Here is a 70869-nt window from a genome sequence, read left to right as displayed (position 1 = left end):
ATGCCTGGGAAGCCCAAAGTATGATTTTCCACCAGGTACTTTTCCTTCCAGTCCAGATGTTGATTACCAATCTCTCCATCCTTGTTTTTTAAAAAATTATTTTTTAGAACAATGTTAGATTTATAGAAAAATTGGGAAGGTAGTACAGAAAGTTCCTACAGACCTGGCACCCAGTTTCCTTTCTTATTAAATCTTATGTTAGTATAGGACATTTGTTACAATTAAAAAACCAAAATGGATATGTTATTATTAGGTAAAGTCCATACTTACTCAGAGTTCCTTAGTATTTACCTAATGTTCTTCTTCTGTCCAGGACCCCACTGGGGATACTGTGCTACATTTAGTTGTCACGTCCCTTTAGGCTCCTCTTGGCTGTGACAGTTTCTCAGACTTGCCCTGTTTTTGATGACCTTGACAGTCTTGAGAACTGATCAGGCATTTTGTATAATGTCCCTCAATTGGCATTTGTCTGATGTTTATCTCGTAATTAGACTGGGGTTGCGGGTTTTGGGAGGAAGACCACCGAGGTAAGGTGCCATTCTCATGATATCATATCAAGGGTACATGCTATCAACATAATCTGACTGTTGATGTTGACCTTGATCATGTGGTTGAGGTAGTCAGGTGTGTCGCGTATCTCTCCTGTACAGTTACCCCTCTTCATGCTGTGCTCCCTGAAAGTCACTATACTCAGCCCACACTTAAGAACTGGGGAGTTATGTTCCCCCTCCTTGGGGATGGAGTATCTATATTTTTGGAATTCTGCATGGGAGATTTATCTTTTCTCCCCCTCCTTTTCATTTGTCATACTTTAGGTTACAATCCAATATTACTTTATTTGATCAAAATTGTCCAGCTGTTGAAAGCTCTTTCAGGTGCTCCCGACGCCCTTTAACACACCCCCCATCGTTGTGTATGTGTGTGTTGAAGGACTTCCTTCCTTCCTGGCACCCGAAGGCGCTCCGTGTTCATCTTGTATACGTCCTGCTCCAGTCCCAGAATCAGCCGTTTCTCCCTGGTTCCTTGGTTGGTGGGTGGTATTAGAAACCAAGTTCGGGCACCATGTGCGCTCGCTGCTGTGCAGATCATTGTCTAGGCTCTCTGAGCTGGTAGAGAAAGGAAATGTACATGTGTATACTAACCTGTGTGCATGTACATATCGATAAATGTCTCTGTATGTGATCTTCTGCGTCTAAATTAAGCAAAACATTAGTTCATACTGATATCTCCATTCTTTTTTTAAGATTTTATTTATTTGAGAGAGAGACAGAGAGAACACAAGCAGGGGAGGAACAGAAGGGAAGGGAGAGAGACAAGCAGACTCCTTGCTGAGCAGGGAGCCCAGTAGAGGGCTAGATCCCAGGACCCTGAGATCTTGACCTGAGCTGAAGTCGGACGCTTTACCCACTTAACAGTCTGAGCCACCCAGGCGCCCCTGATAGCTCCACTTCTAATCAATTACTACATGGATCATTCCAGTCTCTTTCTCAGGGGTCATTTTTATCATAGCAATGTTGCCTAGTAACATAGTGGACATATGTTTATCTGTTTCCAAGGAAACAGAGCTAGATAGTTAACCAAAGGTCAAATTCTCATGCAAAAACGGAGGAGGTTTTGTTAACCCTTTATTCACAGCACCAGTGGCTCCCACCGCTCTGCAGGTGAGGCGAACTCCTTGGCCTACGAGCTCTGCAGCCTCCTGGCCTGCCCATGGTCCAGCCTCATCTCCTCCCATGTTCCTCCACGGCCACCACCTCTGCCAAGCCTCACGCGATCCTCCTTCTCTCCCAGGCCCTTTGCACATGCCAGTCCCTCTGCCAGGCAGGCCTCTTTTCCCCTCCCTCTTTATCCGGCTGCCCCTATTCATCCTTTGGACCTCAGCCCAATCCTTGCTTCCGTAGGGGCACCATCCCCATCTCCCCAACGAGCAGGGCGCAGCGCCCTGCCGCAGGCTCGGCATTTTCTCGCCCTTTCCTCCCACTAGAATATAAGCTTCTTGAGGGTAGGGCTGAAGTTTACCTAGTTAACCAATATACGACAGGTGCTCAGTAAATATTGGCTCATTTGCTTCATTTTTCATTTATCAAGAGCCTTCAATGGGTTGGCCCCTTTTCTAGTCTCAGGGGCTATGCAGGGAGGGAAACAGGCCAAACTTCTGGCCCTTGGGACTTACTTTTTAGTGGGGGTGACAAGAACAAAGAAAGAAGCTCATGGCAGGAGTTGATAAATGCTATGGAGAAAAATTCAGAGTTAAGGAGTAAAGGCTACTGGGACAGTGCTAGTTTTAAAAGGATGGTCTGGGAAGGTGTCTCTGAGAAGGCAGCATCTGACCAGGGACTTGAAGGAAGTGCGGGAGTGAGCTCTGGGGACATCAGGCAGAAGAGTGTCCCGGGCAGAAGGAACAGCAAAGGCAAAGGCTCTGAGGCAGGCAGATCTGCACATGACTGCAGGAGGGACCTGGGAGAGCTTCACAGGGAGGTCTCAACCAGTCACCAGAGCCCTTCCTGTGTCCATTTCACAGATGAGAAGCTGGGCCCCGCGCCCTTTGCACAAGACCACACAGCTGTGAGCGGCAGTGCTGCGAGGCACGCGGGAGTTGGGCACCACAGCTAGCTTCCCCTCGAAGTCCTGAACCAGAGGCCAGGCCTCCCAAGGCAGGGAGAGACTGTCAGCTCCCCATGCCTGAGGTCCCGCGCAGGTCTCCACTACTCCAGCCTCCAAGGCGCAGGCACCCAGTTTCCAGGGTGGCCTCTGCCATCCTGCACAGGCCTTTGGAGCAGGACATGTCAGGCTGTCCCAGGAGGTGGTTAGGAACCAGGACAAGGCACGCCTGTCCTTTCAGATGGAGGAAACCGGCTGATCTTCTGAAAGGCCCCAGAGTCGGCATTTTCACGATCCCACTGACAGGTGAGCACTGAGGCTCAGAGAGGCAAGCTGACCGAGTCTCCGTGGAAACCCCATAATCTTTCGACCAAACTTCCCTCAGTGCTTGTCCTGGGGGTCCAGAGACGGGGCGTCACCTTCACTTTTGTGCTCTGGGCTCCTCCCTTGATTCCACCTTAAGCTGGGCCCTGTAAAAGGAAAGAAACAGTGAGCGCCTACCCACTTTCCATCCACTCACACTGCGCTGTCTCGAGGGGGTCAGACAGGGGCCCTGTCCTCCAGGAGCGGCCAGTCTGATGAGGGAGGCTGGCACGCAGAGAAAATAACTTTGAGAGATCAAAGCAATAATGCAGGCAAAGGGCCAGCCCAGCTCAAGGGGCCCGAGGTAGGCTTCCCAGGGGAGAAGGCATTGCAGCTGGGCCTTAGAAGGCGACGGTGCCTGTAGCCATTGGCTGTGCACCCCACAGTCCCACAAAGAGGAGCAGGGAAAGGAAGGGGGTTCGTCAGGAGCTTCCTTTTAGCCTTCAGGTGGCGCCCTTGAGCCACGGAGCCGCACGCGCCTGGGAAGACTGTCCCGACCTAAGGACCTGGGAGAGAACCCGGGTCCCACCTGAGGGCTGTGCGTGTTGGAAGGGGTGGGGGCGGAGGGGGCCAAGAGGCTGCGTGAGGCAGGGCACCCCAGACGGAGGTTGAGGGGGAGGCAGCCGGCGGGGGAAGGGTCTCCCTCAGCACCCACCCCCGCGCCCCGCCCCTGCACCCGACCCCGCGGGCTCAGCGCTTCAATTCCCCGAGCCCGGGAGCGAGCGAAACAGATAAGCCCTCCGGGGACGGGGAGGAGCTGCAGCCCGATCCCCCGCCGGCCCGACACCCAGCCTGCTGCCCGCCTCCCCGTCCCTCCCCGCGCTAACTCTCCGGGCGCCCTCGCCGGCTGCAGGCGGAGCTCGATCGGCGGCGCTCGGAGCTCCCCAGCCCCCGCCCCTGCCCCTCCCTCCCCGGAGCCCCCAGCGGCCGCCGCCGTAGAGCCCCGCGCGNTTTTTTTTTTTTTTTTTTTTTTTTTTTTTTTTTTTTTTTTTTACCTGGCCCGGCCCCGCCGCGTTTGTGGTCAAGGGCAGGAGCAGGGGGTGTGAGCTGCGAGCAGGCTGGCGAGCGGTGCGGCGGGCAGCTGGGGTGCGGGGCTTTTCTGCGTGGAACTTTGGGTATAACAGCGTGGACCTGCGTGTGCGTATGTGCGCGCCCGGAGGCTTTGTGTACAACTCGTGCGTGTGTGTATCGATTGGGTTTTGTGAAGCTTCACCCACGGGCACTGTGCGTCTGTCTCCCCGCGTGTTAGTGCACGCGGGGGGGTGGGGTGCTGGTCCCCGGGGGGGGGTCTCCGTGGGTGCCGTCTGGGGGGGTAGTTAACTATGTGTGCGTAATCAGCTCTGCCTCTTCCCGGGGTGTGAGTCCCAGTGTGGTCTGCGGATCTGTGGGTCACACTGCGTGGCTTCCCATGTCTGTGGGTGCTGCCTGTAGAAAAGGTCCCTGGGGGTGTGAATGTGGATCTGAGGTGTGTCTTTCAGGGCCTGTTGGACTGCAGATGAAATTGGAGTGATCGGAGTGTTACTGGTAAGGTTGGAGGGGCGCGGGGTGGGGGTCGGTGGTGGTGCGCTGAGCAGTGGACACAGCATCTTTGTCAGTTTGTTTCCGCTTGTGTGTGGGGGGGGGTGGTAATTNATGGTAATTGACTGGGCATGCCCTTGTGTAACTGGTGCGGAATGGTGGAGATCTCTGAATCTGTGTGGGAGACATCACGACTCAGGGAGACGGGGAGCCTCTTTTTTCTCTGCCCTTTTCCTAACTGGCATCCTAACAAAAAGTTTTGGGTTCCTGCTAGGTGAAAGAAAGCTCTGCTCCAAGAATTTGGGTGCCCTGAGTTTCCTTGGAATGTGGAGGCATCAACATGCTGGTCTGGGAGGGGAGTTCTGGGGCCACTCCAGGAGCTGAGTTCTGTGGAGGGCGCTGAAGATCTGGGTGGAGGGGGGTGGGCACTCTGGACACCCACTGGGCAGGAGTGGTCACCGCCCCTCCCTGTTTGTGGTGGCACTCAAGAAAATGCTTTTGGTGCCAAGAGTAAAAAAGCCAGCCAGCACACCGCACCTCTCCTCTCCGTTTACTGGAAAGTTGGGAACAGCCTGGGCAGAGCCTAGCCCTGAGTAGGTACCCCGCTACCCCTGGGTTGGGGGAGGGATCGGGTTGGGGGAGGGATCGTCTGCCTGGGCCAGTTGCCAAGCCATTCCTGAGGGCTGGCTGTGTTCCAAGCCAGGGGGCTGGACCCGGATGGGATTCAGACACATCCCTGCCCTCAGGCAGCTCACTGTGGCCTTAAACAGCGGGACAAAGTAGAGTCCGCGAGTGGGGGCTGGAAGAACCAGGGAGGGAGGGTGGGATGATGCCAGCGGTGCAGGAGAATGCGGGTTCGCGGGTTTGTCAGTGATAACAATTCTTAGGGAAACTGTTCACCTTCTGGCCCCCACATGCATGCCAGGGGATTGTGCCACCGGGCTCATGGGGCCGGTCAAGGAGAGACTCCCGAGAGAAGTGCCTGCTGTAGGGCGGGCGGGTGTTCAGTAAACGTTTATTAAATTGGAACTCGGGCAAGAGGCACGCGGTGGTAGGAGCGGGTTGTAAGTGGAAACAGGCTTTGTACTCACATGAAAGGCCCTGTGTGTGCTAAGAAGAGGTATCTGCGGCAAAGTCCACGTTGGAAGGAAGATCAGAAAGATTGAAAAACGTGCCTTCTTGCACTGAGGCTCTATGAGTTTCATTCATTCATTCGTTCCATTCATTGGCACTTCATTCGCTCATAATCTCTCTCTCTCTCTCTCTGTCTCTCTCACACACACACACACACACGCAGAACCACAGGGCACAGGAGAATACACTCAGGTTTGGGAATGCAGAGAAACATCTAGAATCATGTGTATATGTGTGTGTAGACATACCAGGGCATGTGAGCCACTCTGTACCTGGGGGTCTCTGTACAGCGTGGGCACTTGGGTCTGTGGGCCTGGGGCCTTGGGTATGTGTGTCCCCAGGATGTCGGCGTGTACAGGGGACAGAGTAGTTCTGCTCTGGGGGCAGGAGTCTAGATGTCAGGCGGGGCAGGGGCCTGAGGTGGGGGCTCGGAGCGGGGCTTTACCTGGGGGAGGGAGCATCTCCACTCCAGTTGAGGGTGCTTGTGAGGGAACGAGGGCCTACATTGGCCAGATTCTTCCATTTTGTAAGAGAAGCCAGGAATCCAAAGTTTAAACTGTAAAATCTTTTGCTTTTTATGTATTGGCAACTACTTCAAAAACAAGTGAACAGACCAGAAACAACAAAAAAGCAAAACTTCTACGAGCCAAATATGGTCCATTGGCTGAAGCTGGCATTCCCTGACGGGAACGCACGTGTGCCGTCTGTGCATGTGGGTGTGTGTCCGCGTACTTGGGTGTGTCCTCCTTGAGCAGACGCTGCCCCCTTCTCCCCTCGCCCTCAGCTCCCCTTCCGTGGTCCCCATCCAGGTCCCCCCCCATCTTCCACTTCCGTAAAGGCATTCGGCTTTGACCTCAGTCACGGCCCTCAAATGGGCTCCTTCCTCTTCGCCCTCTCAGCCACCATCCCTGCCACCCCTGACCACAACAGATTCCTCCCTGGACTCCTGACCTCTGCTCTCCCCCTTCCCATCCTGTCTTCCACGCAGGAAGGAGCCCAAGAGAGCTTCCCGAAACCTAGGCAGGATTCAGCACCCTCTGCGCCCACACCTTGCCTCCCTGACTCCCTGGCCTGGCCTCCAGAGTCCTTTGAGAGCTGGTCCCAGCTAACCTCTGAGGCACCCCTCTCTAGAATGCCTTCACTCCACCGCCCCACAGCTTGGGGTTTCCCACTCATCCTCTGAGGTCCGGCCCAAATGCCACCTCCTCCTAGAAACTTCCCTGACTTTCTCCTTTTCGTCCGCATACCATCGTCATCATCTCTGCCCCTCCCCATGCCCGCAGTCACCCTCATTTCATAACGACAGTGTCCATTAATTGAACTGGCTGGGGCCTGACATCGTTTTATGAAATCCCCACGTCAACCCTAGGAGGGCAGTGTTTCACTTACTCCCATTTAACAGATGAGAACATTGAGTCTGGGAGGGGTCACATCACTTGTCCGGGTTCGAGCGGTGAAGCTGGCATTTGAACCTGGTATCAGCTGTCTGAGTGATAACTTACTGAGCATCGATCGTTCCGAGTCCTTTATATGGATGATCTCAGTCCCCGACGTCAGTCCCATTAAGTAGGGAGGAGTAGTGTTATCGTCACTTAATAGGGAAACTGAGGCCAGAGAGGATAAGTAAATTGCGCCAAGGCACACGCCAGCCGGTGGTGAAGCAGGGTCCTGGCCTGGCTTGGACGACCCCACTCGGTCGTTGTCTGAGTCCCCGTCCCCACCCCCGTCTGGCAGGCTCGCCCAGGTGGGAACCGTGCCCGGCCGCCCTCGCATCGCTCCCAGCCGAGCGTGATGTCCGGCGCCAGCAGGCTCCTGGTGGAGGCTTGGTCAATTTGACTGACTTTCTCTTTTCTCTTCTAGCTGCCAAGGGGCCAAGGGATGAGCGGGAGCCCTCCTTCCCAATGGCATCTCCCCCCGGTCTGGAACTGAAGACGCTGCGCAATGGCTGCCAGATCCCAAGGAGACCCGCTCCTCTGGGCCCGGCGGCTCCGCCCAGGGAGGGTGTGGAGAATGTCTGCTTTTCCTCGGAGGAGCACGAGACCCATTTCCAGAACCCGGGGGACACCAGACTGGGCAGATCCCCCAGCCCCCCGGGGGGTGTCCCCTCACGGCCCCGATCCCAGCGGGACGATCTATCCCTGCGTTCAGAAGAGGGGCCAGGACTAGAGCCCGTGAGCCGCCCGGTGGATTATGGCTTTGTTTCTGCTCTGGTTTTTCTGGTGAGTGGGATCCTCCTGGTGGTGACAGCATACGCCATCCCACGGGAGGCCCGCGTCAACCCTGACACAGTGACAGCGCGGGAGATGGAACGACTAGAGATGTACTATGCCCGCCTGGGCTCCTACCTGGACAAGTGCATCATCGCGGGCCTGGGGCTGCTCACTGTGGGTGGCATGCTTTTGTCAGTCCTGCTGATGGTCTCGCTGTGCAAGGGGGAGCTGTACCACCGGCCCACCTTCGTCCCCGGCAGGGGCTCCAGGAAGACTTATGGCTCCATTAACCTGCGCATGAGACAGCTCAATGGGGACGGGGGCCAGGCCCTGGTGGAGAACGAAGTTGTCCAGGTCTCAGAGGCCAGCCACGCCCTCCAGGGGTCTTAAGTAAGAGCCCACCTGTCTGGCTGCTTCAGCTTCAGGGCTACAAGGCCCCCGCGAGCCTGGGGTTGCAGACTTGAGCTCCACGGAGGGCCCTGCGGAAGGAGCCTTGAGTGCTGGAGGGGGCGTCCCGGGGCCAGGCCCAGGCTGCACATGGGAGAGCAGCCCCCCGATCTGTTTGCAGCTTGAGGTTTTGCCTAAGGTTGGTTTGGAGGATGGCTTCTGCTGCTAAAAATACAAAAGTTTGGAAACCGCTGCCCTTGGAGGATGAGGTTTCTTGGCATTTCCGAGGATCGAGAGCCATTTGAAAGGCTGCCCATCCTGTTCCTCATGCCTTGGGGAATTCCGGGATCTCTGCTGTCCTCATCGGCCAAGTGTGGGTGTTGGGCGACCTTGGAGGGACCCCCCTTTCAGCCCTGACCGTCTGTTGGGAGGTGGCTTCCCGTCGAGAGGAGAAATCAGCACTGAGGTGACCGTCCCCTCTCCAGGCCTCAGTCCCCCTGCTGTGAAGAGAGAGGGTTGGGCTGGATGATCCCCGGGGCCCCTCCAGTTCTGCCCGAGGAATGTGAGCCCCATAGATCTCTGACTCTGGCCACTCCTACAGGAAAGGAGGGTGTCGGGCAGCTGCTTACCATTCTCTGTGCCATTTTCTGGCCCAGGTCTGGTGGCCACCACCGTCACACATGCAAACAGCTCCCACAGTCCTGCCGAAGAGCCCCCTAAGTCCCCGGGTTAGGCTGGGTTCAAGTCCAAAGTTGGCTACAACCTGATTTTGGTCTTGGGATCGAATTACCCGCGGTGACCAGGTCTCAGCACGTATCTTGCAAGGTCAAGTGCACAGGTTTCACCGAGCCCCTGGACAAGAGGGCTCTTTATACAAAAAAAGGGTGAGGGCTTTGTTGTATTTCCGTGGACATGATGTTGGTTTCCAATACCTCTCCCTTTTCCCTGTTGTGTCTCTGGGCCTCACATTTTTTTAATGCTGAATTTGTGAGCTCCCTTCTCCCCCTTAGCAGTAAAGCGAGCCCCAGTGTATGTGGGAGAAATCAGGCACTTTCCGGTGGCCTGGAAGCTCCAGCCGCAGTGACCACTCTGTGTCCCGTTTTTCCTGTCGCACGTTTGCAGGCTCTGTCCAGACTCTTTAAACTACTGGCAAGGAAAGGAAGTGGGCGCTGGGGGGCAGGGAGATAACAGGTGCTTGAGGACTGCTGGAGGCATGCCCAGTGTGCACGGCCCTAGGGGGCTTTGAGGACGTGCCTTCTAGGCCCCACTGATGTGAAGACTCTAAAGGGGTCATTTCCGTGAACCTCCTGACCCCACACAGGTCCTCCTCCCTCCATCTCAGATGACCATGTGGGCCCTGGATCCTAACTGTCCCTTGGGGATGGGAGGGTAGGGTGGGAATGGGGTCTGTAGGCTAGAGCAGCCCTGATGAGCGGTAACCTGAGCCTCCGCTCCGGCAAGCTGAACGTCTGGGCAGTGCGACATCACAGCTTCTAGCATAGCTCAAATATCTGCTCCTGCTGGCAGGTTTTGCCAGGAGCAGCGGGTTGGGGAAGGACGGGAGGGGACAAGGGCTGTTCGGCGTGGCCTGCAGGGTTCCATTCCTGGCGTTGAAGGGGTGCAGTTTGAAAAGAACAAAGCCTCAACGGGGTAAAAGATGCACAAGTCAGGGCTCCCCTGATGTGGATTCCCCCCACCCGTGCTCAAAGTGCATGCACGAAGGGGGAGGAGCCGTTCTAGGTAAATTGCAGTCCACTTGAACATCCCAAATGATGGGCTGAGGCCCTTCCAGTCCTTCCAGTGATGATAATACAAATACCGGTCCAAGCCATATAGACCATGACGGCGGGGGCTCCTTTGACTCAAGCCTGTTGAGTGGCTGCATCTGGGGCCCTCAGTGCCTATCGGTTTAAAGGCAATGAACTGTATTTGGGGCTAAATCTATTGGAAGATGGAATCCCGGGAATCTCAGGTTTTCTCGAAGCCAGAGAAGCCTGCTTTGCATCCTAATGTGGAAACTCCTTTAGAAAATGTGTATAATGGATCAAGGCAGTCATTACCTTGTCAGTAAATTAAGAAAACTTGAGAGATGCCAAAAACATTTCCCCAAGACTGCAGCTGAGCTCGCCCAGCCTGTGGGGCAAGAAGAGGTTTTGGAAGGAATCAGGGAGAAGCATGGCGCAGGATGCCGAGAACTTTCTTTGTAGGTTTTTTGGGGGGTAGGTGTGATGTGGTCCTAGGGGATCCTGTGGTCACTGGAACAGGCCTCACGTGCAGGAACTGCGTCTCCTACCTGACGTGCTACTAGGGTCCCTTAAACCTTGCTCCCCTAGTGTGTTAGGTATCCACTTTGGAGTTGGTAGAACCTGGCTTCGAATTGAGGCTCTGCCATTTACTGGCTGTGTGACCTTGGGCAGGCTACCCCACCTCTCTGAGTACTGCGCTCTCCATCTGTGAAGTGGGAGACGTATGAGGTCCGGTCACTAAGATCACTCCTTCCCCACTTCAGTTAGGGCTAACGGGCTTAGGCCTAAACCCTCAGGGCCCACATCCTGCCTGCCTTCTCTCACACCTCTCATCCTCCCCATGAGCACATCTGGTTCGTTCTACGTTAGGAATCTGCCCCCTGCCCACCCCTCGGCCACAATTACCCGCTTCACATTGCACATTGCTATTCTAGTTTCTCTCCTGTCCACCCTCTGTGCCCAGTTCATCTTCCACTTTGCAGCCAGACAGATTTAATTGGGTCAGGTCATTCCTCTGCTCAGAACCCTCCTATGGCTCCCTCTCACTCTGGGCAAAAGCCAAAATTCTCCTTCCGACCGGAAATGGATGTACTGTCCAGTCCCCTCACTTGCCCCAGGCACCTTCCAAGTCCCTGAGTCAAGATTTTATTTGTCATTTTGATTTTTTAAAAAAGGATGGCCCCTTAAATTGCATAAATGCAGGTCCCCCTGGACGTGGGTCCATCCCCCACGGTGACGCATGAAACCCTACATGATCTGGCCCCTGTGCCTCTCTGACCATATTTCTCACCCCTTGCCTCTTTGCTCACTCCAGCCACACTTGTCTCCTTGCCGTTCCTTAACCCTGCCAGGCACACTCCCACCTCAGGGCCTTTGCACTTGCTGCTCCTTCTACCAGGAAGGCATTTCCCCTTAATAAGTGCAAGACCCATCGCTTACCTCCTTAGGGGCTTTATTCAAGTATCACCTTTTTGGTGAGTCTCTGCTGACTGCCTATTTAACCTCAACCTCATTCTCTCTTTTCCTTCCCTACTTTATTTTTCTCCACAGCACTAATTGCCACTCGGCCGGCTGTGTTTCATACTTACTTATTGTCTGTCTCTCCCACCACCTCCCCCACTGGATTGCAAGCAACGTGAGGGTCCAGGGCTAGCACAGTGCTTGACACCTGGTAGGTGTCCGTGTTGAATGAATGACTGTAACCCAAGTTCCCTCTGCCTGCAGCACCGCAGCAGGCCCTGGGCAGGGTCCTGGAGACTCACAGCCCCTGCCTCACCCCCTGGAACCCCGTCTAGGGGTGGGAGATAGTCATGCAGAAGATCCCGTGGCAGGAAGTCGGTACACAGTTTGTCCCTGGGACCAGAAGTTGAAGCTTGGGAACCCATTTGCCTTCCTCTCTTGGGCCCTCGGTACTGCTTTACGGGGGAGAGGTAGAGGGCTTTCTCCGATGGAGGAAGACCCTTGTCGGAGACGGGTTCCAGCTAGTCTTGGGGGCCGTTGGCTGGATATTTAGGAGCCTGTGACCTACACCAGCCTGATTCTCTCTTACTCAGGAACCTTGAGTGCGCAGGCCTGGACCTTTGAAACAGTGTCTGTCCTCACCTCTGTTCACTGCCCCCAGGCATCGTATGAGTGGGTCTCCAGGTTGGAACTACCTGCTGTCTGAGATTCTGCCGTTACTGCTCCCTTCTTTGAGAATAAGCATTACTTTCTCTGGGATTCTCTTTAAAGTGCCCCCCTTGGTACATGCACACACCTACACCCACACACATGCGGGAGCACATGCTTGTGCATGCACGTGTGTGTGCGTACACACGCGTACGCACGACTTTCTCTTGTCTGACCTAGCTCAGAAGCCAGGACACACACTCTTCTGAAGCAGCTCCAAGCCAAAGCAACCTCTGGATTATTGAGAACGGACTCTCTTTCTCCAGAAGCCACACCCTTGCAGTCCCCAGGATGCTAACCTCATAACAGCAGTCAAGTCTCCCCTGTCCAGGTGATGCTGGTGCCCCTAGCCTTCCTGCTCCCCCGTGGGGTGGAGGGGGAGAGGTGTCCGTGGAGTGTTTGCACCTGGCATTTTGGGAGGAGACTGTGTGGTCCTGGCTGAGAACCAGATGAGCCGGGTCCTGTGAGTCAGCCCCCTTCCCTGGGGGCCTATGGGCCAATCATTGCCTCTTTGGTCCTCCACAATGAAATTGGAAACCTTTCCCCTCTGCCTTGTCTGGGGTGTGAGGAGATCAAGAAACACAAGCAGAGGACATTCCAAAGTTAAGAGCAAGCTACCCCGTGTCTGGAGAGCTTTGGAGGGGCAGGAGGAGGGAAGGGGAAGGGAGGCATTATGAAGAAGCCACAGGAGCTGGAGTTCTGTCTATGGGTTCTGTCTGCAAGGAAAGTAGGGTGTGGGTGGCACGGACAGAGTCAAGGAGATGCCCTCCATCTGGGCCTGTTGGTTTCTCTGGGGGAGAATAGACTCCCCTTGGTGTCCCCAACGAGGTAGGTTTCAGCGAAGGAAGGGGGAAGCTTGCTGAGACCTTGTCCTGGTTGGAGTGGTAGGGAGCTCCTTGTTACTGCAGGTATGTTAGATTACTGGTCAGGTGTTGGGTATCTTTAGGGATGGAACATAGTAGAATTGGGGAGGACTTAATCAAGAGACTCCCCCATCTTCCAACCCCCATTCTTTAAGGGGAACCAATGTCCCAATGGCCAGAACCTGGCCCAAATACCCTCTTCCCCAGATCATTCCTCTTCCTGGGTCAGGTCATCCAGGAGCCAATGAGAAGGCCCAGGATATCCGGATGGTGCTGCAGGGGGCAGGATTACTGCCTTCCTTCTCCCAGGAGGCCTTGCACTTCTGAGCTTTGTCCCCATGCAAATTTCAGAGGTTTGGGGGCAGGGTTCCTCACAGAGGGGGTAGATTGCCTGGATGCTTGATGGGTGTCTAATGTCCCCAAGCCTCTGTTTTCTCATCCATAAAAGGGGCTGCTAATAACAGCACCTTCCCAGAAGGCACAGTGAGCAGTAAATGAGATTCCTGTAAAGCACTTAGCCCAGTGCCTGCCACTTCGTAATTGCCAGTACAATTAGCTATTCACATTCATTCATTTGCATCTAACCCCATTCTTCCCTGGGCAAGGCACTGTGGGGACACACAGCCCCTGCCCCTAAGTTAGTCACAGACTGCCTGGGGAAACAGGCCAATGCACATCAGGCTGTGTGTGTGTGCGCGCTCACACACGTGCACACACGCACAAGTATGCAGAGGAAATACCTGATTGAGTTGGAGTCAGAAAAGGCTTTCCTGGATGGATGACGACTAATAGGAATCTTAAATAGGGAGGCAGTGTCTGATATGAAGAGAGTGTCTGACGTGGGGAACAGGAAGGGTATACCGGGCAGGGGAACAGCATGAGCAGAGGCTCAGTGGCATACAAAGCCTGGGGTTTACCGGGGAGGGGCAAGTGAGGGGAGGGAGATCTGCAGGTTCTGTGCTGGAGTGTGGCAGTGAGGCGTGCTGAAGGGCAGGCAAGTCATCATGGGGTGACCATAGTCCTCAGCTCACAGAGTTGTTTGAGGACTCTTGAGTTTGCACTGATACAGGGCAGGGCATGGGGCCTGGTACACGGTGAGAGCTCACTGCAGACCATAGGACTGCCTACAGGTGTGTGTGGCAGGAAGACTCTTCTGATGGCAGATGTATTGTAGGGGTGACACTGGCACTGGGGAGGCCAGTCCACGGGACTGTGGTCTTCAGCTGCACCCAGAGAACGTGACCTCCAGGCTCTGTCTCAGCAGCTCGTCCTTCTGCGCCCTCAAGCTGCCATTTCGAGCTGCTCACCTGGGCCTAGGGGGAGGTCAGTGAGTGGAAGGATCTTCCGGCAGGGAAGCTGGCCCAGGGGAGTAGGGAGGGCCAGGGAAGAAGGGGCTGCCATGCGGACCTCTTCCCGTGGGGTGGGGCATCTGGGCCAATACTTAGTGTCAAGGGCATTCAGAAAAGGCCATGTCCTTCCCTCTCCCAACTCTTCTCCTCCTCCAGTCTCCCCAACCTCCTCCTCTCTGGTTCTTTGCGTCCACATCTTCTTTCACTGAAGCCACTCCTGGGGTCTAGGGGCCCTCAGGTGAGTTGTCACTGTTGCTGAATCCCTTTGAGCCCCGACTCCCCTCCTGAGAGTCCCCACCTTCTCCCATCAAAGATGAAAGCAGAGGCCACATGCTCATGCCTACAGGGCTCAGCAGGTGACATTCATGAAGGAAGCAGGTAGCAGGATTAAAGGGGCGCTTGCTTCAGCTCTGGCTGGCTGGTGCCCTGTGGTGGGTGGGCTCAGGCTTGCCGGAGCTCCTGATCTGTCAAGAGCAACTGGACATCTCAACGTGGTGGGGAAAAGGATGCTCATAGGGCCATCCCACGGCCTGAGAACTGTGAGGCAAAACCAAGGGCATGGGAGTGTCTGATGAGATGCTATCTGCCAGGCCCAGATATCCACCCCCTGCCCCCTGTCCAGGGCTTACTAAGTCACTCCAAGAGATAGGTGTGCCCCCAACAAGTGGACTGGCCTCTGCCTCTTGGCTGGAGGCTGGAGGTGCAAGGCCTGCAGACCACCTGAGTGCTGGCCATCCGAGGATCTTTCTTCTTTCATCAGAGATTTGAGCACCAATTCTCTGCTAGGTTTTGGAGATACAGTACTGAACAGAGGAAAAACGTAAGGAGAGTACCCTGGAGAGGGCTTGAGATATGTCTTCTGGAACTCAGGTGGTGTGTGAATGAGAAAATGAGGTCTGTTTCTGCCCTGGAGAATTTCTGATGGGGGAGGCCATGGAAGTGGCCTGTGCTGGCTTGAAGGGACAGTGGTGTTGGGGAGGAAGGGCAGCCCTGCCTTCCCTCCTGGTGTTCTGAGTCCCGGAAAGGTAGGCACATGGAGGACCCCGTGGCTGGAGGGGCCCCGAGTGCTGGTGCAGGGAGGGGAGGGGAGGCTGGAGTTGTGGGGGGCACAGGTGGCTAATTCGAGAAGCAGATGGGCTGTGAGCCTCTGGTGGAGACAGAAGCCCCCTTCCTCTCTGAGGGTCCAGGACAAAGCTCTCATCACCCCCCCCAAAATTATGCCTGCTGTTTACTGGGGACCCCAGCATCAAAAAACCCACCCAAACCACCCAGTATGAACTAGAGCGAGAACACCCGCCCCCACCCCATCTGCGTCGTGCCAGTGAAGAGCCACTTTGCTTTTGTTTTCCTTCTCACCCTACCACAGAGGAGCAGCGAAGGTCTAAAAGAGGTCAGGGGAGACCTCTTGCAACTGCAGTTTTAACTGGACTGGACCGAGTCTGAGAGTCAGAGAGATCAGTTATTGGGCTGCAGATGTGGAGATAAGAAAGGGGGCAGTGACACAGGTCAGTTGGATGAAAGAAAACCCTTTGTGTTTGTCCATTTCACTGAACCAGTTATGCATTACACACGTCAGCCATGCCATCTCTAAGTGAAGTACCGTGTTGTCTCTCTGCCAGGCGCTCCTCTAAGCACTTGCCTCTAGTAGCTCACTTACACCTCGCAACCACCTTGCACAGTGGGTGCTGTTATTACTTCCATTGTACAGAGGAGGAAGCTGAGGTTAAGTGACTTGCCCAGGGTCACACAGGCTGGTACTAGCAGAGTCAAGACTCAAATTTAATAATATGCCATCATGCCTCTTATTACATTTAATAATGTGGGCAAGAGCATGTTGGTGGCTGGATCTGGGCTGTGCGCTGCCACTTTGGGGCCTGTAGTTTCAATGTGTTGGGAAGCTCTGTGGGGGAGAGGCGGAGGGCAGGAGGGGGGAGTAATGAACTGGGCCAGGCCCATGGCCTATTTAGAATCGTGGATTCTCACAGATGGGCAGAATCTTAGAACAGTTGGGTTGACCTTTAACCCCATTTTACTGATGGGGAAAGCCACAGAGGGGCAGGACTTGCCCAGGATCACCATGGCTCAGGCCCTCTGCCTGTCCCTCTCTTCTTTATACACTTCTCACTTGAATTTATGTCCTGGGAACCAAGAAGCCTACGGGATGAAACTGCACTCCTGTGATTCTAATCTTAAGGAGGGGACGGCAGGACTGTCTTGGAGGCAGAACACCTAGGTCCAGGTCTCTTTTAGGGATGCCTGCCTGCCTGCCCCAGGAATGGGTCATCCTGGATTGGAGAGCAGCCACCGCGGTTTGGCCTACGCTGGCCCAAAGGCAGCTGCTGCGCAGGTTGGTGCTGACCAGGGTGCTGAACTTGGATGGCACCTTCCTCTAACACTCAGCCTAGCTGAGGGGAGAGGAAGGTGGAAAGGAAGGAGACTTATTTTTGTCCCTTAGGGATGAACAGGACTGTTTTGGGCAGTTTAGCGGAGCTACGATTTCTGTGGTCTGAGTTCATGGGAAGGCCACTCAGCTGCTCAGGACCTGCTTTTTCATCTGTTCAATGGGGGAGAGTAGCTCCTATCCTACTAAACTTAGAAGGCAGAGGTGAGCACCCCTTGGGGGACAGGTGACAGAGCCCTGCACAGACCCCAAGCCCATCTCTGGGGCCCGGTGATGGCTCTCAGGAGCTCACCCTCACAGAGGGACTTCACAGGCTGGTTTCCTCCTCTGAAATGGGGGTTGTGCTGGGTAACTTCAGATGCCCCTGACCTGGGAGCTCTGGGCACTGTGGCTGTAGGTGGAAGTGCTCAGGAGCGTGAGAGAACACATCCCAGACCTGGGGGGTCTTAGACCATCCTGGAGGGTATGCTGCGTTGTTCCTTTTTCACACAAGTCCTGACTTGATTTTCCAGCTTCAGCAATGGGTTTTGCACACAGATCCATGCTTCTCCCCTGGAGAGGGTGTGGGGACCTGGGTACAGCAGTCCTACAGAAAGAGCACTGGCTCTAGAACCAGGCTGACCCAGGTTCCCATCATGGTTCTACCATCCCTAGAGGGGCAAGCCTAGCACCTCAACCACTGCCACGAACAGTGTTTACCCTGCGGGTGGCTGGAGTATTACATAACTAGGAAAACCAAGTACACCGTGAACACCAGATAAATGCTTTTTTCTTGCACTGGAGGGCAGCCTTATCCTGAGCCCTCAGCCTTATCCATCCATATGGTCTCAGTAATAACAACTGGCACCCACTGAGCTCCAACTATCTGTTTCTAAGACACACTATTTGGCAGGACCCTGCACCAATCTCAAAGGTAGAGGTATTGCTGACTTTGCAGATAAGGGCACACACCAGCAAAGGGAAGTCTGAGAGTCACACCCACACCTGCCGGATTCTCAAACTCCTGCTTGGCTTCAAGCAAGCCAAGCTTACTGGACCTTTTCAAACCCTCTTTTTCTCGTCTAGAGAAGGAGGACACTACCTCATTATGGTTGTTATGATTCGAAGATATAACATATGCTGTTTTACAAGGGTACGTGCATATTTAGAAACATGTATGAAACACATGTGAGGGACCCATGGGGACAAGGGAATGGGTACAGGGGGCAAAACTTGAAAAACAAAACGAGGGAGTTCTTGCATGCATTAGTCATAGTGTGCCATGCACCCAGAAGACGCTGAGTTCTTTGCACCTGATGGCCAGCTGAAAGGAAGCGATACAGATATTACACCGCAGCGCCTCAAAACTTTAAATATGCACGTGAATCATCAGGGGAACTTGTTAAAATGCAGATTCTCATTTACTAAGTCTGGGGTGGAGCCCGGGATTCTGCATTTCTAACAAGTTCCCCGGCGATACTGCCGGTGCAGCTGGTTTGAGTAGCAAGGGTAGAGTCTTCCCTTTCCTTCTCAGTTCTCGAACCTGCCTCATCATATGAATCTGAGGAACTCAGACCCCAGAGATTCAGATCCAGGTGTGGGTTGGGGCCAGGATGTACCGGGTAATTTGAGCAAGCACCACAGGAGACTGCTAGCTCAGGTGGGCTGGGGAAGTGTGGCTGCGGTACTCCTCTGTACCCCGGACCCTGGTGCAGCCAGCCCAGGACACAGAGTAGAGAGACGCAAAGAGAAACATGGCCAGCTCTAGAAGGGAAGAAAACAAGGAAAGGAATAAACGATGGGGACGTGGGGGCTGCCAGAGGTAGGACAAGTGGTCTATGGCATGTGACCATAAGATAAAGATTGGGAATCAAATGTTTATTTTCCTTGCAAGCCACTGGATAAACACAGACATTTCAAACCAAGCAAAAGTAGTGCCGTGAACTGCACTAGACCTGGAAAGGTCATGAGAACCTCCCTACAGACAGAACCCATCCTACAACACATCCTGACCAGAACCTTCCCAAGCCAAACCCAACCCCTCTGTGGCTTACCAGCCATGGTCACCCCAAGGTGGCTATTACCAAAGTCATGGTCTACTCCTCAGGGGTGAGTGGTTCTGGTCTCTGTCTTGCTCAGCCTAGGTCAAATTCTTTTTTAAAAAGCAAACAGAAGACAAAACCACAATGAGATACCACTTCACACCTACTAGGATGGCTGTACACAAGACGACTAGCAAGTACTGGCGAGGAGGTGGAAAAACTAGAACCTTCAGACCCTGACGGTGGGCATGTAAAGTGGTGCAGCCAGTGTAGAAAAGTCTAACAGTTCTTCAAAAAGTTACACTGAAATGCCACATGATCGAGCAATTCCACTCCTAGGTATATACCCGAGAGAAATGGAAACCCAGGTCTACACGAAAACCCAGGTCTACACGAAAACCTGTACACAAATGTCCACAGCAGCATTATTCACAAGGACCAAAAGTGGAAACAACCCAACAAGGGTCCAGTAACTGCTAAGTGGATAAAGAAAATGTGGTATATATCCACACAATGGACTACTCTTCAGCCATAAAAACCGAATGCAGTCCTGACACCTGTTACAGCATGGATATGAATCCTGAAAATGTGAACTGGAAGAACCAGATACAGGCCACACATTGCGTGATTCTACTTCTGAGAACTGTCCAGAACAGGCAAATCCTCAGAGAGAAAACAGACCAGCGGTTGCCTGGGGCTGGGAGGAGGCCGTGGGGGTGACTGTTAGTAGATATGGGGGTTTCTTTTGGAGGCGGTGAAAATGTTCAGGAATTCGATGCGGTGATGGATGCACAACACTGTGAATACACGAAAAACCACTAAGTCACACACTTTAAAAAGAAACAAAACCTTTATGGATATGTAAAGTGTATCTCAATAAAGCTGTTATTAAAAAAAAAAAAGGAACAGGTTATTAAGTGCCGATTTTATCGTTAAGGCTCCCACCTCTCCAGTTCCACAAGACAGACCCTAAACCATTCCCGTTGGCTGCCTGGCGACTGCTCACGGCCAGAAGGAGGGAAGCGGCCCGGACCACAAGCAGCACTGACAGCATGACCTGGAAGTTCCTGAAGGCCCCATTCACTACCCCTGACACAACTAAGACTTCGTCTATGTCCCTCAGTGTCCTTGATACAAGGAGACCCACGCAAAAAATGGCTGACTCTGCAGATGAGAGTCACTGAAGGTTCTGTTTTCAGAAAACAGAATTATGCGTAAGGCCATCCTTTCGACCTCTGCTACTAGAAAACCTAAGTGGCAAATTTATTGCTCCAATCATCTTTTCCTCAAATCATGGTTCTAAAAGTGATCTACTTTCCCTGTCTGTCTGATGGTTTCTAGTGTGATGTTTCTTTAAATGCTTCCTTTCATAATAAAGGATGCTTGTGTGACCAAAGTGCCCCAAGTCCTTTCCGTAGCAGGTATAATCCAATTCCAAAACAAAAACATTCCACCCATTTGCAGCCCCCTGAGGAAGAAGACTCTGACTGATGATGGCCTTTGTAGCTCTGCCCAATCTCTGAGTCTCTCTCCAGAGCAGAAGTTTTCTCAAGGCTCTGAGGTGGCCTCTTACTGAATCAGTGCTTGAGATGGTGTCTGCCAGAAACGCCCGGGACGCCTGCGCATCCTAGCCTCCCCACCCAGGCCCCAGCTTAGTTTACCGCAAACCCGCACTCAGACAGGCAGTCCCAGGCTACAGCATATTAGCAGACACCTCAGGAAGGCTCTGCTAGCCTACCCTCTGCCCTCAGATAAACAGTACACCCTAATATCAGGGAAGGAACCCCCGGAGCTGAGAAGTACAAGGACCCGCCCATGGATGGAATGCTAGTTGCGGAGGGAAAGTGACTAGTGCCTTGGTCTCTGGCCTCCGAGCCTCGTGCTCTATGGTGCTCTTTCCACTTCAGCACAGGGGTTTATCACTGACCGTGTCAGGCCTCGAGCTAAAAAGGATCCGGAGAACACCAGAGGTCAGGCGGGCCTCGACAAAGGACACAGGCTTCCAGAGGCTGGGCTCCCTGCTCCTTCCAGAGTTCAACGCCACACTCAGATGGAGCCCATGCTCCTCTGCTCTTCTTGTCCGGCCCCGAGGGGCACAGAGTTGCTCTGTAGGTAAGTACCATACAGAGCCTTGAAACTTCATTCCTTCGTTTGCCCCCGTTACTAGAGGTGGCCACACACGGACGCAGATACCAGAATGTTTTAGAGTAGGAAGGGCCCCTCAGATTTCACAAGCAACAAGAAAGCCCTGGAAGGGGAAAGCCCTTAGAGTCAACTCAGTAAGTTAGTGGCAGAAATGAGATGAGCCTTCAGGTCTGTTTATTCTTCTGCTTAGAGGCTGCCACTGTCCAGGCACAGACGGACCAGAGGATGTGCGCGGACAGGCAGAACTGGAGGGTGCTGCCCTTCTCACAATGACGCAGGCTTTCTGCAATGTGCCTGCCCTTGGGAAAGTCATCCTTGTGGCCCCGTGGGGTTTCCAGTCCCTCATTTTCAGCTTTGCAGCCACACTGGGACCCACCTTAGTGATGTCAGGAGCAAGAAAGCAATTTATGAAGGGAAAGGGCCTAAGAAGCGAGAACAGGCCCCAGGTAAGAGAAAAGTCATTTAGCCCCACCAGGATTTAAACTCTAAAGTCTCAGACATGGAAGGAGCTGGGCAGTAAAGAACAGTGGGAGACTGGCAACATGATTTCTGTATTGACATTTAGTTCTTATAATAACATCCAAAATGCGCTCTGTTCTTAGAGTGCTGCAGCTGGGACTGCATCAGGCCGAGGGCAGATGTTGCCGGAGTCTCCCTTGAGAAGTGTGGGGGAGCTGGTGGTGAGAGAGACACACTGATTGCTCTTGGGGACCTATATGCAGCCAGGTGGAGAGCTGCAGCAGGTGCCTTGGCTCTGACGGGGTGGGGAGGCAATCCCAGCTGGCCCGCAAACACATGGGCAGAGTCCCTTGCCCCCAGCCCGCAAGAACACAGTTGCTGATGGGGCCAGTGGTGGCAGCTCCAGGACAGTGGAGGGAAGGCTGGGATGCTACATTCTTGAGGCCTTCACAGGTACATGTCATCGAAGCCCGGTGGGGGGAGATGGTCTGGGTTAGGTCTGGAATGGAAAGAGGGGCTAGTGAGTTGGGAGTGATGGAGGGGCCGGGGCACACAGGCAGATGGGCCCTGAGAGCAGAGGGAGCCTGTCCTCCAAAACGATGTGGTACTTTATGGAGCTGACGAGCCTGCGCTCTACAGCCATGGCTTGAATCCTGATTCTCCCACCTTGGAGAAGTTAATCATCTTTCAGGGCCTTGATTTCTATAGGACGTGAATGGTAATATGCACCCAGGAGTGTTGCTATTAGGGTCCAGCGAGTTCCCAACACAGACTAAACTTCAGTAAGTGTGAGGAGCTCTTCCTCCAAGTGCTCCCTGAAGGGGCCTGGAGGAAGGGAGGCACCGGGAGATGGGGAGCTCCAGGGAGGCATCAGGCAGGGGCCTGGAGGCTCCACTCCCTTGGCAGCAGGGGATGGAGCCAGTGGTGCCTCTGTACCTGGAGTCAGACCCCCCGTTCCTGCAATGCTGAGTGGAGCTGCCATCAGGCCCTACTTCGCAGCATGCCTGAGTGACTACCTACCCAGACGGGCTGGTCCCAATGGGTCCGAAGGGGTCAAAGCGTGCTCCTGGGGGCACAGCGCCTGGAGGAAGACGGTTTGGGAGCCCCGAGGATGGGTCAATGAGTGCTCTTGGGAAGCCAGATCTCAGGGGATCCACAATCATGCCACCTCTCCGACACCTGCGGCAAGAAGAAAAGATGGGTGAGCAGGTGTGGCAAGGAGCTGCTGGAGAAGAGGCGAAGGAGAGAATGGACGAAGAGGCTCAGGAAGTGGGCAAGAACAAGAACACAAAGTGCACACTATCCCCGGCACACACGGCCTGTCCTTTAAGCTCTCCAGTCTCCCTGAACCCACAAAACAGAGACTCCTGCCATGTCCTACATCCAAGGGGGACAATTTGATCAAGAACAGGCGCCAGAACTTGCCAAGATCAATGCAGAACCATCACAAGGCTCTGCAGGGCACTACTTTAGGTCTACGGACTAGTAGTAGCACTGAGACAATTCATGACGCCGGCTTTCTCGCGGTTTCCTGAGAGGGCCTCAGAGTGATCTCTGACTCCTCCACTGGGGCCAGTGGGGCCAGCGGGTGGCACAGGAGCTGCCTGCCCGGCTTGCTCAGCCCTCCCCAACAGCAGAGCTCTCCGCACCGCTCCAGGCACGGCAGAGCGGAGCAGCGGCAGGGACTTTGCAGCTGCTAAGCCGCAGCGGCCTCCTTCACCCCACAGGAAGAATGACGAAAAGCTCTAAGATTAGAAGATGAGCCGGGGGTTGAGAAGTCACAAGGGTAGGTTGTGTTGCTGCCCCCTCCCCAGCACTACTCACCCAAAGGGGTCCAGGTCCTCTCCCCCGACAGCAAACGGGCCCAGGGGATCACACCTGAAACAAACAAGGGGCAATTACCACAAGTCCCAGGGCAGCTGGGAGCCTGGGTTCCCAGGGGCTTGCCGACGCCCATGAGGTCACAACTACACTCCCAGGTATGGAGGGGCAGGGGAGACCCCTGGGTGAGACCATAACACAAGGGATCCTTCAAAGTGGTCTTTGGCACAGACTAACACGGATAATGTTAACAGAGGCAATACTGAAAAGAGCTGAACACAAAGCAAAAACAAGGAGGATCCCAATACTGTCAAAAATATAATTTCTAACCATGGTATCCTCCAGATAAATTTTATTTATTTTCACTTTTCTCAAGTTCCTAAACTTTGTGTAAAGAACCAAGAACGTGTAGATCAGAAAATATCTGAAAACCAAAACCAGGACACCAAGACTGAGATTTAAAAGCTTCCAGAGTGGAGTGAGATGGGTGCCCGCACACAGCTAGAACAGGGCTCCTCAGCCTTTTTCCAAGACAGCCTCTGCGTGACACTTCAAGCCCACAGACACCGCGCATCTGTTTACGCACTGCAGCCCACTGGAAGGCCACAAACCACTGTCACCTCGAAGCCTTTTTCACCGCCCCCCCCAAGAGCCCATTTGTGCTCTCACTGGGAATGCGCAAGCTAGGAGCATTAAGTGAGGGCGTGCTCTCTGGAGAGCAATTCTATGCTATCTAACGTATATACCACACCATGCATCTTTCAGAAGTCTTAGGTATCCTCATACTCTTTGACCCAATCGTTTCATATCTGAGTATCCATCTCAAAGAGCACATCATTCAAATTAAAATATCACCACAGAGACTTTAATCAAGGGAACTGGAATTGGCCTAAATAAGGACCAGTTAGGCATGTTATAGTATACCGCTAAATGCAATTATGGAGACAATGTTCTCAGAGAGTTTTAAACTGATATGAAAAAATGCTTATGCTCTAGTGTTAACTGTGGGGGAAAAGGGATAGCCTACGAATAGCCTAGGAAATCAATGGTGAGAAATGTGTGTGTGGGCGTATATGTATAAATAAAACTAGAAAGCAGCACACTGAAAATATAAACAGCGATACTTACTCCTGGAATGATTTTCTTTATACTTTCCTGGGTTTTTTTTCGATAAAGGATATGGATATAATAAAACAAAAAAGATTTCGAATTTGCAAAGGTGTGCTTTGGAGTCTGCCTGGAGTCCTAGCGAGCGATCCGAACCTGGCAGTTCTGAGGTTGGTGCGGGGCGGGGTGTTTCTGCCAGACCTTCGGAGCTAGACAGCAGCTAATATACGCTTACAGATAAGGAGCCATGAATTAAAGAACTGGGGAAAAACCCAAAAGGAGGTGTTTCTTCAGTCAGTTCTGCCTAATATGCTTGAAACGATATTGTGATTTAGGTGCATGTGGCTAGTTTTCCAAGGGAAGGAATTTTTCCTGACCTAGATGACTGTTCCTAAGTCATGGTTCACAGAGCTGATGGTGGAAGTTTCTGGTGATCTCTGTTATCATCCTGCCACCCTGGATACACCAGGTGTGCTGGAGAACTGCAAGCATCTTACCTACTATCCCCATGACCTGCCCTGCTACAGATCAGCAAACAGAAGGGGCTTCTAATAGCTGTAAGAGTGCCTGGGAGAACAGAGCTGTATTGCTCCTGAAACACGCAGCCTTCTCTCCTTCTCTCTCCTGGGCCACAGAGCATGCGTGGGGCAGGGAGAACAATGGAGGCTGGAAAGGCAGCTGCTGGGCCCGCCCCAACCACTGGGTACTTGAAATTGTCACCGCATATCCTTTGACTCAACACTTAACACACCCTCACTGCAACACGCGCACACTTCTGTGAACTCCTTAAATACATGCTCAGAACCCACATTAAAATAGTCTCAGTCCAGAATGTGCTGAATGATTAAAAGAAAGGTAATTTTTGTATATGGTCTCTGAAATCAATCCCTACTATTTCATCTGGTAATCAACCGAAGGAGAGTGTTACACACTAATGCTGTAGGCAAAAGTGCCTGGCTGGGCCCACGGGACCATATGTCCCAGCTCTGACAGGGGCCCCTCTAGGGAATCTGAGGGTGATCCTGACCACAATTTCCTCCTTCTATGCTCCCCTCTTCTCTTCGATAAAAACAACACCCACTCCTCACTTTAGGTCAGTCTGTGCTACCGAACAAGGTTTGGCGCCAGTCTTACGGGAAAAAAACGCCTTGGTTTTCAGAGCTCTTTTAGTATCAGAATTGTACGTGAAAGATTGTGGGCCCAAAAAAGTGAAAATTCTCCTTCTCATCCGTTCCCCCCCTCCCAGGTCTTCTGTAGATGACGAAGATATCAGTTTCTTGTATGTCCTTCCAAAGATACTCGGCATATAGAGAGCAAATATGCATCTCTCCTACTTCTTTAATAGATGGATGTGCTGAGCTCCTTACACACGTTATCTTATTTCCTCTTTGCAGCAGCCCTATGAGTACATACGATTTTTATTCTTATTTCACAGAATAAATATTCTGTAAATGTTTTAAGAATATCGATCTACTTCTTCCTGGTGTCCATGATTTCTGAAACTGACATTCAAGTTCGTATTCTTCTGTAAGTCATTGTTTTTCCCTAGCTGCTTTCACGATTTTTTCTTGATTTTTAGTTTTCAGCAGTTTGATGACATGTCCATGCATGGACTTCCTTGGGTTTATCCTACTGAGGGTTTGCTGAGCTTTTTGAATTTGGGTTTAGGTCTTTTGCCAAATCTGGGAAGTTTTCAGGCATTATTTTCTTCAAATAATTTTTCTGTACTGTATTCTTTCTCTTCTCCTGAGACTCTGATCATCCCAATGTTAGACCTTTTATAATTCACCCACAAATCCTTGAAACTTCATTTTTATTTTTATTTATTTTTTAAAGATTTACTTATTTATTTATTTGACAGAGACAGCCAGCGAGAGAGGGAACACAAGCAGGGGGAGTGGGAGAGGAAGAAGCAGGCTCCTAGTGGAGGAGCCTGATGTGGGGCTCGATCCCAGAACGCTGGGATCACGCCCTGGGCCAAAGGCAGACGCTTAACGACTGCGCCACCCAGGCGCCCCTGAAACCTTATTTTTAAATCTTTTTTTTCCCTCTGTATTCAGACAGGATAATTTCTAGTGCTCTTATCTTCAAGTTCATTCTTTCTTCTATTATTTAACCATTCTGATGATACTCATTCATTTAATGAGGTTATTCTGATTATTTTATTTTTCAATTCTAAAATTTCCATTTGGTTCTTCTTTATATCTTCTTTATATCTTCTTTGCTGAAACTTATTATTCCATTCATTTCAAGACTGTTTGCTCTCACTTCTTGGAGCATTTTTATAATAGCTCCTTTCTATCTTTGCCAGATAATTCCAACATCTGTGTCATCTTGGTGCTGACATCTGTTGTCTTTTTGTGGGTTGACGTTTTCTTGGTTCTCTGCATGCCCAGTAATTTAGGATTGTATCCTGCAAAGTCTGAACATTTGTTATGAGGCTCTGGAGGAATCCTGCTATTTTTGTTTTAGCAGGCAATCAACATAGCTGGGTTCAGGATCCAAATTCTGGTTTCAATGTCAGTTCTGTTTTCAAAGCCTTTTGCAGTGCTCGACAGTTCTGTACCACGTTCTGTGCTGCACTGTCTGAGACACCTAGGCAGCTCTATTCAAACTGTAATGTGCAGATGGATCGGTGCGGGGATCTTGCTGAAGTGCAGGTTTGTTTTTTTTTTAAAGATTTTATTTATTTACTCGACAGAGATAGAGACAGCCAGAGAGAGAGGGAACACAAGCAGGGGGAGTGGGAGAGGAAGAATCAGGCTCATAGCGGAGGAGGCCTGATGTGGGGCTCGATCCCATAACACCGGGATCACGCCCTGAGCCGAAGGCAGACGCTTAACTGCTGTGCCACCCAGGTGCCCCAGAAGTGCAGGTTTTAATACAGAAGACCAAGAATGGGACTTGAGATTCCGCATTTTTCACAAACTCTCAAGTGACCCGATTTTGCTAGTCTGGGGAACACCCATGGCTAGGCCTGTCAGTGTCCAAGTTCAGCTGGGAAATTTGGGTCTGGGATTATTTACTTTGTTCTGCTAAGCGTGGAAACCTAAGACTGGGGGCATGGAGATGCCGAGAAGTGGAGACAAAGGTGTGTATACATGCTCATGTGGGGCACCAGTTACAGGGCTCCAAGTAAGCGGGACACTAACCCTCTCCTTTCCCCACCCTGAGGATATCCTGTGAGTTCAAGGGTGAACTAGGAACGGAGAATGGCCGGGAAGTATTGCATTTAGGCTAGGTGAACAAAGATTTTTAAAAGAAAAAGATATGCATAAATTATACTAACGAATTGTAAGAAAAATGTCACCATAATTTAACACAATGATTCTTTTTGCTATTTTAGTCTTTCATAAACATGTTTTTATAAAATTGTAATTTTAGATCCCACTGTTTTCCTCCACTTGTGTCCTGTATTTCCCAAGTTGTCTGTCTTTGCTATTGACATTTTTAATGACCAAGTAATAACCACTCAAGTGACGCAAATTTTTAACATTTAATCTTCTAGCGTAGGTACTGGTATTGCTTCTGATCTGTGTAACTATAAATAATGGTAATTAATAACTTCTGTGCACACGTGTTTTTCCTGTCAGAGATCAGTAACTGTTATCCTCTGTCTGTCCCACACCGTGTGATGGGGGCAAATCTGCCTCTCTGGTCAAAGACAGTTGTGTTCAGAGCCTCAACTGCAGCTGACCTAGATGACACAGGAGGAGAGATCTGGGTCCTGCAAGCTGATGTGACTCAGATAAGATCTGACACTGAGCTATGCAGTAATGGGTAAGACTCTTAAGAACCTTAGGGGAGGGAAGATGTATCTTGCATTTGGGAGGCCAGAGGGTACACTGTGCTCGGTAACATCTCTCAAAACGGCCCCTCTCGGTATTGCACACTGTCTAATCCCCAGAACTTGTGTATGTGATGAGAAATCACTCTTGTGATTGTTTTATGAAATATGGCACAGCTGACTTCAAAAAGGGGAGCTGATCTGAATGGGCTCATCTCACATGAGCCCTTAAAAAAGTAGAAAACTTTCTCTAGCTGGCAGCAGAAGAGAAGGTGGAAGGGGAGAGTCAAAAGCGTGAGAAGGGCTTGACACACTATTGCTGGCTTTGAAGACGGAGGAGGCCACGTGAGGAGAGATGTTGGAAGCCTTCAGGAGCTGAGAGAGAGGCCCTCAGCCAACAGCCAATGAGGAATGGGGGCCTCAAGTCATACAAAAACAAGGAAGTGAATCTGGGTTCAGTTAGTTTACAAATGTTATGGGGATGATGCTTTTCTAAACAATTTGAAAGAAAAAGGAGACTAATTCCAGCAATATGGCAAGGATAAGGAAACATCAAAATATCGTGGGAATGCCACGTAGTACAACTGTTTAGGAGGGCAACTGGGGAACATCAAAATCTTTAAAAACAGGCTTAGTCCTTAATGGAGAAATTCTACTTTCAGTAATATATGCTAAGGAAATAATCAGAGATGTGCCCGAAGTTTGAAAGTTTGTTCACTGAGGTGTTAGCTGTGGTAGCCCCCAATGAGAAATGACTTTGGCTAAAAAAGCGCATGCACATCATCCTTGATTTTCTTCCCTTCGTTAAGCCAACCCATCAGCAAGTCCTGTCAGGTACACTTCCAAATACACCCAAGATCATCTGCCTTGTCTGCCATTTACTACCTCCCACCACTGTTTCTTGCCTGCCTGCCTGCATCAGCTCCTGACCTGGTCTTCCTGTTTCTACTCTTGTCCCTTTATGATCCATTCTCTACAAAGGAGCCAGAGAGATTCAAAAATAAAATGTAAACAGGATGATGTCCCTCCTTTGTTAAACACACCCAAGAGTTCCTACTGCTGCTGATCTTGCCCCCGAGCTCTGCATGCCCCGGCCCGTGCTGACCCCTACACTGTCATCACCATCTCTCTACCCCACCAGTTTACTGAGCTCCAACCACACTACTGTCTCTTTGTTCTCGGAACAAGCCAAGACAAGTCTGTTTCTTTCGAAATTATTGCTGATATGTGCGTTACAAAGAGGAAATAGTAAGGGCTGAATCCTGCTCCAATGTTCATGAGCTGTGTTGGTTTGGGTAAGTTAACTAACCTCTCTGTGCCTCAGTTTTCTTTTCCATAAAATGGAGATAACAACGGCACCTATCTCATTCTTGTTACAAGGAGTAAGACAGATTATGATTTACACTTAAGATTGCTTGGCACATAGTAAGGGCTTACTAAATATTAATAGTTGTCAGAACCTAACTGGGATTCCTCAAAAGAAAAGTCAGTAGTTCAGGGGGTCCCAACGAGACTTCTTTCTACCCCAATGTTCTGAGGTTCCCACCACTCGGGATGAAATCTAGCTCCTTAGCCCTCGTGATGTGCTCCTTATATTCCCCTGTTCCTTCCACGTGCCAGTACAGGTGAAATATAATTCCCCCATTCCCTCCCTTGCCCACCCAACACACACACGAGATGATTTCACAGCCTCATTTATACCCACTGTCCTCTCAGCCACACATGCCAATTACTCCCAATACCACAGAATTTTTATTAGTCCTTAAAATTTAGCCCATCAGGCATTATCTTTGTGAAACCTTTCCTTTTATCTTGTACCCCTCAATCCTTCAGAATAATCACCCTTCTCTGTGCTTTAGGAGACCTCAGAAGTACATCATTGTTTTTAAAAGCCTTATGATCTGTAAGGAACAGGGCCATCAGCCTGGATCGACTGTGAACTCCCTGCAGGCTGGGTCCATATCTCATCACGTATTCCCAATTCCCAGTGCCCAGTACAGTGCTTGACATACAAGCAACACTTAAACAGACCTACTTGGGAATAAGAAATTGTGAGAAGTGTAGAAGCAAAGGTTTTAGAACTAGACCCAAGTTCAAATTCTGGCTTCACCATCTAACAGCTGTGTGATTTGGGGCAGGTCCTGAAATCTCTAAGCCCTAGCTTTCTCTCCTGCGAGTGACAGCACTATCTACTTCCCAAGGTTGTTTTAAGTATCAAATGAGAATGTTTACAAAAGTGTAACACCCGGTATATAACAGAGTTCAATAAGTGGCATCCAATATTCTATTATTATATCACAACTTCTGCTTTATACTGGTTATGATCAAGTTACTTACTATACACAAACCTCAGTTTCCTTACTTGTAAAATGGGGAGAGCCCTTATCATTCTCAAGGGGTTGAGAGGATTAAATAAGAACATACAGATGAACACTTAGCTTGTTGCTGGGAATAGTTGATACTCCATAAGCAGAGGCTGTATAATTATTATTGAACTAACTTTGCCATCCATGGGAAAAACCAAAGAGATCAAGTTTATTTGGCTCTAAGAGGAAAAGCAATGCGGGCAAATTTTAAGAACAGGGTGTAATAACTTCATGAGTAGTGAAAAATGAAAATTTAATTATTTCAAGGTGGTAATTCTTTTCAAAATATGGTGCTGGATCAACTGGATATCAATATAGTAAAATCTCAACCTATCTTGTACCACACATAAAGATTAATTTCAAATGGATTATAGATCTAAATATAAAAGATAAAACAACAAAGCTTGTAGAAGAAAATATATGAGAAATTCTCCATGACCTTAGGGTAGGGCAAAGATTTCTCAACAGATCAAAATAACACCAAACATAAAGGGAAAGCACTGATAAGCTAGATTACATAAAAATTAAGAACATTTTAATTAAAAAAAAAACCACCACTGACAGAGTGAAAAGGCAAACTACAGAGAGAAAATATTTGTAATACATTTATCTGACAAAGGACCTAAATCCAGAGTACATAAACAATGCCTACAAATCATAAAAAGACAACGAAAGAGAAAAATGGGCAAGAGATTTGAAAGACACTTCAACAAAAGGGGGTATCTAAAAGGGCTTGTAAACATTTTTTAAAAAGAAAAAGGATGCAAAATGTCCTCCACAGAATCCTGAGGGTCCCTGAAACTCTTCCGTTTCAGGGGGTCCATGAGATCAAAACTATTTCATCTTACAAGCTATGTGCTTTTTTCACTGTGCTGAATTTGCACCGATGGTACAAAACCAGTGGTGAGCAAAACCCCTGAAGCCTTGGCAAGAATCCCAGCAGTGGCCCTGAACTAGCCGCCAGTGTGCCCTCCCTCGCCAGCCACCCGCTACGCGCATCTAGTGTCACTTTAGAAAGTCCTCGATGAAATAGTAAAAAATTACCAAGTGTTTGAAAACAGCCATCTTTCAATCTACCTCTTTTTAGTATTCTGTGTGATGAAACGGGAAACTGGCATAAAGCACTTCTGCTGCATACAATGGTACTTATCAATACTTTTGCAGTTAAGTTGCTAGCTGAACTGGCCATCTTTTCATGGAAAGCCATTTTTACTTGAAAGAACGACTGACAGACAAACCACGGCTATTCAGACCTGGGCTACACAGCAGACATTTTCTCAAAACAGTGTGAGCCTGTTACTGCAAGGAAAGCAACTGACATTGTTGCCAATGATAAAATTGAAGCTTTCAAGTGAAAATTAGCAATCTGGAAATTTGTATTTAAATTTGATGGCTTCTCAGTACTGACTGCGATGAGACTGGTGATATTAATAGATGTGACTGATATTGGATAATAAAATGAGTCAGCATTTAGCAGACCTGCATAACTCAGTGAACCAGTGTTTCCCAAATGATCAATACACCTTCCAATATCATACATGGGTAAGAGATCCACTCAAAGGACATGACAGACCAGTGGATTTAATTTTTATTTCTTAAGATTTTATTTATTTATTTACTTACAGTATGAGCGAGCAGGAGGAGGGGCAGAGGGAGAAAGAGAATCTCCAGCCAACTCCGCACTGAGCACAGAGCCTGACGTGGGGCTCAGTCCCGTGATGCTCAGCTCATGACCTGAGCCGAAATCCAGAGTCAGACGCCCAACCGCCTGAGCCATGCAGGTGCCCCTGAAAACATTATTAAACCACTCTTCTCTTCTATCTAATAACCTATCTTGGTAAAACTTCAACAGAAACGTGATATCACTACCTGCAGACTAAATGCAGAAGCAGAAATGAGAATCTAGCTGTCTTCCATGCCTGATAATGAATAGTCTGCAACAATGTGAAAGAAGTCACTCTTCTCACGGAATTTTTGTGTTTGGGAAAAAAATACATATTTTTGTAAAAATTTCTTATTTGTGTTAACATGTAATGGATTTATTATTATTATTAAGCGAATGAATAAACGTGTATTTTTAAAATTTCAGCTGTTAATTTCTAATATGGTAAATATTGATTGATAAGAACCCAAACAAGACTTCTTTTTTTTAGAAAAAGATTTTATTTCTTTGAAAGAGAGAGCAAGCAAGTGAGCAAGAGAGAGCATGAACAGGGACAGGGGTAGAGGGAGTGGGAGAAGCAGACTCCTCACTGAGCAGGGAGCCTGACATGGGACTTGATCCCAGGACCCCAGGATCATGACCTGAGCCAAAGGCAGCTGCTTAACCGACTGAGCCACTCAGGTGCCCTAAGAACTCTTTAATATTTCAAAATTTAATAATTCTTCCTCAATAATTCAGAGTTCAAGAGGGTTTCTGAGACCAAAAATGTTGAGATCTGCCAGCATGGAAAATATAACTCAAGCAAAAGAAAAAAACTATATACAGATGCATATAGCTTTACTATCTAAAATGAACAATTGAACATGCTTAAAATACCCCATGGAGGTTAGGCAAACTGTAGCATATCGGCAAAATAAAATATCAGATACTAAAAAAGATATATTTAATACTTTAGAAAACATTATGAAATTTTAAAAAGAAAATGCAAAACACAAAATATTAGAAACATTAAAAATATGTAAAGACAGACTGATTGGGACTGAAAATGAATTTTGAATGACAAGAGCTCTATATCTAAGGATTTATTTTTAGTGAATCCAGTTACGCATAGGAAAAACTTGTTTTTCAAAATGGCGAATAGGATTTGGGGCATACGGTCTGACTGAGGACAGATGGAGCAAAGGGAAATGGGTTAGAATTGTAAGACAACAACAACAAAAGTTAGGCATAGATTTAAAAAAAAAACCCTTTCCTTACAGATGGGCTGTTTTCAGTAATTCTTCCCTAGAGATCTCAGGAGTAGGACAGACCTACTTTTCCACCATCAATTCTGCATCACAATGGAATGTTCTCCTCACCTGTACTCCTGGCCTAGAAGCAACCGGCACCAGACCCAGTATCCTTTGACAAATTCTGGGTACACATGGCCACACACTTCGGGAAGCAAATCCTTCTGCACGACGACGGACACCCTATGTGTTTGCTTTTGGAGGTTTCCAGGGGTGGGCTACACAAGACGGGGGTGAGGAAGGCGAGTGGTGAGACACTGGACCGTGTCCTACGGGAAGGAGGCAGAGGCCGCTTTTTCCCATTCAGAGTACAAGCCGCTAATTAACACCCTGCCGCAGCCAGATGGGCCGGCTCCTGTGCTGCTCTTTCCCTCCTTCCTGCCCTAAGGCCCCACCCCCAAATCCCGCACTTGAGGAAAAAACAAAAAGGTGAAAGTGTTGAGTGCTGGTTGCCCTGCAACTTGGTGGTGGTGGGGGCTCTAATAAAGGCATCGGTGTCGTTACAGACATCTGTGCTGACAGAGGAAGGGGGCTGGCGAGGAGTGGGGGCGGAGGGGGGTGAGAGACTGACAAAAGCCTCCTAAGCATTCCACCTCTTCTCCAACCATCTCATGTAGCTCAGTGTCCTAGTCCTGGGAGACAGACTGGCTTGAGAAAGACCTAATGGAGGGAGGGCAAGGGGATGGATTCTTCTCCACACTCCGTGTGCACTCGCTGTATTGAATTTGTACACAAACTGATTATTACATGAACTAGAACTGAACGGTGCGGTGGGGAAAGCACAAGCAGAGTCAGACCCCCGTAAGGGCAGACCGGGCCCCATCTTCACCCTCCCAGTTAGGTAAGGCTGGGAAGTTACGCTACGTCCTTATCCACCGTCTCCTCCTGTGTAAAGCAGGGGTGCTACTCATCTTGTCACAGCCCTGCCTGGAAGTTGAGCAACCGTGAGTGAAAGCACCTGGTTCGGTGGTCAACATGGCCAAAAGCCAAGAAGTGGCAGTTACTCCTCTCCTTGAAACAGACGATGTTCCTCCGGGGCTGGGCCTAAATGCAGTCACCCGACACCTCCCCCCCCCCCCCCCCCCCCCCCCCCCGCCCCGCCCAGGTCCATACTCTCACACCTAAGTGGTTCCACTGCATCAAATCCTTTTCTGGGGGAAGAGGCTAGGTCTTTAAAAATGTAAAACAAGGTTCTGTCTTTGGGAGGACCCTCCACTCATTACACCTTCAGTCTGATTTTGATCTCGACCTGCTACCCGAACGGGATGCACTGAGTATTTACCAAAGCTTTACTATATTCTGAGCACTGAACTCCGCACGCGACATCCATTACATATCAATTCTGAGAGACCTCTGAGACAGGCATAATAATTCCCAAGGTGCAGATGAGGAGACCAACATGCTCCCAGAGGCTAAACATGCTCACTGAGGGACGGGTAAAGCTACAAGGTCAGGGTCTGAATGTAGCTGATTAACCTCCAAAGCCTGTGCTCCAGGCTGCCATGTAATACTCTCTCGTTGATACGGGGGAGGTGGGTGGGGTGGTAGGAAAAGGGACCAAGTACCACGTGCTAAGAGTGGTATGCTGAAACAATGAGTCTCAGCGTTCTGCCTCACCACCGCCCCCCTCCCCACCCCCACCATTGCGCTTGGCTCTAACCACTTCCTACCCTTCCGGGGCTCTACACAGGTCAGGCCTTCGTGCTGGAACACCCTTCCGACCCCACTCTTCACTGACGAACACACCCTCCTCATTCTTTAGGAGCCTGCCCTGAACACCAAGTGTGGTTCGGGCTCCTCTTCCATGTGCTCCCTAGTACACTGTCCCTCCCTGATGAGATGACAGCACGGGCAGATGGCATCACTGGTCTTCACACGAAGCACCCAAGGCTGGATCCAGTGCTCACGCCTAGGGAGCTCAGGAAATACTGTGGACTTAAGAACCTAAGTGGATCCTGAGCACCTACATTTTTAAATACTTTTTATTTTAAAATAATTAAAGAGTCACAGGAAGTTGGAAAAACAGTGCACAGAAATCCTGTGTACCCTTCACCCAGTTTTCTCCAAGTCATACCACCACACAGCTCCCTCATGCTACCTCCCCCACCTTTGTGATCAAACCTATAGCCTGCCCCCATCCCTAACCTCTGGCAAACATTAATCTGTTTGGCATGTCTATTAATACTGTTATTTTGAAAGGGTTGCATAAGGGGACTTGCACAATATGTGACCTTTTGGAATTGGCTTTTTTCACTCAGCATGATGACCCTGAGGTCCGTTGTCAATGTGTGTATCAACACTTCGCTCCTTTACATCGCTGAGTAGTATTCCATGGGCCGCACCACAGTGTGCTTACCCACTCACCAACTCAGGGACATGGGGATCGCTTCCAGTTTTTGGGCTATTACAAATAAAGCTGCTATGAACATCTGTCTACAGGCTTCTGTGTGGGCATAATTTTTGTTTCTCTAAGATAAACACCTAGAAGTGAAATTCCTAGAACATACTAGAAAGTGTTTGCTTAAGAAACTGCCAATGTTCTTGAGTGCTCGTACCATTTTATTTTAATTCCCACCAGCAACGGATAAGAGACTGAGTTTCTCTGCATGCTCTCCAGCATTTGGTGTCATTTCTATTTTTAATTTAAGCCAATGAAGGATTTCATTGTTTAATTTCCATTTCCCTAATGGCTAATAGTGCGGAATACCTGCCATACGCCATCTGTGTATCCTTTTAGTACGCTCTCTCTTCACATCCTTGTCCCATTTTCTAATTGGATTGTTTTTTTAACCTTTAGAGTTTTGAGTGTCCTGTATCTTTCTAGATACGACTGCTCTGTCAGATGTGTAGTTTGTAAACATTTTCTCCCAGCCTGTAGTTTATGTTCTCATTCTTTTAACAGGGTCTTTCACAGAGCAAAACATTTTTAATTTTGATGAAGTACAATTTAACCATGTCTTTCTGTTACAGATTGTGCTTTTAGTGTCTGATGAATGCTTCAGCAAGCCCTAGATCCAGATTTTCTCCTGTGAGTTCCAAAGCATTGTAGCATTAAGTTTCACATTTAAATCTGTGATCCCATTTGAGTTACTAGCTCACGTTCAGCCTGAGCCCTGGGCTGGTACCCTTGCCGAACTCATTATTATCACTGTTGTTACTGCTGTATTATTTGGTAGGTTCCTTGGGATTTTCTATCTTGACCATTATGTCATCTGCAAAAATGAACTGCTTTATTTCTTCCTCTCTTATCTGTATCTCTTTTACTTCTTGTCTTAATGTGGTAGCAAAATTTTCAGTACTATGCTGAATCAGAGCGGTGAGAGTGGATACCTATGCCTATGCCTTGTTTTTAAGGGGGAAAGCATTCAGCAGCTAATTTTAAATAAATCACTTCTGCTGGTATGACGAACCCATAAAATACCACTTAGGTACTAACAAACTACTCTCTAGTTGAAGGAAAGACACCAGTGTCTCAATCATGAGCAATTATTATCAATTCTCTTGTAGTCTGAACCCAGGGACCTCATTTCTATTGTTCTATGTTCACATTTCCAATAAAGCTAAGGCTAGGACCTATCCTTTTCTTTCTTTTCTTTTTCTTTTCTTTTCTTTTCTTTCTTTTCTTTCTTTTCTTTCTTTCCTTTTCTTTTCTTTCTTTCTTTCTTTCCTTTCTTTCTTTCTTCTTCTTTCTTTCTCTTTCTTTCTCTCTCTCTTTCTTTCTTTCTTCATTGAGATTTCACATGTCATAAAATTCATCCAGTTAAAATATACAGTGCAGTGGTCTTTAAGATGTTCAGAGTGTGAAAATATTCTAGTTAGAACATTTTCTGCACCCCAAAAAGAAACCCTGTACCCACAGCAGTCATTCCCTATTCATGCCCACCAATCCCTCCACCTCAGTTCCTGGCAACAACTAATCTACTTTCTGTCTCCATGGATTGGCCTATTCTGGATAATTCACATAAAATCATATAATATGTAGCTCCTCTCACTTAGCAAAATGTTTTCAAGGCTCACACAGGTTGTGACATCCATCAGTACTTTCTAACTGCTGAGTAACATTCCACGGTATGCACGTGCCGCTTTGTGGATCTGATCACCCGCTGATGGATATTCAGGCTGTTCCCACTTGCTGGCCAGTATGAATAATACTACGGATGTTCACGTACACAAATGGTACGTGATTATGTGCCCAAACAAGTGTTATTTCACTGTGGTTTGGAGTTCCATTTCCCTAGTGATTAATGATGTTGAGCATCTTTTCACATACTCATGGGCCACTTGAACCACTTTTGAACCATTTTTAAATTGGGTTGTCTTTTAATTACTAAGTTGTAAGGGTTATGTATTCTGGATACAAGTCTATTGTCAACTATGATTTGTAAATGCTTCCTCCTGTTCTTTTCACCTTCTTGACTGTCCTTTGATGCACAAAAAGTTTTAATTTTGACAAAATCCAATTTGTGCTTTTGGTGTTGTATCTAAGAAACTACTGCCAAGGTCAGGAAGATTTATTCCTGTTTTCTTCTAGGAGTGTTATAGTTCTCTTATGCCTAGGTCTATGATCCATTTTAAGTCAATTTCTGTGTGAGGAAAGGGTCCAACTGCACTCTTCGGCCTGTGGATATAGAGTTGCTCCAGCACCATTTGAAAAGACTATTGTTTCCCCATTGAATTGTCTTGACACACTGGTTGAAATCAATTGCCCATGGATGTATGGGTTTATCTCTGGATCTTATTCTATTCTCTCGGCTTTATATGTCTATCCTTATTCCAGTACCATACTGTCTTGATTACTGTAGCTTTGTAGTAAGTTTTGAAACTGGAAAGGGTGAGTCTTTTTTCTTTTTCAAAATTGCTTTAGTTATTCTGGTTCTCTTACATTTCCATACGAATTTTAGGATCAGCTTGACAATTTCTGAAAACAAAAACAAAAAGAAAAACCCCAGAAAACAAAAAACCTGCAAACAAGAAACTCTGGGATTGGGATTGCATTAAATATGTAGATCAATTTGGAGAATATTGCCAATATCAAGTCTTCCTATCTATGAACACAGAATGTCTTTCCATTATTTAGATCTTAATTTCTTTGAAAAATGTTTTGTAATTTCAAGTGTACAAGTTAACTTCTGTTCAATTTATTCTTAAGTATTTTTTCTTTTGGGGGTTATTACAAATGGGATCATTTCCTTAATTTTCAGATTGTTCATTGCTAACGTACCAAAATACAACTGATTTTTATTTTTTGATTGTATATCCTGTCACATTGCTGAACTTATTTATTTTAAAAGTTGTTTTAGGGGATTCCTTCGGATGTCCTATACACAAGATCTCATGTAATCGGCAAACAGAGCTTGCTTTACATCTTCCTTTTAAATCTAGATACCTTTCCTTTTTCTCGAGTGATTGTCCTGACTAGAATCTCAAGTATAGGGGCGCCTGGGTGGCACAGCGGTTAAGCGTCTGCCTTCGGCTCAGGGCGTGATCCCGGCGTTATGGGATCGAGCCCCACATCAGGCTCCTCCGCTATGAGCCTGCTTCTTCCTCTCCCACTCCCCCTGCTTGTGTTCCCTCTCTCGCTGGCTGTCTCTGTCAAATAAATAAATAAAATCTTTAAAAAAAAAAAGAAAAAAAAAAGAATCTCAAGTATGACGTTGTGTAAAAGTTACAAGAGCAGACATTCTTGTCTTGCTCCTGATCTTAGGGGGAAAGCACTCGGTCTTTCTCCATGAAGTAGGATATTAGCTGTGGGCTTTCTGTAGATGCTATTTACTGAGTTAAGAAACTCCTACTGCTAAATGCTTTTATCATGAAAGCGTGCTGGATTTTGTCAAATGCCTTCTCTCTATTGAAATGAACATGTGGTTTTTGTCCTTTGTTCTATTAATGCGGTATATTGCACAAACTTATTTTCAGATGTTAAACCAACCATTTCCGGGATAAATTTCTTTTGGTCATGGTATATAATCCTTTTTTCTACGTTGCTGGATTTGTTTTGCCAGTATTTTGTTGAGGATTTTAAAATCTATATTCACAAGGGATATTAGTTTGTAGTTTTTTTGTGAGGTCTTTGGTTTTGGTATCAGGGCCCCAAAGATCCGAACAAGGTCCAACACTGTATTTAGTTGGTATAATTCTCTTAATAAGAGCCCCACTCTCCCTTTTTCCCTCATGCCATTCATTTATCTGACAATGAAAACAAGGTTAATTTATCCTGTTAAAAAATGTTCATGTTCCAGTTTTGGCTGGAATACATGTATGCTCATGTATCTATTTCACTCGATCTTCTATCCCTCATGGTTCTTTTACGTGGGAGTTAGATCCAGATCCAGGCTGCTGTGTACTTACTGCTGCATCATATTAGGAGACACTTAATGTCCGGCTATCCCATTTTCAGTGTCAAGATTGATCTACGGACTCAGGTGCGATCAGCCTGACCTATTCATTATAAAGTTCTCCATCAACCTATTACCTAAGGGTTTCAGCAAACGCTGACGATTGGTGCCTAGGTACAGTATTTCAGGAGAAGTTGCAACATGGTTATTTTTTATTCTTTCAGTTCTTCCCAGGCAAGGAATTTTTATCATCACAATTATAAACTCCAGGTCAGAGTCCTAGCTAGGGTGGCAGAGCCCCCAGGTGCCACTGGCGAAGCCCTGGAGGGACCTTTGCTTGCCATAGGAGCTGGAGGGCCCTCCCAGCACTTGAGGCAGACGCCAGCGACTCTGCACGTTCTCCATGATGCATTCTACATTAGAAGAATGGCCTGCATCCCACACAATTTGTGAAAGTCTTGTTAGGTATTCAGGGAGGTGTAAACCTTCATAAATTACCCAAGTCTAATGAGACACTGTCCATCTAATATTTCGTTTGCCGTTGTCTTGAGAACTGTTCATCATTTCAGAAAAGTCATGTTAGTAACAGCAATACAGTTTATAATATTTGAGCTGTGCTCCAATACATCCGTATACGCCAGCTTTCGTGACTGTCAAATTCAACATAATTCCATACACAAGTGCAAACATCTGACTATGTTTTCCAGTGTAACTGTGCTCAGGCATCTACACACTCAAATAAACAAATAAACATCATCTCATTAATTCCTCTCTACTTCTCATTTATATCATAGTTAGGACTTTATACTGACTCCTTTTGAAGTGTGCATTCACTTAGATTACCTATGAATTTCATTTCAAGAGAAGTAAAGGAGATCTCACAGAATATCTGTATCAACATGGGCAGCGAGTTTGAGAGAGCTGAGAATTACTATCTACTTAAGGTATAAAAATCCACTCCAACCCCCTTAATTGCGGTCCAGGGCTTGTTCTCAAATCTTGCCACCATACTCTGGTTACATCACAGCCAGAGCACTGCACTGGGATTTGACACCTGAACTGCCTCTTTATTAGTGGCTGGTGACCTCAGGCAAGGCCATCTTGTCTCTGTTCCTGTCTATAAAATAAGGAGGTTAGATCAAACAAGCTGTCCCCAACCCTTCAACTACTTTTTATTATTCAACCTCCCCACATATTTCTGAAGAGCGCCAAAGAGACTTACCAATTATTTATTGCAATAAATTAATTTCCCATTTTTTAACTAATCAAAGATATATAACTGGAAAACAGGATAAAATAACAATGGCAGTGAACACTCACTTATTACGGCCCCACAGTGAACCCCCAGGCCCCCATTACTACCACACTGGGGACTCCAAATTGGGAAGCTCTGTCTCAGCCAGACACTAAGGTCTCCCGCTGGTTCTCATCTCCTCCCTCAGAGCACGAGTCTCCTGTCGTAGTTGCTGCCACCCTAATCTGCTAAGATCTTGGATGAGACAAGGTCATACCCCATGCTGTTCTGGAAAAATTCTGAAGCTGTCCAAGAGTTTAGATGACTACCATGAATGACATGAAACAGGCAAGACAGTTGGCCTACATCCCCTCTGGGAAGGTACTTCCGTGAAATGAGTGGCCCAGGTCCTTGGCAACCCGAAGAAGCTGGGTAGCTAGGGTGACTAGGAGTCGTACCAACTCACTGCTCTACTTAAAACGTCTCCATTCACCAAGACTCTAACAATTCGCCGCAGACGCACGAAGGCCAGAGAGGGGGCCAAGTGGCAGGATGGTTATGGCTAGAAACCTGCCGAAGCATGAGCTGGCTGCCCGCTGGGGGCTCTGTACTCACCAGGGAGGCTGCCGGCTCGTGTGTGGGTGCTGTGGGTGAATCCGGAGGGGGTCCACCTCTCTGGCAGTGGCAGGTGGAAACTCCCGGTGGGGACTGCTGACACTAGCCTTGTCCCAGTGCTCATGGATAGGTGTGATGATTCCAGACACGATGCGAGACCGAAGTTCCTCACTGTTCTTGTAGGTCCTGTAGGAAGGAGACGAGGTGTCAACTGCTTGCACCTGGCTGGCAGCCCCGTATACACTATTCCGGCGGCGGCAGTGACGGCGGTGGCAATGGCAGCCCCGACAGCTCTTGGCTTTGCGCGTGGGCTGTTTGCAAGGGTGGGAACGGGCCGCCCGGCGGACCTGTGTGAGGGGGACAACAGCCCGGTGTCGTCTCCGAGATTTGGGCCTAAGCTTCTTAGGCATCTGAGTTGCCCCTCCTCATTTACCACCCCATTAGAAAGAGGTGACGGTGCAGGGGCACAGGGCCTGGACTGGCTACTCCTCTGTACCTGCCCAACCCTATCCTCAGCCTCATTGTGTGTTCATCACATGTCATGGGAAGGGTCATGAACGGCCAAGGCTCCTTGGGGAGGATGAACCAGGTTCCTGGTCCAGGAAGGCAGGGCTCTGGGGTCTCAAGGTCCACCTCTGTCACCAACTCAGAGTCCTCGGAAGGATGCGCTGGGCCTCTCTTCTCTGCCTGTGACAGCCAAGCACTGTGAGCCGTAGCCGAGGTGTTGAGGTAGGCTGAGGTAGCAATGAGTGGGCAGCGCTCTAGAATTCCTAAAATCTGGTGTTTTAAAATGAGCCATATCCTGGGCCAAAAAGCAAATCTTACAAATTTTAAAAAACTGAAACTGTACAGAGTATGTTCTCTGACCATATGGAATCATACTAAACATCAAAATAGAAGTCTCTAAATACATGGAAATTAAGCAACCCAATTCTAGATAACCCTTAGGTCAAAGAGGAAGACATGAAAAAAAAATACAAAACACTGAATAAAAATAAACATGTAACATATTAAAATATTGGGCTCCCTGATCAGCCGGGCCTAGGATTCTCTTTCTCTCCGTCTGTTCCTCCCCCAACTTGTGCACTCTCTCTCTCTAATTTAAAAATCTTAGAAAAAAATGTGGGGCTATGGCTAAAACAGTGTTGAGAAGAAACTTCATAGCATCAAATGCTTACATTGGAAAAGAGGAAAGAAATCGATAATCAAAATTCTGACCTCAAGAACCTAGAAAAAGAGCAAATTAAATCTGAAGCAAGGCTGAAGTAGGGAAATGATAAGAAAAATCATTAAAGAGAAAAAAGGAAAATGAGCGAGAAAATTAATTTTAAAAACCTGGTTCTTCCAAAAAATAAATAAAACTGACAAACTTCTAGCACGATTGGCAAACACAAAAAGAGAGAAGAGACAAATCACCAATATCAAGAATGACACGGGATATTACAACACATGTGTTGTCACTGGAAGGATAATAAGAGAATGCTAACAACAACTTCAACAACTGAGAACAGACCAATTCTTCAAAAACCACAAACTAACAACTCAGCCAAAATAAAAACGATAATCTAAAGAGTTCTATTACGGTAACAAAATTCATAGTTAAGCACCCAAAACAAGAAATCTCCAGAGCCAGATGATTTCAGTAGAGAATGCTACCAAACACATAAAGAAGGATTAACACCAATTTATAGTTATTTCCAGAAAATAGGAGAGGAAGAAACATTTCCCAACTCATTTTATGAGGCCAGGATTGCCTCACATCAAAGCCAGACAAAAGACAGCACAAAAAACGAAAACTACAGACTTGCATTTCCCATGAACTTGGATGTACAAATGCTAAACAAAGCACTAACAAGTTGAATTTAAAAACATATGAAAAGAATCATACACCCCAGGATTCACTGTTGGTATGCAAGGCTGGTTCACAATTCACAAATCCTTACCATATCAATAAGCTAAGAAAAATCATATGATCCTATCAATTGATGCAGAAAATGCTTTGACAAAATCTAACATGTAAATCCATTCATGATAAAAGCTCTCAACAAATTAGGAAGGGAAGGGAACCTCTTGGGGTTCATAAAGAACACCTACAAAAACCTATCGTTAACAAAATACTTAATAGGGGCGGCTGGGTGGCTCAGTAGGTTAAGCGTCTGCCTTTGGCTCAAGTCATGATCTCAGGGTTCTGGGATGGAGCCCCTCATCAGGCTCTCTGCTCAGCAGGGAGTCTGTTTCCCCCTCTCCCTCTGCCTGCTGCTCCCCCTGCTTGTAAGTGCACGCTCTCTATCAAATAAATAAAAACCTTAAAAAAAAAACCCACAATAATATACTTAATAATGAAAGACCTGAGTTGACTGGAGGATATTTCTGAAGCTAAGTGAAAGGGAGAGACATGGGAGTAGGGAAGGAGGGAACAAAAGTTGATCTATGACTATTTTCCCCCTTTTAAGGTTTATTGGAATGGGAATAGAAGTAAAAGTCTAACAAAATAAGTTTTTTTCCCTTTAACTGGGAAGCCACTGGACAGGTAAAAGTGGCAAATATGGACTGTATTCCTATATGGTTTTGGTGGTACGTACTTGGGACTTTAAATATTGAGTTTTAGAACAAGGCTGCTCATATATATGGGGCAATAATGATACAACAACTAATATTTACTGAGCACTATGTGACAGGCACTGTTCTAAGTCCTTTATATATATTAACTAAGTAAGTTTTCAGAACTATCAGTTACAAATCCAGTAAATAAAGTCAGAAATTGAATGAAAATAGTAATAAAAATAATGAAAGATTGAATACTTTGCCTCAGAATGGGAACATGGCAAGGATGTTCTCTCTCACCACTCTTAAATAACATAACGCTGAAGTTCTAGCCATTGCAATAAAGCAATAAATAAGAAAAAGGAAAAAATATACAGATTAGAAAGCAAAGAATAAAACTTTCCTTTTTGCAAATGACATAATAGTCTACCTTGAAATTCCCAAGAAATCTACAAAAAACCCTCCAAGAACAATGAGTTCAGCAAGGTGACTGCATACAAGATCAACACACAAAAAAACTGCATTTCTATATACTAACAATGAATATCTGAAAATCAAAACAAACAGCAGAACACAATTTATAATCACCCCCTCCTCCAGAAAAGAAACAGCAAAAACGTATTCAGGATCTACATGCTGCAAATTACAAAATGATGATGAAAGAAAGAAGACTTAAATGGAGATATACCATATTCATAGTAAAAATGTCAATTTTCCCCATCATAGGTTTAATGATTTATTGGCTTAATGCCACTCCCAGCAAGGTTTTAATTGACACAGACAAGCTTATTCTAAAGTTAGTACAGGAAGGCATGGACCCTAGAATAGCTCAGACTATCTTGACAAGCTAAGTGGGAGGAATCATTCCACTCAATTTTAAGGTCTACTATGTAGCTACAGTCATCAAAACTGTGTGATACTGGCAGAGGGACACACATAAAGATCAATGGGAAAAAATAGAAAACCCCAAAACAGGCCCACATAAGTGCAGACAACGGCTTCTGAAAAAGTTGTAAAAGCAGTTAAACGAAGGAAGAAAGAAATGGTGTTGGAGCAATTGGACATCCATAGGCAAGACAATGAACTTCTGTCTAAACCTCACACCTTCTATAAAAAGTAACTTAAAACAGACCACAGACTTAAATGTAAAATATAAAACTATAAAAAGCTTAGGAAATCTTGGGGACCTAGAGCTAGGAAAAGCATTCTTGACACCAAAAGAATGATCCATAAAATTGATAAAATAAATATTATCAAAATTAAAAACTTTGTGAAAGATCCTGTTAAGAGAATGAAGAAACAAACTATAGGCTGGGAGAAAACATTTATAAGCCATCAACTAAGAAAGGACTTGCATCTAAAATATATAAAGAACTCTCACATATACAACAGTAAAAAACCTCCAACAATCCGTTAGAAAATGGGCAAAAGACACGAACGGACACTTTGCCGAACAAGATACACGGATGGCAAAAACACACCTGGAAAGATGCTCAACATCATTAGCCATTAGGGAAATACAAATTAAAACCACAATGAGATAATACTACATATCTATTAGAATAACTAAAATGAAAAAGAGTGACACCAAATGCCAGTGAAGACGCAGAGAAATGGTATCACTCATACACTGGTGGTGGACATGTAAAACAATACAGACATCCTAGAAAATCATCTGGCAGTTTCTTAAAAAACTAAACATGAAACTGCTATTGTGCTCCTGGGCAATTATCACAGAGAAATGAGAATTATGTCCACACAAAGCCTGTACCTGAATGTTCATACCACCTTTACTTGTAATAGCAAACGACTGGAAACAATTAGATATCCTTCAAGGAGTGCTGCACCCATACCATGAACTATTATTTAACTTTACAAAGGAACAAACTATTGACGCATGCAACAACTCAGGTGGGCGACAAGGGCATTATGCTGAGTGAGAAAAGCCAATCCCATAAGCTTAAGCTTACATACCATGTGATTCCATTTACTTAACATTTTTTTTTAAGGCAGAGATTTTTTTAAAGAAGATTTTATTTATTTGTCAGAGACAGAGACAGAGAGTATGCATGAGACAGAGTACAAGCAGGGGGAGTGGCAGGCAGAGGGAGAAGCAGAAGGGAGCCCAATGCAGGACTCGATCCCAAGGCCCTGGGGCCATGACCTGAGCTGAAGGCAGACGCTTAACCGACTGTGCCACCCAGGAGTCCCTTAACATTTGTGAAGTAAGAAAATTCTAGAGATGGAGAGTAAGTGGTTCCCAGGGAGGTTAGGGATGGGGAGGGATAGTGGGTGTGGATATAAAAGGGCATTAAGAGGGACGCTTATGGGGGCAGCTGGTGTCTCAGTCAGTTAAGCATCCCACTCGATTTCGGATCAGGTCATGATCACAGGGTTGTGAGATGGAGCCTCACACCCGCCTCCACGCTGGGCATGGAATCTGTTTTGAGATTCTCTCTCCTCCTCTTCCTCCGTCCCTCCCACCCCTCTCTAAAAAAGAAAAAAAAAGAAAAGAGGGATCCTTACGGTGATAGAAGGCTTTATCGCTGTATCAATGTCAATATCCTGGCCATAATATTTAGTACATCTAGTACATGATCATGGACGTAAAATGTATAAAGGATACAAAGAGTCTCTGGATTATTTCTTACAACTGCATTTAAGACTACAATCACCTCAAAATAAAATTCTTAATTTTTTTAAATTTTTAAGTAGGCTTCACACCCAGCATGGAGCCCAACGTGGGGCTTGAACTCATGACCCTAAGATCAAGACCTGAGCTGAGATCAAGAGTTGGACCCTTAACCAATGGAGTCACCCAGGTGCCCCTCAAAATAAAAAATTTAATTAAAAAATACATTCTTATTATATAACCAGAATATAAACTGAGAATATTAGACTAGATGAGTGATTTCAAGTTTTCTCTCACATATAAGGGGGCCCAAGGAGGGTAAGAGAGAAAGCCCAGGGACCTCCATTTCCTTACCCCTACCCTTTCCACCAGAGCATTTTACTTTTACTAGTTTAATACATCAATCCTAAAGAACACTGTGAAGAAAGAGTTACATGGTTTAAAAGTATAACACGTGCAATAGCTTGGAAGATCTAAGGGCCTGTGGTCTCTACATCCCTACAACAGTCAGGTTCTTGCTCAGGACACAGAACTCTGGGGACCTTCCCTGACCAAGTTGGGTGGAAGGGGGTAAATCTAAATCTTCTTTCCTTTCAGCCAGATGAGCTGTGTGTGATACAGCTGGGAGGCCTCTGATCTCCCTATGTAGGATGAGTGTTTATCTGCAGAACTCAGGTCTGAAGTTCTTGCACAATTTCTAAGCCTCAGTAGCACTGCCATTTTGGTAGCAGCAAAAGTCAGCCTGTAGCCTGTCATCCTTCAAGGCCGGAAATAGAAGGGGCACGGCAGAAAGGAAAGGATTTATACTCCTTAGCAAATCAGAGTTTGCTCACCATGGGGCACACACTCCCACCGAGCATGGACAAGACACGCCATGATGACCTGACAAGGAGGGCTGGATGGGGCAAGGTGACTGGAGACAGGCAGTTCAGTGTAGCTGGCAGTACGACAGAGCAGGGAGGGCGGGCCTGATGATCAGGAGGCAGATCCATACCCCAGCTCTCAGAGCCTCAGTTTCCATGGAGACGATTCCCGGTGATGAGAGATTTTCCCCTTTGTATGTTTACTAAGAGCTGCGGCACCCGGCCCTGAGATGCTGGGCCGACATCTTGTTTTCTTCTCAGAACGCTCTTGAGGTGGTACTGTTGGTTCCGCATTTCACAGTCATCAAAAAACAAAACGAAACACTCCCCCAGCACAAAACCCCAACAAATGTATTTTAAAAATAAATAAATGGCGACACTGTCACCGTTTCCCTCAGTACTGCTAAGGGGACTAAATGCTGTCCTGAGCACGTAGAGCCCCCCAGGACCTGGGCTCTTCCACAGGTTTCATCGCCTTCTCTCACAACACAATTCCAGAATGAAAACGTCATGAGAAAGGCTCCACGTCCTCTCCTCACCCACTTCAGGGGTGCGGGAGTCAGCGAGCGGGCAGCACCCAGAACAGCAGCTCTGTCTGCTGCTCCGGGCTGGCCTCACTTCCCTCTGTTCCATGGTCCACTCTGTGCAGAACAGACCCGGGCCCTGCCCTCAAGGAGCTCACAGGCCAGGGTGGGGGAGACCAACTCTAATCATAAAATACCCACTTGTTAAATGCTTAAGATGGTGTTACGAAACCTCAAATGTGGGGGGGGGGCAGGAGAGGCTTCTCTGCAGAACTGATGTTTCAATGGGAACTGAAGAAAGAACCGGAGCAGGCTGTGTGAGGAGGCTGGGGAGAGTGCCCCAGGCACAGGGCGGGGGGGGGGGGGGAGTGTGGCATGGTGGCCAAGGCACAGCAACCAAGGGGGACAGGGTTGCAGGGGTTAGGCTTTAAGCCTCATCAGGAATTTTGTTCTCTATCCTAAGAGCAACCAACATTCACTGGAGGGGTCTGAGTATTTTTCAGTATAAAAAATTTTTTTAATTGTGGGAAAATACATTCAAAATTTACCAGCGTAACCATATGTAAGTGTATAGCTCAGTGGTGTTAAGCATGCAAATTATTGCGCAATCACCACCACCACCCATCTTCTGAACTCTTCATCTTGCAAAACTGAAACTCTGTACCCAGTAAATAATAACTCTCCATTCTCCATGTCCCCAGCCCCCGGCACCCATTATTTTACTTTCTATCTCTATGAATCTGACTACTATAAGTATCTCATATAAGTGGAATCATAAAGTGTTTGCTTGAGTGGTTAATTTTGCTTAGCTTAATGTCCTCAAGGTTATTCCATGTGGAAGCATAAGTCCAGCTTTTCCTTCCTTCTTAAAGGTGAATTGATGGAGATAGAGACCACACTGTATGTATACCACTGAACGTATATGCTACATTTTGTTTATCCATTCATCTGTTCTAGGTACTCATGGATACCTACATGGCTTCCACCGTCTGGCTATTGTGAATAATGCTTCTATAAACATGAATGTACAAATATCTACTCTGGACCTTGCTTTCAATGCTACTGGGTATAAATTCTTGGATCATATGGTAATTTAATTTTGTGAGGAACCACAACACTGTTTTCCATAGTGGCTGCACCTTTTTATATTTCCTCCAACCGTGCACAAGGATTCCAATCTGTCCACGTCCTGGACAACACTAGTTATTTTCTGTTATTTATTTATTTATTTTTTGATAGTAGCCATCCTAAGGTATGTGAGGTTGTATCACTGAAGGATTTCAAGCCAGGGTTTCAACCATGACTATGTTTTAAAAAAGCTGGTCTGACTACTACGTGGGAAATCAACTCAAGGGTGACGAGCTCGAGCAGAAGTAGGGATCTCTTCACATAAAGGCTTCATGGAAGGGGGGCAGAGACAAAGGGGTGGCCTCAATCATGGAGGCAGATGGTATGCAAGTCTGAGAAGAATGGAATGGGTTCAAAATGGTTATTCCTGATTAGATATAATAAAATGCAACAGGGTTTCTAGGCAGTTCTGATGACTGTGAATTTACACTGATGCCAGGCTTCCTCTAAAATCAAGGAGATCAATGAGAATGGCAAAAAAGTCCCTACAATGGGATAAAGTGGAAATAATTGGGCCTAACCATGTAACAATTTCATTACACTTATGGAAAAAGAAGCATTCAACTAAGTACCCTCTGAACATAAATACTCGGACTATATACGTCCTCAGTGGGACACAGCTGAATAAAAAGAACTGGAAAGAAACTGTATCTGAAACTTTATTTGGTTGATTTGTCCTTCGTTGATACTGATGCAGCAGGTCAGAAACTATGTGTGTATTTTAGGATCAAACAAATGAGTACATATGTTGATGCCACTGGAGATCGGAGTTCTCACCACAGAAGAGAGCTGAAGTACAGCATAAAAGAGTAAGAATCCCATGCTGTTAGATTAAAAATGAAAGCATCAGTTTAAAATTTAAGACTTTAAGGAAAAAGATTCCAAGCTCTATTCATTCACTGAAAGGGTCTGGAAACAATGGCATCCTTACTATTAATGAGCACATTCAGGGCCCAGATTTTGGTTTTTAAATATGATTCCCCACTAACAGAAATCATGGCTCCTCAGAAAACCAGCTGACTTCAAGGCAGGGGCAAGAAAATTACAAGGTGAAGCTGGAACATCTTACTGTGTCAGAAAGTATGAAATACTCTACAAATGATGGCGACATGTCAAAAGGACAAAGGAGGCAGCCTAAAAGGGTTCCCACTGGTCAACTCTGGAACAACTTAAGCATCCAAAGAATGACAGAAATGGACCATAACTTAGAATACAAAAGAATCTTTCAGTCTACACTGGTATTTTAAAAAATAAAAATAACGGGGACAGGAAGAATAGAAAAAAAAATTTTTTTTTGGTAAAAAGTGCTGATAAATGTAGAAAGAATGATTAAGATAGAAAATTACTGTCTTACAGTTATCACTGTAGTAACAGACTCAGGCAAGAATCATCAATCGATGCCAAGACCGCTGGATGAAAGACTGCTCGGAAGCAGGGTACTCATGGTCTGTTGGTATAATCCCACAGATCACTTATTAAACACAAAGGAAAATAGACGCCCTTACGAGAGAGAAAGCTGGCAGACACTACCAAGTGATCAAACTGAACAGAGTCAACGAGACAGACGTCTGCACCTGATGTGAGACACTGAGAACACAGCCTCACCTATGTAATGCTCTTGTCAAAAATGTTCAGTCTGAATCAAATGATGAGCAAATAATCTAATCAACCTGATCACTAGGAAACAGCCTGAACATTCTACATGATAACTGACCTGGAGTCTTTAAAAATACCAAGGCCAGGGAACACAAACATCTAGGAAACTGTTCTGGATTAAAGGGAGTTAAAGAGTCATGAAAATAAATGCGCTATGGGATCTTTGGCTGGGTAAGAAAGAACCCTCAAACCAAAAAACCAAAAGACTCCAGGATGACTGCAGGGACATCACCATGGTTTGTGTATTAAGTGATCTTCCTGTAACCTAGCTACGTCCCCAAGTGTGAGAACTGTGTTAAGGTTACACAGGAGGCTGCCCTCATACGAACGAGGAGATGCTGCTGAAATATTTAGGGGTAAAAGTTCAACAGAGTCTGGAGATAATTCTCAGGTGGTTCAAGAACACAAAAGCACACAGAAAAATTAGGCAAATTTGGCATAACGTTAAAAACTGGTAAATCTAGGTGATAGATACATGGGTGTTCACCATCATTTTTGCAAACCATCTCTTCTGTGGGGTCACAAATTTCAAAATAAAAAGTCAAGAGAATGAGAAAATAAGCCAGACTGGGAGAAAATCTTTGCAAAACACATATATGATAAAAGATCGTTATCCAAAATATACAAAGAACTCTTAAAACTCAACAGCAAGAGAACAAACCAATTAAAAGATGGGCCAGAGACCTGAACAATCACCTCACCAAAGAAGATATGCAGATGGCAAATAAGCCTATGAAAAGACGCTCCAAGCCGTACGTCATTTGGGAACTGTAAATTAAAACTACATGCTTATCAGAATGGCCAAATCTGAAAAACTAACAGCACCAAATGCTGACAAGTGTGGAGCAACAGGAACTCCCAGACTCTGCTGGTGGGAACGTGAAACGGTACCGCCACTACGGAAGACAGTATGGCAGGTTCTTATAAATACAAACATACTCGGGGCTCCTGGGTGTCTCAGTTGGTTAAGGGTCTGTCTTCAGCTCAGGTCATGATCCCAGGGTCCTGGGATTAAGCCCCATGTTATGTTGGACTTCCTGCTCAAGGGGGAGCCTGCTTCTCCCTCTCCCCCCTCCCCCCGCCACCCCTGGCTTGTGCACTCTTGCTCGCGCACTCTATCTCAAATAAATAAATAAAATCTTAGGGGGAAAAAAAAGGTAAACCTAGTCCCACACTGCCAACAGTGAACCTGAACGTAAACTACGGCATCTGGTGAGAATGTGTACTGATGCAGGTTCTTCTGTTGGAACAAATGCACAGAATGCTGACAGTGGAGGCTGTGTGGGGGTGGCTGCAGGGGGAGGTGTTCACAGGAACTCTCTGCACTAGCTGTTCGATTCTGCTGTTCACCTAAAGCTGCTCTAAAAAATTAAGTTCATTTTTAAAAAAATGTTGGAGGTGGAGACCAGATTAGGCACACCTTTTCTCCAGGAGCCTACTGTGACTGACCCCCTGGCCTAACTCCACGTCTCCCCTGGAGCCACTGCAGCACTTGTGGACTCTCGCTTCTACCATTTTACTTCACGTGGCATTTCCCCTGTGAATCTTCTCTTAAAATAAATTAAAAACAGAAAAGAGAATTTAGACCTTGCAGATAATCTACTCCCACTTCCTCATTTCACAGATGAGGACATGGAGGTCAAGAGAAATAAAATGTCCAAGTTAGAAGTCTGGGACCTGGGTCTCTGCACTCCTGCTCCAGTGCTCTCTCCCCTATAGCTGACTGCCTTCATGACACAGTACTGGGAGTGACTATGCCCAGGAGACAAAGATCATTCTATTAACTTTTCTTGACTCTCTGGACTTCTCCACCCCATTCCACTGTTTCTCTCTTCTTTTTCCCAGGGAAAAGCCATCACTTAGAAGTACCTGTGGAAGTCAGCCAGGTGTTCTGAATCGATATAATCATCCAAATTCAGGGTCAAATCTGATACCTGCTGTGACCCACTTTCCTAGAAAAATGAAAACAGAAAACGAGACTGGGGACATTTCTGGGCTAATTGGAGAGTAACAATTAAATATTTAAGTTAAAGAAATATGCATGCACAAAGAAACACACCAGGAATGTCTGTAATATGCAAAATACCCTTCCGGTGCTTGGGGACTGCTCTGATTTAGAAATATTGCCTTTCTGAGACACAGCCCAGTAAACCTACTTCTCAGGCTCTTTTGTAGCCTGGCCACAGGCATGTAACTGAGGTGCCACACGGATGCACATCTTTGACTTGGAGGTGGGCAACATGGAAAAGCAGACCCAGCAAGGGGCAGACATCTTGCTAATGAGGGGAGCAGCAGAGGCATCAGTGGCTCACGAGAAGGGGCTCGAGGGCCTGTAGCCTAAGCCAGCACCTCACCTGGGGCGGTGGCAACAGCAGTGACTTCCATGGTGTGGTTTTGAGGCACTGTCTTGAAAGCCAGCCTTGAACCTGTTTCTCTACCCCTTCCAACAATTCAATGGCTATCCCAGTTCTTTTAATAAACCAAATCTGTTTAACTTGAGGGAATTTTGTTATTTATAACTAAGAACTCTGTCTGATACAAGATCTAAATGTTGGTCGAAACAGAAACGGATAAGATGAACATAGGGGAAGGGAAGGAAAAATAAGATAAAAACAGAGTGGGAGGCAAACCGTAAGAACTCTTAACTATGGGGAACAAACAGTGTTGCTGGAGGGAAGGTCGGTAAGGGGATGGGGTGAGTGAGTGATGGGCATTAAGGAGGCACTTGATGTAACGAGCACTGAATATTATACACAATTGATAAATCACTGAATTCCACCCCTGAAACTAACAATACAGTATATGTTTAACTAAACTGAATTTAAATAAGGGGGAAAAAAACCAAAAAGGGATAAATACATTCTGGTATTACAGAATACTAAATAGTAGTTAAAATGAATAAGGTATATCTATATGCATTCCCATGTAAAGACCCCCCAAATATATTGAGTGAAAAAAGCCAGGTACAGTGCACTACAGACTGCATGCTACCTTTATATGAGCACACAGGGACAACCAGGACAAACTTAACAAAAGAGTCACTGTCCTTGGGGTGTTTACAGTCCAGTGCCGGAAGACAAAAATAAACCACAGGACAACTAAGTACATAATTACAAACTGTGGTAAGGACCAGCAAGGAAATAAAATGAAGTAGAGAGGCATAATTTAGATTTTTCTGGCAGGTGAGAGTAGGTAGTCAGGATTATACTTTTTGAGGAAGTGAAAAATGAGAAGGAATGAGCAGGGGCTGAAGGGAGAAAGGTGCATGTGAGGCAGCCCACGGTGGTGGGGAAGAGTTTTCCATCCCTGGAAATGAGAAATATAAGGGCGCCACGATAGCAGGGAGGGAGGCTTATCTGAAGAACTAAAAGTAGCCCCCTGGGCCTACAGTAAGCTTTCCGTCCCTGTTGTCACCGAAAGGATTTACCCTAATTTATGTAATCATTCCCCTGTGATGAAGTCCCTCCCTTGGTAATACCAGAAGGTGAACGAACATCTTTGAGCACAAAGCTTTTCTATGTGGAGGATTCCTGTCTTGGTTCCAAAAGTAGGGTCACTGGGTAAAGTCCTCACAAACATTTAAGGCTCCTGATCCGAACTGTTCAATGGGCTGCACAAAGGCGATCCCCATGTCCGCTCCCACCAGCAGATGCCAACATGTCCCTGAGACTCACCAGCACATTGATGATCACGCTGTTCTCCACGGTGACAGCCTTCACAAGGAGCTTTCTGGACCCATCCTTAGACTCATACCGGAGGACATACAGGTCTTTATTGCTATTCCATTCGGCCGGCAGCAGTTCTGATTTCTTATCATCGGGGCCTGGCTGAGAAGACATGAGGGTTGAGAGGAGGAAGATCTTCAGAGCTCAACACAGAGCTGTGAAGGACCTTGCAGGTAACCTAACCCCACTCCCTCTTTCACAGATGAGGACACAAGAGGTCAAGAGAAATAAAACATCCAAGTTAGAGGTCTGGGACCTGGTCTCTGGACTCCTGCTCCAGTGCTCCCTCCCTTGTAGCTGACTGCCTTCGTGACACAGTATTGGAACCTGGCCAGAATCTGCAGCCTTGGTTTGATAAGAATGTCCTCTCCACCCCCCTGCCAAAAATAAGGCCAATCTCCTGAAGTGATACCGTGAAATTCTCATACAGTGTTTTTCTAAGTTCAGAACCTGGACCATCTGCAGGAGGATAACCGAAGTGTTGACAAAAAGTAAAGATTCTAGTGTATTCCCCTCCAGACTACTGTAGTGGTTTCACAAAAATGATGAGCAATTTTCATACACACACCAAATGGAGCACAGGTACAAGATAAAACATAAGTGGACACCTGTGTGTCACCTAATTAAGAAACAGAACACCGCCACTGCCAAAGCCTTAAGTAGGGTACTCCTAATGAATCTTATTCCCCTCACAGGTCATCACTACTCTGTATTTTTTTAAATGTCCTTACTTTTCCTTATAGCTGTATTACTATACATACAACCCTAAAAATATATTTCTTCACATGTGTTTGAATTTATATAAATGACATCACCTTTATCACTTCCTTTTTCATTCGATATTGTGAGATTTCGCTGTGTCAACACATTTGACCACATACGGTCCACTATACAGCGCTCCACTGCAGTACACTTCACAGCTATGGTGTGTCCATGTACGCGCATGCTGCCAGGTACACACTCGCTTGTGGACGCCTATGCGGGCCGTGTACAGGTTTGCTGTTATGAACATCTGTGTATTCGTCTGCTAGTACACAGGTGGATGAATTTCTATAGAGTATGTGTGGGAAAAGAACTTTGAATCTATAAGATAAAGTCAAACTGTCTTCCGAAGAGGTACTGATTTACACTTCCACCAGCACCGTACGAGAGTCCTTGTAGTTCCATGTGGTCGGCAACACTGCCACCGTCTAATAAATTTTTGCCCACCTGGTGGGTGTAAAAATGCATTGTAAAAATGAGTTGTGAATTCTTCCTTTTCCTTTAAACCATCCTAGGACTTTCCTTTTACACACTGAAGTTTGAGAAATCGTTTTCAAGCATTTCCATAGGAAAAAGTAATCAAGTGATTCCTAGATGGGGAAAGATTTCTTAAGATCCAAAAACAAAAAAAGCACTGTTTTTGAGACTTTCCAAATTGAAAGCTTCTGTTCAACAACAGACATGGCAACACTAACAGGCAGCCACAGGCTAGGATGAGATGTTTGTGTGGCTACAGATGAAAAAGAATGAATAACTAGCACATTAAGGGAATGCCCGGAAAATGAACAATAAAAATTGGGAACCCATTTGAAAAACTGGCAAAAAATAGGAACAAGCAAAAGAAAGAGCAGATAACAGTATATCGAGGGCTGGTCAACTTGACCACCACTCAGACAAATACAGGTTGAAACGATGAGGTTTTATCCATTTCTCTAGTCTTCGTTCATGTGGGTGTGGGGACAATAGGGCCCCTCAGACACTGTGGGTGGCCACTTAACACTGCTGCAAACCCTCTGGAAAGCAGTCCGGCAGCATGTGGCGTGCTCAGGTAAGCGGACACCCTCTGACCCCAAACTTCCATTCCTGGAGGAAACCCTGTGCACAAAGGCACAGCGGACATGACAAGGAATCTTCACCAGAGCCTTGTCATGAACACCAAAGTGGAGGTGAAGTGAAAAAATACGCTCATGGTGGAATACTATATAGGAGTTAGGAGGAACAAACTAGGGGCGCCTGGGTGGCACAGCGGTTAAGCGTCTGCCTTCGGCTCAGGGCGTGATCCCGGCGTTATGGGATCAAGCCCCACATCAGGCTCCTCCGCTATGAGCCTGCTTCTTCCTCTCCCACTCCCCCTGGTTGTGTTCCGTCTCTAGCTGGCTGTCTCTAGCTCTGTCAAATAAATAAATAAAATCTTAAAAAAAAAAAAAGGCACAAACTAGATCAAACTGTAGCATCACCGATAAAGGTAAAAAACATAACTTAAAACTATAACTTGAAGAATGTAACCTCAGGGGTGCCTGGATGGCTCAGTCTATTGGGAGCCTGACTCCTATTTCAGCTCAGGTCTTGACCTCTTAACCTCAGGGTCATGAGTTCAAGCCCCATGGTGGGCTCCATGCCGGGCATGGAGCCTACTTTAGAGAAATTTTTTATACATATGTGTATACACACACATATATATTTAGCCACACACACACATATGTAAAAAAAACTTAGTTTTTCTTAGACATTAAGAAAAAATGAAATTTACAGCCTGGTATCGTTTATGTAAAAAAATTTTAAAACACACAAAAGTAATCCATATATTTTTTTCACAGATACCTATTTATATGGCTAAACACAGAGCAAGTGGATTGGGAAGCTTTGTACTCAGGAGAAAGCGGTGGGAGGAATTGGACCAAAGATGAAGAACAGCAGAAGACAAAGGTCCAGCCCCGCAGCCCTTACACACACCAAGAACAATGGGAGGCCAAAAGCAGAGAATCACGGGCCTCTCCTCTTCAGTTACCCTTGGTGCTCAGGAATCCAATGGGGGAAGTGGTCCCAAATACAATTTGAGATGTTGCAACTGGCATGGTTTAAAAGCTGGCTGGATGACAAAGAAACTCACAAGCCTGAAGCAAAGAAACCAGAGTAAGGAAAAACAAAAGTGAAACGAAACAAACCAGTCTCCCAAGTGAGAAAGAGAAACAATCCCTCACCTCCAACTGGGTCTATTTCCTGTAACAGGTTTAGTGAATTTAAAGTTTACTTTGGAAGCTACGATTTTGATAATGTGCCTTGTCTTTGTTCTGTCAGAGGCCTGTGAATTTATATGTATATCTTCCACATGCAGCATTTAACCCACCAGAATCTTTCCTTGGAATACAGATAATCCAGTGTGCTCAATCTTCCACACACTGGCTGCAGGGGAACTGAAGGTCCCAGCCCAAGGGCTGCCCTGATATGGGGAAAACAGGCGGGACCGAGGGACTGGCCCTGATGATATCAGGTCAAATTTGGCATTTCAACTGTGTTCTAGGTCCTGACCTCAAATATCAGGCCCTCCAGAAAGCTGCAACTGGAAAGTGGCCAAAGCATACAGCTGTGGAGTTTAATACCCTCAGATGAAAAATTTAAGGGCTCAGAGGGGCTGAGAATTGCCTAAGGTCACAGTAGGTCAGATGCAGAGCTGGGTTTGGCATTCAGAGCTCCTGGTTGCTCGGTCTATGGCTGGAGAGTTTTCCCAGCCAGATCCACTAGACTGGCCCCAAGAGAGTAAAGATGGTTGTTCACTTAGGCGACATCCTAGGGATAGAAGCATTGTTCAGTGGCCATGAGTTCACCCCTGGGTCTCTGGGCTAAAACGCATTCAAAGAAACAAAACAGATCATTTTGGGTATTTCCTCTCTTTTGTCATAACCTTTAGATTCCTACACAGAAAACAAAATTCTCGAACTTTTGTCTATAGCCTTCTCTAAACCCCTTGCCACCTAACCACCTTGCCACCTCTATAAAGCTCTTAGGAGTGGTACTGACTCCAAAAAAGTAATCCAAATTCAAATATTGGGTTTTTACTGAAGCCAGTGGCCTCACTGCTCTTCTAACCGAGTTTTACATACACAGCTGCCCTGCACAAGAAGAGATAAAACCAAAGAGAAAGGGGCGCCTGGGTGGCTCAGAAGGTTAAGTGTCTGCCTTCGGATCAGGTCATCATCCCAGGGTCCTGGGATCGAGCCCTGCATTGGGCTCCCTGCTCGGCAGGGAGCCTGCTTCTCCCTCTCCCCTGCTGTTCCCCCTGCTTGTATGCGTACTCTCTCTCTCTGTCAAATAAATAAATAAAATCTTAAACAAAAAAAACAAAAAAAAAAAAAAAGAGAGAGAAAGACAGACAATTTAGCTTTCTAGTTAACTGTCAATATACTATATGATGAAGCACATACTTTTGGGAGCTTCCTCTCTCATCACCCCTACAAGGATGGGGCACAGGAGGTGGCTGGAAAGGCAACATAAACATTCTCTGAGTACGCCAAACACTCTTGGTCTCAGTGGAGTCTGCTGGTCCCAGGCCAGAAAATTAAACCTGCTCTTAAATAAACTACTAGATGCCTCTCTAAAGGGCTTCTACTCCCATGGAAGTTGACTCAGCAGAAGTCAGAGGAGCACAAGTGCAACCTGAGCTTCGGGGAAAGGGCACAGAAGCAAAAAGACACACCAAAGAGCAATACAAACACCGAGCCCCAGAAGGCACGCATGATTTAGCTCTGGGGTGGACAGTGGGCAGTGCCTTTCAAAACCCTCCTCCCCACTCTCCCTGGCCTCCTGCAAGGCATCTGGGGCCCACATCTTTTTCTGGCCTGCATGAAATCAACAGGTGGCACCATGAACAGAGTGGAATTAGATGGACCTTTAGGAATCAATCAAGGATCTTTTATTTTTTTTAAACCAGTATTAAAATGAGATTGTATTCTTTCTGCACATTTCACCTGAAAAATTGAGGCCCAGAGAATTTGGCAAGGGAATGATGCCAAAGGAGGCAATGACCTATATGAACTCATGTCCCTAAGCTGTCAGAACAACTCAGAGCTTTGGACAGGTGTGTGAAAGGACGAGTGGCGGGAGCAGACCTGCAGTGTTGATATGTCCCGGTGAAATGGGGAGAAGACAGGGAGTTGCACAGGCCCTCAGTAACAAGTTCCTGTTCTGGGGGGAGAGATTCCAACTATGTCAGAGCAGAAATAGCTAGATGGGAGTAAACAAGGTGACATCCATGAGGAGAGGCAGAGAGCAGGGCAGACCCGTTAGATCTGAAGGACAGGGGGAACTGAGAGCCCATGGATGAGCCCCAAGGGCAGGACCAGGTAAGTCTTCCTCCCCTCTCCAATCCCACTGCACTCCACGCCATTCTATACATCAGCTTCCTGGACCTCCTAAGCAAAGCTGAAATGAAATGACAGAGGCAAGTGAAAGAGTCATTCAGGACTGGAAAGGTGAAGTGGGGGGAGTGAGGAAACATGAAGTTTCTGTTGGGGACACTATACACTGGAGTGGGAGCCCAACACTCGTGGGTGGAGACGCCATCTCCACCGGGTCCCAAGGCCTGAGATGTTGAAAGGCAGAGTAAGTGGAATGCAGTGCAGGATGGACAGAAAGGCCAAGAACAGAGCTATCTGGGAGGAAAACATGGTTCCTCCTTCCAGGTGTGTGTGAATCCCCCTTTTTTCCAGCCTTACATCCAGTCCTAGATTCCACACGAGGAGACAAGCACGTGTGAGCCTGGAGGGGGGTAGGGATGGGGGATACTAAGGGTGTATCTGGGGTCCCTGTGAGATACTTGAGGTCTGGGACAGAAAAAAAAAAAAAAGGAACCAGACATCCATGACAGTTCTTGTCCTTCTGATGTGACTCCTGCTGGTGGGCATTAAGTATGAGAGCGGGTGGTGGTCTTGCTCACTGCTCTAAAGGACAAAGGAATGGGGCAGCAGGGGAGTGGACGGGAGTGCCTGGCTCTCAGGGCTCAGGATGTGTAAACTGTGTTTGAGGAGGGATCCTTAAAGCTCTGTGTCAGGAAAAGAAAACTTAAGATGCTAGATATACATCTGAGAAACTAAGAATTAGGGAGTTAGAACTGAAGCAGTTACAAATGAGAGTAAGGTTAAAATCTCACCATAAGAGATGCAAAGGGCGAGGTGCCCTACTCCCCAGAGCTGATCTAGGTTCTGGGGATGAGAAGAACGGAACAGCGAGGGTCCGGCTAGGAATCCTGCGTGTATGTGCGACGTGTGGCCGGGACCATATTTTCTCTGATGACGTAGAAGAGAACTGAAGGGGCAGAAAGGGGGCCAGGCCCAGTTCTCACAGGAAGCTACCGTGCAGGATGAAGTGGAGCGTGAAAGTCACAGGGAAGGGGCAGGGAAGATGAACAAAGGCTCCCCCAAAGAATTATGCAGTAGGCAGGGCCCCGCAGTCCTGGGGCTCTGCAGGTGTGATGACAAGGCCCCCAGCTCCCCCAGCTCGGAGGGGCAGAGCCTGAGAGTGGGAGAGCAGGAGGGGCTGACCCTGTAGGGGCAGCTGTTGGGGAGGTAACCTTAGCTGGCTCTCACATCCGGGGTGCAGGGGTGTACCTGTGGGGCGGGGGCGGGGCGGGATGGTGACTGTTTCCCAGAACCTGAGCTGGCTGGGTATGACATGGTGAGTGGGCTGCACTGGGCCCTTCAGTAAAAGATGAAAGGTGTGTGTGCTCTCTGGGGCCGTGCTGAGAAGTGAAGAAAGCGTCCCTGAGTGGGGCTGAACAGATCAAAGCTCACCCGTATAAGCGTGCTTGGATTCAGATTATCCGGTGGAGGTCCGAGTACAGTATTGAGTACCGCCCTCCCCTCCCCGACGCTGTGTGGGAAGGAGCTTGGTGGAGTTCAGGCAGGTGAGGAGTGGTCCGGGGAGCTACGCCCCGTCTCAGTGTCAGGTCCACACGATCCTGGCCTGGGAGACAGCCAGGCCGTGCTGAAGCGAGCTTCTGTCCTCAGGTTTCCAAACCCTGTTGCGCCAGCTGTGTTGTGAGCGGCGCTGGGCCGGGCCGACAGAGCAGCTGCCCGACCCGCACACCAAACCGAAGGTGCCAGGAGCCCCAGCGCCGGGACTCGGGCGGGGCAGCGTCAGGCGCTCTGGCCCAGAGTTCCGGTCCTTGGATCGGGGCAGAAGACACCTCACCCCCACCACCCTGGCCCCAGGCCGGCTCTCTGGAGTACCTGGTCGCCGACACCCAAGGCGTAGTAGCCGTGCGTCACCACCTCCCAGTGCAGAAAGCAGATGAGCGCGTCCTGCGCGCAGGTGATGGCCGGCGCCGCCGACGCGTACAATACCTCCAAGCCCGCCATGTGCGCCCCCGGCTCCTGCGGGCGAAGGAAGGAAAGGAGACAGTGCCGTGAGACGGCTCGGCCCCGCAACTGCGGAGGACTAACCTCCGCTACTCCGCCCGCCCAGGCCTCTCTCCACCTGCGGCCAAAACGGAGACGCCCGGGGGCGGAGCGCGGCCGCCGGAAGTAGCTCCAAGCGCCGGCTCAGTAGCGCGAATGCGCCGGCCGGAAACTGGAGCGGAGCACTTAAAGGTTCCGCCAGGCCGCTGGCAGGCGGGGCGGGGCGGGGCGGGGCGGGGCTCTTTAAAGCAGTAATCTCCTTTTTCCAGGTAGTTGGAGGGCTCGCCGCAGGCAGCATGTTAAATTAGGTCGCAGGGAGAGGCCACGTTGTTCTGAGCCACAGACCTCCCATCCGCAGAACGGGGTGGGCATACGCTGGTGGGGGAAGAGTTTATAAGATATGGCTAAAATATATTCATAATAGTTGGCACGTATGCAGCTGGCACGTACGTGCCACATTATTCTAAATGCGTTACTTGTACTCATTAATTTAATCCTCACGACCCGACCCTATAGAATTGGTATTAATGATAGCCCTTTTGACAGAGGGGTGAATTTGACCGCGATGACGCAGCCAGCCAGTGCGTGGCAGAGCTGGTGCTGGGACCTAGCAGTCCGGCTCCCAGGATAACGTTTATTGTGTGTTAGATGCTGTGCCAGAACATTGACAGCACCCTATCAACAACTCTGTGAGGTATGCTCCATTATCATCCCCATTTTGCACATGACAAAACCAGCTCAGAGAACTGAAGCCGCTTCCTCCGGGAAGACTCAGCTGCTGCTCCCAGAGCCGGGGCTCCTAATTCACTGACAAATTTCAATCATTTATTTGCCTGTCTCCGTGATTTTTTTTTTTACCTCCTATTATTTCTTCAACACGTTTCTCAAAACTCACTTGTTGTTGCTCAGATTAATTTAGTTTTCCCATCCCAGTCAGCACCCCATGGCAAGCCACCATCATCTCTCATTTGGACGCCTGCACCAGCCTCCGAACCACCCTAGTCCATCTCTGTCTTCCTCAAGTCTGTTCTGCACTCTGCATCTAGAGATTCTGTTAGGACATAAGCCAAATGACATCCTTCCTCTGCTTAAAACCCTCCCGGGGCTTCCATCGCACTCAGGGAAAGTAAAGTCCTCCCCATGGTCTGCAGAAACCATGTGCATATGGTCTGTGCCCTCCCCCCACTCACCTCTCTGACATCATCTCCTCCAACTTTTCCCTCATCCCCTGCACTCTTGGCTGCAATAACCTTGACTTCCATCCTCTCATGCCCACATCTGATCCAAAAGCAAAGCTAGTCAACTTTAACCTCAAAATGTATTCTGAATCAGACCACTTCCTACCGCCTCCAAAGCCTTCGCCCTGGTCTGATCCTCAAGCATCTCATATTTGGACTATTGCAGTAGCTTCCTAACCAGGTTCCCTCTTCCACATGTTTGGTTCTCCAGGTCTCTGCATGTACTGCTGTCTCTGCCCGGAATGCTCTTCCCCCAAACATCTGCATGGTTTGCTCCTTCATTTTAAGTGACTCCTTCTCTCGCCTCCTCCTGGCTTCAGCAGACGGCTTCCCCAATGCACATCCAAAATAACCTCATCTACCCTTTAATCCCTTCCTTACCCTGCTTTCTTTCCTGCAAAGCGTTCATCATAACCTGACCTTATATCAGGTATTTCTTCGTTTGCTTGTTTATTTAATGACTGTCTTCTCACTAGACTGTGAGAAGGGAGCAGAGACCATGTCCGTCTTGTGCACAGCTTTCCTGGCTCACGTATATACTTATTGAATGCTGAGTGAATGAATTATTGGTATGAGCTCAACTTAATTGGGCCAGTCTCATCCCTTTTGCAGCTCAGTGCTCACTTTGTTAGCTGCCCCACATCACTCCACATTTTGTGTTCCTGGGACTCCTGTGGGACACCCAGATGCCTGAACCCCATTTGCAGAGATTCGAGCTGAGTGCCTGAGGTAGAGTGCAGGGATGTGGACCCCCCTCTGGGGGGTGCTAAAGCTGATGAACTCCTGAGATATACTGCGTGTGGCCTAGAAGCTGTTTAGCCTTTCCACTGAGAAGCTCTGCACTTTTAAGTGTTCCTGTTTTTGCTTTGCTCTATCTCCTCTGCTTTAAATGTCCTTCCCCAGTTATTGAAAATTCCATCAATCCGTGCACTCGTTCATTCACTTACTGTTTCACTAAACTGCCGCAGGCTGTGTTGCCATGGACGGCCGTGCAGGCTGTGCAGGGCACGAAGGTGCCCTCCCAGCGGCAGCCCTGTTCCTAAGTACCTCCTGTGAACCAGGCCCAGGTGAACAAGCTACAGATCCTCCCACTACGGAGCCCACTGTCTAGAGACAAAAGAATTACAGACAAAGGTACCCCAGTGTGAAGACTGTCATGACATAGGGGCGCTTGGAGGTCTGTGCAAGCCCAGAGGAGGCATCTAATTCAGGCTAGGGGTTAGGGAGGGCTTCTTGGAGGAGGAGATGCCCAACGACACTGAACCATAATGGAAGAGTGGGAGGGAATTGAGGCACAAATGGTATTCCCATAGAAGGGACTGGCCCACGCAAAGGCATGAAGGTGTGAAATGCGGCTAGTCCTGTGTGATTAGGGGATCAGTGCTGCCTCCTGACTGAAGTCTTCCCCCATCTCCTCTGCCCACAGTCAATTTCTCTGTCTTCAGTGCCCTTGGCATCAGTGGGGTGCCAAGGAGTGAGCATGGGACAGCAAGAGCCATCAGCCTCAATGGGAAGGAGAATTTTATAATTGAAGCTTATGAGAATGGCTGGTTTATAATAAAAAGCAGACAGGCCAGTTTTATTACTGCTTTTACGGTTTTTACAGCCAAGGCACCCCCCTTATTGCCTGCACCGGGCTGAAAGCTCCCTCACTGGTCCCTTAGTTCAGCCACTGCTTTGCATACAGTTGGTTATAGCTTGAGTCTCACAGAACCTTGTTTGCCTGTAATAAATCACCAGCCTTGCATTAGTCTTCCCTCAGAAGCCAGCATAAGACAGGGATTTGAATGGTTTATTTGGAAGCTGATTGCAGGAAAAAGCAAAGAGGGTGGGGAAAGGACACTAGGAAGTGACCAGTAGGTGTTTTGTGATCAAGTTAGGTACCTCTGGGCACCTGAGCTCAGTCCTGTCCAGCAACTCTGGGAGACACTTGTCCCAGACTCATCCCAACCAAGGGTGAGAGAATTAAGGTGGTTATTTGTACTCCCTTCCTGCTTGAGGGCTGCTTCTGGGACATGAAAAGCCCTCAGGTAGAGAACTGCGGAGTTTAGTGGAAGTGGCCTTTGGTGCTTAGAGATGACTGCTAAGGAGTGAACTGGACACCATGGCATCTGCTATTTCCCAGCTGCTCCCCACCACCCCCAAGGGCGAGCCATGCCTTTGCTAGTCTGTGGCCCAGCAGTAGTCCCAAGCATGTGTGTATCACAAGAATGAGGTAAGCTCTGTCCCTTGCACTAGGCTGTGTGCCCTTTGGGCTAAATCTGTGTTCCGTCCACCCCTGAGCCCCAGGGTCCTCCATGGATGAGAACAAACGAGAGGATCCTTCGGAACCAGAGGGTTGTCTGATCCTGCCCCTGGTCCATTCAGCACTTTCTGAGGACTTACCGCCATCATCAAGAGTCTCAGTTGTCCCTGTGAGGACTGTAATTGGCTGAGAAGGGAAGCAGGTAGAAGGTGCCTCCCCGGCTGGGCCCTCGCTACCTGGGCAGAGCAGAGCCCATGCCAGAGATGAGGGCGAGGGCCCAGGATGATGAAAGGAGCATGGGAGGTGGCTGCAGCCACCAGCTTCTGGTTGCCAAGTGACAGCAATGTGAGGATTCCAAGCTCCCGGGAAACTGTCTCCCTGGAAACTGAAGAGGTGAGCTGAGGGGCAGGGCCCAGATGGGCACTGAGATGGAATTATTCAACACTGGAAGCCTGCTTTTTGGCCTAGCATCATTCTACCAACCTCACCTCCTCCAGGAAGCCCTCCGTGATTAATAGTGTGCAGTACTGGAACCCATCCGATACGTTGGAATGTAAAGATTAGGGAAAGCTGCCTCTAGCTTTCAGAGAGTCTGGAAGTTGCAGGAACTGCAGGAGAGCACCAGCAATGATCACAGCTGCCTCTTGTCCTAAGGCAGTATTCAGGGGAAAATCTGCAGAGGTGACTGCAAAACTGAACTGAAACTCTGGATCCACTGCTATTGGAGAAGCAATGAGGTGCTTCTGCTGCCTCCCATTGCCTGGATCTGACCCGGGGAATCCTGTCGGCAAGTCATTCTAGAAAAGGGCAGGCAGGACCGGGACGGTATTGAGGCGTTAACAGACAAATTGGCCAATACTATCTCATTTAACTCCCATAACTCTTTAAGGTAGAAACAGTTATGACCCTCTATTTTAAAATGAGAAGAGTAAGGCACAGTAAGGTTGTACAATTGCTCCTAAGTGAGGCAGTCAGGATTTGAACCAGATGGTATGTCTATACACTACATCACCACGTGGCTGTGCCCCGTGATAGCATCGAGGGGGCTTGCAGGCCCACAAGCTCTGTGTTCTGAGGTCTGCACAGGAGAAGGTGAGAGAGCTGTGACTGAGTTTTTCAGACTTTGGCTGGAGGCCGGTAAGGCTGGGAACAGAGATGGTCTAAGCATGGAAAGCCTCTCCAACCACCGGGATGCGAGGAGGGTCCTTGCAGAGACAAGAGAAGCCACAAGAGGGCGCCCGGGCCCACCCAAATGCCCACCCAGGGCAGCCAGGCAGGGTGAAGTGCTTATCTCCCTTGTCCTCTTTCTATGGGGAGGTTCAGGGGAGACCTAGACTGGAGAGCCCATAGCAGGCTGTGTCCTTGGTGCGGTCAGAATTTTCACGCATGGAAATGCCTGCTTGTAGCTCTGTGCACTGTTGACCCCAAGGGGAGACAGTCCTCAGGGAACCCCTGTCCCAGTGGTCAGAGGGTCTGCTCTGCTCCTTTCTGAGGCCATATTCCTTCTCGAATCCCCCACTTCCCTCCGCAGACATCTTTGTAGCCATCCTTTCACAGACTTGGTCCTGACCCTCTCCCCTCCCCCCACCTCAGCCATGTCTAGCCCCAGCCCCGAAGTCCCATCAAACCCTCGCCCCACCTGGTGTGGCAGGTGGCATGGGTGACCAACCTCATCCTGAAAGGCCAGAAGCTTTGCCTGTTGCTCCCCTATCTAGAACATTAGCTTCATGAGTGCAGGGATGGCATCTGTTCCGGTCACTGCCGCCTCTCCAGCTCCTAGAACAGTGCCTAGCACACATAGTGGTTCCCAGGAAATATTTGTTGAATTAACGAGTAAATGAACAAATGCATAGGTTGGAAAAGTGTTTAGATCTTGGAGTCAGGCAACCTGGGTTTACATCTCAGTCCCAGTGCTTACTTTCTGTGCAACTTGGGGCAGATGACTTATCGAATTGTCAAATAGGGATTATAATGGTGTCTCTGGTGGAGTTGTCGAGAGGATTCCTGGAGATGATGTCACTAAAGTGCCTCCCGTGGTGCATGGCCCACGGCGGGGTCTCCTGAGCCGTGGCTCATTATTTGAGCTAATGAGCCCTTGGAAAGCAGTTGCTATTTATTGAGGATTTACCATGTGTCTGGCACCCAGCTTACGTTCTCCAATTTCATTGTTGTAACTACTTGGTGATAAGTTGAGGAGCTCACAGGGGTTCAATAATGTGCCCAGGGTCAGACAGCTGAGAAGAACGAACTTGGGTTTCCATCCAGATGTTAAAGACTGCAGTGTGCAAGGTCAGACTTCTTAGGTTCAAGTCCTGGCTCTATTGCTTCCAAGTGGTTTGACTTTGGGCACGTTTCTTAGCAGGGAGATGTCAGAAGGGGCAGACGTGGGCCGCTGCATAGGCCTGGGTCATTCTTTTGGATTTGGAGAACTCAAGGACACCACCAACTTAATGCTGCAGCTTTGTTCCCTTGAGATTGAGGGAACTGCCAAGACCACTGGAACCTACTTTTTAACCCTAGCACCACCTGAACCCCCCATCCCACACAGGGCCATTTCCATATGTATTCTTTGGATGCCACGTGGAGCTGGGAGTCACAATGTAGTCAAGTAGGCAGGATACACACACACACACAGAGCTTCAGAGGAAGAAAGGGTTGGCTTTAGCTGTGTACCCTGGGCTAAGTTCCTCTGCCTCTCTGAGCCCTAATTTCCTCATTTGTAAAGTGAAGGGTAATAAGTAGTGTCCGTAGGAGCATCATCTAGAAAAAGCCCGTCGCAGGGCTGAGCCCTGAGCACTGGAGGTAAGCAAGGGGCAAGGGGAAGGTCCATTTACAGGACTACTGCCAGAAGGATCTGGCGTTGATTTCTACAGCCGTGTTAAAGGTCATTGTCAGAAAAAGGTAAAATCCTGATTTTCATACATAACTGGAAGGGAACAGGTGTTAAAGGCTTCATTTCACTTGTTAAACAACGTGGGAATCAGATGGATGTTAGAACCAGCTCAAAGAAAAAGTCAAAAAGCCACGAATTCATATGGACTAAAAGAACGGAGTTAGAAATGGAAGCGAAGCTCATTTCCCCCCAAAAGGGAGGGAAGTGAATTCTACCAGACAAGACAGAGTTTGCGTGCTGTTGAATTGCTCACCGAAGAGGCACAAAATAGCTCAAAGATGACGAACAGGGCGATAATCAGACCGCGGAAGGCTGTTCCACCCTGCTCTCTGCGGCCCATTTTGGCCCAGAGATTCCAGGCCCAGAATCTCATCCTGGAAAGTGCAGGGCTTCTCAGCTCTTCTGGGATCAGTGTCTCATCTGTAGAATGGGGTCACTCACTGTCTGGCCTCCCAGAGCTGTCCTGAAGGTGACACAAGCTGGTGGAGTCGAGTATCTAGATGGGGCCTCACGCATGGGGTGGATTGGGCCCTCGGTTCATCCTCCTCGCAGCTCGATACGGGACTGACCACTCTAACCTCTGATGAAGGGACCAAGGCTCACAACGGTGATTGCACTTGCCCAGTGAATGGAAACTGGGTTAAAACCCAGGTCGGTCTGGCCTCGCAAACCCTGTGATGTTGTTGAACACCTGTGTGACCTGAGGCAGGTCACCTCCCCTCTCTGGCCTCGGTCTGCCCATCTCCCCAGGAGGGTTGGATCCGCTGACTTCTGAATGCCACCTCCCAATCCCTCCACTCCGTGGGGCGCTCCATGGCTGCCAAGCTGCCAGGCCGGGGCAACTGTGGGAACGGCCTGGTGAGCAGGTGGCATGAGTACGGCGATCAGGGACACTGATGGCCGGGGACGTGGCAGGGACGAAGTCCAGCCTCTGGCATGCAAGCCTCAGCCTGTCCAGAACCACCATAGTTTCCACCTTGCTCACAAGCCTGGTAGAGAGGGCCCGCCCTGGCTGGACTTTAACAAGGGGAGAAAAAAAAAAAGAGAGAGAGATGTTTCCCAGTTGCTGGGTCCAACTCCAGGTTGGCGAGGATGGGCAGGGTGAGGCCCAGGCCAGCTCATCAGAATCAACGTTTTCCCTCTGCCTCCCCACGGCCTAGCTCTCGCGCTGCACACAGCTGTCATCTTGGAGCATTCTCGTGGAAGCTGCAAGGCAGGTTGTCCTGGTTTGGGTCAGGGCCACCCGTGACCCAGCTGTCTGCCAAGGCCTTTGGTGGAGCTAAGGGAGGGGCCCCTGTCTTCAGAGGATCTCACGATCAGGTCTCCATCAGGGACGCAGTGCTTACGATGCTTGGTGTGCAAAGGAAGGAAGACCCAACGCAAACTGGTTTGGGCAACAAAAGCAATTTATTGGCTTATGTAACAAAATTGTCCTAAGGAGACAAGTGAAATGAGGAGAAAAGGGGGACAGGAGAGAGGCAGGCATATTTTGCCTTGGGAGGACAGGGAAGATCTCCCTGACAAGAGACAGTCGAGCAAAGATCTGGAGGAGGTGAGCAAGTGAGCCAAGTGGAAGTCCCAGACAGATGGAATGGCAAGTGCAAAGGCCCTGAGGTGTGAGCATGCCCCCCAGCATGTGTGTCCAGAGCCTGGGAAGGGAGGGGAGAGGTGGGAGTTGCGGTCAGAAGGGTCACCTAAAACCAAATATTGGGGAAAGCCTTGAACGAAAAAAAAAGTTTTTAAAGAAAGCTCTTTATCTTTTGGCCTGAAACTCAGAGTCTGGTTCCTGCAGACTTGGTGGGGATGTGGCTTGAAGTGGGAGAAGCGGGGTGGGGGGGAGGGATGGGAGGATGAGGCAAGGACGACCCCTTCCAAGCAAGCCCAGCCCTCATTGGCCTGGGAGGTTCCGGCTGGGAGCCAGAAGGAGAATTCGTGGCTTAGCTCCACAACGCAGCTGATAGGGGTCCTATCGTGAGTTACAGCCCCAGCAGACAGACCCTTCTCTGGAGTCGCCTAAGGCCTCCAGCCAACTGGACTGGGCCAGAGCGGTGTGTGATAGCTGCTGGCCCACTGAGGATGGGACCTGGTGCCCAGAGCATTCTCTGTAGCGGGAGTGCCCAGACCTGGTCCCCATTCAGGGGTCATAACTTCCATAACTCCACGAGGGGAGTATCGGTGGGCACGCCAGGCTCTGAAGAAACTCAAAATCTTCAGAGAGAACAGGAGATATCAGCCAACAGCTTCATTTTACATATGGGGAAACTGAGGCAGAGGGCGAGGAACTGGCACACCCAGGGTCACACAAGGGGATAGCAGCAAAGCCAGGACTTGAATTCAGACCTCCTGATTCCAGTGCTCCTTTTTTCAAACCTGGGGAGACAAAAGAGCCTAGAGGGCATGCCAGCCCTGGCGTTAACCCCCGCGTGTGAATCCTGGCTTCACCAGTGGTTGGCTGCGTGCCCTTGAGCAAGTCACTTCACCTCTCTTTGCCTCAGATTCCTCATATGGAAAATAAAAGTAATGATAATAACAATACTTACCTCGTAGTTGTGGCCAAAATTATATTAGGTGCTATCTGCAAAAGGTTTAGAAAAGTAAAAATGGTAGTGTCGGGCTTCTGAAAAGTCTCTCTTCTACAAAAGCAGTGGTGACATGAGCAGAAATTGTCAGGATCAACATTTTCTT

At 48.0% G+C, this 70869-nt stretch overlaps 2 protein-coding genes across 6 annotated transcripts; one reads left to right on the top strand and one right to left on the bottom strand.

The window, feature by feature from the left end:
- Positions 1–3978: 3978 nt before the first annotated feature.
- Positions 3979–9096, top strand: TMEM74B (transmembrane protein 74B). Of its 5 annotated transcripts, XM_034639886.1 has the most exons (5): positions 4057–4139; positions 4443–4488; positions 4757–5075; positions 6222–6332; positions 7477–9096. In XM_034639886.1, coding segments are annotated over exons 3-5 (852 nt in total). In that variant the 5' UTR covers positions 4057–4139; positions 4443–4488; positions 4757–5074; the 3' UTR covers positions 8217–9096. The 5 variants fall into 5 exon arrangements, with proteins under 5 accessions (XP_019661690.2, XP_034495777.1, XP_034495778.1 ...); XM_034639887.1 differs by lacking the exons at positions 4057–4139; positions 6222–6332 and having other exon boundaries at positions 4234–4488; XM_019806131.2 differs by lacking the exons at positions 4443–4488; positions 4757–5075; positions 6222–6332 and having other exon boundaries at positions 3979–4145.
- An 11962-nt stretch (positions 9097–21058) lies between these two features.
- Positions 21059–61956, bottom strand: PSMF1 (proteasome inhibitor subunit 1). Its single transcript, XM_034639889.1, has 8 exons — positions 61888–61956; positions 61641–61784; positions 54604–54756; positions 52799–52881; positions 41583–41768; positions 23190–23243; positions 22386–22544; positions 21059–21864 (listed from the first exon to the last, which is right to left on the bottom strand). The coding sequence occupies exons 2-8, from the start codon at positions 61767–61769 to the stop codon at positions 21813–21815; spliced, it is 816 nt and encodes a 271-aa protein (XP_034495780.1). The 5' UTR covers positions 61770–61784; positions 61888–61956; the 3' UTR covers positions 21059–21812.
- Positions 61957–70869: the final 8913 nt, after the last annotated feature.

Source organism: Ailuropoda melanoleuca, chromosome 13 (assembly GCF_002007445.2).
Source record: "Ailuropoda melanoleuca isolate Jingjing chromosome 13, ASM200744v2, whole genome shotgun sequence".
Taxonomy (NCBI): domain Eukaryota; kingdom Metazoa; phylum Chordata; class Mammalia; order Carnivora; family Ursidae; genus Ailuropoda; species Ailuropoda melanoleuca.
This window is presented reverse-complemented; position numbering and strand designations above follow the sequence as displayed.

What these genes read in the sequence shown, in the direction of transcription:
- TMEM74B (XM_019806129.2), top strand. Translation starts at nt 6,194, where the DNA reads ATGTATTGGCAACTACTTCAAAAACAAGTGAACAGACCAGAAACAACA. An exon ending in TGTGCCGTCTGTGCATGTGG is followed by an intron (nt 6,333 to 7,476) that starts GTGTGTGTCCGC and finishes TTTCTCTTCTAG; the next exon opens with CTGCCAAGGGGCCAAGGGAT.
- PSMF1 (XM_034639889.1), bottom strand. Translation starts at nt 61,769, where the DNA reads ATGGCGGGCTTGGAGGTATTGTACGCGTCGGCGGCGCCGGCCATCACC. An exon ending in CACCTGGCTGACTTCCACAG is followed by an intron (nt 41,769 to 52,798) that starts GTACTTCTAAGT and finishes TCCTTCCTACAG; the next exon opens with GACCTACAAGAACAGTGAGG. An exon ending in ACGAGCCGGCAGCCTCCCTG is followed by an intron (nt 23,244 to 41,582) that starts GTGAGTACAGAG and finishes TGTTTGTTTCAG; the next exon opens with GTGTGATCCCCTGGGCCCGT.